This window comes from Theobroma cacao, chromosome 2, assembly GCF_053813885.1.
Source record: "Theobroma cacao isolate CCN51 chromosome 2, ASM5381388v1, whole genome shotgun sequence".
In the NCBI taxonomy this organism is placed as follows: domain Eukaryota; kingdom Viridiplantae; phylum Streptophyta; class Magnoliopsida; order Malvales; family Malvaceae; genus Theobroma; species Theobroma cacao.
In genome coordinates, this window is record NC_142640.1 from 12,945,388 (window position 1) to 13,017,476 (window position 72,089).

At 35.6% G+C, this 72,089-nt stretch overlaps 3 protein-coding genes, 1 long non-coding RNA gene, 1 other non-coding gene and 1 pseudogene across 15 annotated transcripts; 1 reads left to right on the top strand and 5 right to left on the bottom strand.

Moving 5' to 3' along the window:
- Window positions 1-11,782: 11,782 nt before the first annotated feature.
- Window positions 11,783-12,831, bottom strand: LOC148764051 (uncharacterized). Of its 2 annotated transcripts, XM_088804031.1 has the most exons (3): window positions 12,698-12,831; window positions 12,428-12,607; window positions 11,783-12,341 (listed from the first exon to the last, which is right to left on the bottom strand). In XM_088804031.1, the coding sequence occupies exons 2-3, from the start codon at window positions 12,536-12,538 to the stop codon at window positions 11,835-11,837; spliced, it is 618 nt and encodes a 205-aa protein (XP_088660157.1). In that variant the 5' UTR covers window positions 12,539-12,607; window positions 12,698-12,831; the 3' UTR covers window positions 11,783-11,834. The 2 variants fall into 2 exon arrangements, with proteins under 2 accessions (XP_088660157.1, XP_088660156.1); XM_088804030.1 differs by lacking the exon at window positions 12,698-12,831 and having other exon boundaries at window positions 12,428-12,628.
- A 17,437-nt stretch (window positions 12,832-30,268) lies between these two features.
- Window positions 30,269-30,360, bottom strand: LOC148764052 (small nucleolar RNA snoR8a). The gene has a single exon (XR_016024968.1). It is a non-coding gene; the product is annotated as a small nucleolar RNA snoR8a (small nucleolar RNA).
- Window positions 30,361-32,557: 2,197 nt separating this feature from the next.
- Window positions 32,558-36,576, bottom strand: LOC18608836 (uncharacterized; annotated as a pseudogene). Its single transcript, XR_016024616.1, has 5 exons — window positions 36,547-36,576; window positions 35,643-36,290; window positions 34,434-34,547; window positions 33,850-34,320; window positions 32,558-33,373 (listed from the first exon to the last, which is right to left on the bottom strand). The product of XR_016024616.1 is annotated as an uncharacterized LOC18608836 (transcript).
- A 1,102-nt stretch (window positions 36,577-37,678) lies between these two features.
- On the bottom strand, window positions 37,679-38,896 carry LOC148764053 (uncharacterized). The gene is made up of 2 exons (XR_016024816.1): window positions 38,774-38,896; window positions 37,679-38,401 (listed from the first exon to the last, which is right to left on the bottom strand). It is a non-coding gene; the product is annotated as an uncharacterized LOC148764053 (long non-coding RNA).
- Window positions 38,897-39,062: 166 nt separating this feature from the next.
- LOC18608837 (ubiquitin thioesterase otubain-like protein) lies at window positions 39,063-44,090 on the top strand. 4 transcript variants are annotated; one of them, XM_007043729.3, is made up of 10 exons: window positions 39,063-39,315; window positions 39,939-40,212; window positions 40,806-40,871; window positions 40,983-41,066; window positions 41,194-41,316; window positions 42,347-42,399; window positions 42,591-42,640; window positions 42,718-42,818; window positions 43,254-43,537; window positions 43,871-44,090. In XM_007043729.3, exons 2-9 carry the CDS (start codon window positions 40,045-40,047, stop codon window positions 43,518-43,520), a joined length of 912 nt encoding a protein of 303 aa, XP_007043791.2. In that variant the 5' UTR covers window positions 39,063-39,315; window positions 39,939-40,044; the 3' UTR covers window positions 43,521-43,537; window positions 43,871-44,090. The 4 variants fall into 4 exon arrangements, with proteins under 4 accessions (XP_007043791.2, XP_007043785.2, XP_088660253.1 ...); XM_007043723.3 differs by having other exon boundaries at window positions 39,942-40,212; XM_088804127.1 differs by having other exon boundaries at window positions 40,040-40,212.
- A 238-nt stretch (window positions 44,091-44,328) lies between these two features.
- On the bottom strand, window positions 44,329-52,923 carry LOC18608838 (protein MEI2-like 4). 6 transcript variants are annotated; one of them, XM_088804123.1, is made up of 15 exons: window positions 52,427-52,923; window positions 51,954-52,183; window positions 51,767-51,810; window positions 50,119-50,448; window positions 49,509-49,939; window positions 49,215-49,373; window positions 48,896-49,012; window positions 48,661-48,812; window positions 48,385-48,479; window positions 47,888-48,304; window positions 46,879-47,524; window positions 45,710-45,794; window positions 45,495-45,563; window positions 45,198-45,377; window positions 44,329-44,893 (listed from the first exon to the last, which is right to left on the bottom strand). In XM_088804123.1, the coding sequence occupies exons 2-15, from the start codon at window positions 51,974-51,976 to the stop codon at window positions 44,747-44,749; spliced, it is 2,895 nt and encodes a 964-aa protein (XP_088660249.1). In that variant the 5' UTR covers window positions 51,977-52,183; window positions 52,427-52,923; the 3' UTR covers window positions 44,329-44,746. The 6 variants fall into 6 exon arrangements, with proteins under 6 accessions (XP_088660249.1, XP_088660250.1, XP_088660248.1 ...); XM_088804124.1 differs by having other exon boundaries at window positions 48,896-48,925; window positions 51,767-51,815; XM_088804122.1 differs by having other exon boundaries at window positions 51,767-51,815.
- Between the last annotated feature and the right edge of the window lie 19,166 nt (window positions 52,924-72,089).

Below are 72,089 nucleotides of genomic sequence, written 5' to 3' on the forward strand. Positions count from 1 at the left end.
AAGTAAAACTCCAATCAGTTAAGCGGAGAGTTAACCAATTAGAGAAAGTTTATTGAAGCAAAATGGCTTGAAGAGTGAGATCTCCTAATCGGTTAAAGCCTCTTGTAATTGGTTAACGAAGAGCACATAGTAGCAAGACAATACACGGTAAAAAAACTATAATTGGTTAAAGCCTATTGTAATTAGTTAACGCAAAACACACAGTAGTAAGACAATGCAAGCCAGAAAAATTATACTCAGTTAAAGCTGCCTGTAGCCAGTTAGCCAAACTTTGTCTACCTTTTTGAATTTAAACACTAAAGGACAAAATAACGGCTAGAATGGCATCAAAGTTGTTCTTAACGGCTAGAATCTATCTTGAACAGTAAAATTTGTCTCCCCAAGTATAAATTGAAGCTCCAACAGTAAAAAAAGGTAGACTGAAGTACCAAGGAGCCATTTTTAGCAACAAAGCTAAAGTACCTTCACCAAAAACACTTGTTCTTCATTCCTATCATTGAAAAAATGTTTAAGCTTGATTGTAATCTTTTTAGATCTGTAAAAGTAATTAGTTGTACTTTTTTTTTCATCTCTTTTTTGGAAAATTAGAGTATGGGAAGCACTCTAAAGCTTGTTGTAAGGGATTAGAGCTTGGGTTAGAAGCTCACCTTGTAAAAGCTTGGTGGAAGCTGTTAATTCCATTGGTATAATGAAGTTGGGTTGAAAATCCTTCTTTGGGAGATCAAGGTAGTGGATCTAGATCAATGACACTAAACCAATATAAACACTCTTTCATTGTCCATTTCTCTTTACCCTTCCTTACTTGGTGTCTTGTAATTCTACTAAGTTCTAGTCTTTCCCTTCATCTAGCTGATTAAGAGCTCTATAAGCTTTAAAGGGTTGAGCAAAATTTTTAGTGCTATTCACCCCCCTCTATCACTCCAATGGGACCAACATTTGCATGAACTGTTGAAACTAGAATAACATCTACATCTGATTATACACCCACTTTTTTAGTCATCTTCTTAATGTCCATCTAGGAAATTTAATAATAAATAGACAAAATGCTACAAATTTTGTAACTCTCCTCCTAAATAAGAACAAACTTTTTCGGAGTTCATTATCCTCATCTGTGCATTAATTCCTGTACCTATATATATTACAAAGTTTACAAAAAAAATGAACTTCCCTTTCAATTACTTTTGTCTTTGATGAATTATAGAATTACGAATATTTTTTTTCATATTTTCAAGCTATTATGCATCGAATTAAAATTTAGGAAGGCTAAAGTCTAATCAATATAATTAGATAAAAAAAGGTCAATATAGTCAACATCTATATGTCTAAATGGTTTATTTGACATTGCATTCAAAATTTAAAAGTCGATATTAACCCAAAATGTATACTACATATCCAACTAACTTTCAATCCATGATCCTATCATATTGCTTTCTTTCTTTAGTTTTTAAATCTACTAACAAGTAATAAAAAGGTTTCAAATGTCAAATGGCTTTGAGATTTTGGCCACTAAATAAAGGACATTAGGATACCGGATAGTTGGAGAGCCAAACTATACATGATGTTTGTGGATGATGTTAGTGTAAAAGTTCCATGGTTTGACTTGAGAGACATTTTCAGCCTCTATGGTAGCGTGTTAGATTTTATATACAAAGGTTGAAAAGAAGAAAGCCTAGCAGAGAAACAACATTCACCTTTATAAGGTATCGAGATGAGTTGGAGATGAATAGGGCCATTACCTATGGCAATGACAAATGCATGGATGGGAGATACATCAAGGTGAAAATATTAGACTATGGATGGGTAGAAAGGCTTTCTAGCATGTCTAAGGAAGGGAAAGTAATAAGATAATGGAGTTCTCGAAGAGAAAGGTCCTACTAGATGTGAGTAAATACCATAAGTTCTATAAGGAAGCCTTGGTGGGTGATTACGAACCAATTTAAGGTAGGGTTAAGGTCAAGGTAGGGTTAAGGAGTGATATGCATAATGGTCATTCAACAAGCGTTTTCCATATGAAGAATTTAAGTGGATAAAGAGAAGCATTATGGGAAAGCTAAAAGGGAGAATACACTTCTAGGAGGTACAAAATGTACTAGCAAATGCGAATGTGTATGCTTATGTTTGATCAATTGAGGTCTCCATGTAGTCTTATGTTTTGTGTTGAAAAGGAAATGAACACCTTGCTTAGGGACCATTTGGAGATATTTGAGTGTTGATTTGAAGATCTATATCCTAGTGTAGAATTAACCAAAGACAGAGAATAGCTATATGTTGGTATATGCCCTTCAGCCAATTAGATTGGTCAAGAAATATATATTGTCATTTAATGCATACTTAATCGCATAACTATATGTGATAGAGGTTTTTTCTCATATTAGTGCAATAATAAGGAGTTATTAAGTACTAATTGGATGAAACCCATGGAACATCAAGGCCTTGTAAAAGAATTGTAAAATTGTTACAATTATGAGATCACTATGCATCAAAGCCATGTTCCTAAAATTGTTCTTGGTCATTGTATTGTCAAGATAAGGCATTAACAATGCTTAAAGATTAGTACATGTTAAGCCTTCTTACTTGCAAAATAAACAATCGATCTCATAGATTGAAGTATATGGGATACTTAAGGATAAGATATAGGTGCTTGTTAAAGAACAAATTCACTGAACATGACCCGTTATGAGAACTCCATTTGGTATTTCACTCAAGTGTCTATTGAATATGTTCTCATGTGATAGTCGTGTAACTAGTCCTTGGATTTAAGACATCAGGTCATCTTGTATGGGAAATGACATACTTTGATTTCACCCTTATGGGTTTGGAAGCGACCAGATGCCTAAACATGGTGTTTTTGAGTATGCCATGAAGCATGAGAAGGTGAATGAGTGGTCAAGAGAGGATTCATCACCCCAAGTGATATGAGGGGATGTATCTCACTTGTTCTCAATTCTTGATTAACTTGTATAAGTCTTTGGCCAAAGCATGATGAATTTGAGAAAAGTTAGCTTCCTAAATTTATAAGGTTAGTCATGAATTATGAGAACTAATATGAAATGTTATAAGTAGACACTGAGCCATGCTTTATGACATATCCGAGATATTTGATGAAAGAATCGTATTGCACTGAGAGACTTATCACTGAAGGGCTTTGTCAAATTTTTTGATTGACTCTCTAACATTTGGGTATTTATGATGTATTGCTAGATGTCGCTCATGATTTATAAATATAAATCAATTATCAAATTGATATTTGATTAGGATTTATGTTTATTACCAACATGTTGAAAGCCTAATGGGTCACACACATTAAGTGACATGATTGGGATTAAATAAGGATAATTAATTAAGTTAGACTTAATTGAAAGTGACCAAAATAAAGTGAAAAATTAATTAAGTTCACAGAGACTTAATTAAATTAAAATACAATTGTTGTATTTAGGGTTATAACTTAGTTTGGCTATATAAATATATTATGTTAGCAAACTAAACTTTAAGCCTCCAACCACTTCTCAACTGTTTCATAAAATAAGAAAAGAAAAATAGTTTTCTTTTTCTGACAAAAATAAGATTCGGCAAGAATTTTTTGGTCCTTTTTGTTTTAGAAACAAAACTTGCTAGCATAAGTAAAAAATCCAACCTTTGAGAAGGTTTTATTCGATCACTGTGTGGATTACTGTTAGAGGTCAAATACTTGGGTGGCTGAAGATTTGAGAAATCTTAAAGGTGAAGAAGCAAAGATTTTGATTTACTTGGCTCTTGATTACGATATCTAGAGTAAGATATGTAACTCTTAAACTTATGAGTGCTCATAATTAATTTGAAAGTTACATAAAAAACATAAATATTAATCCTGTAGGATTCGACAGTTTCTCTAATTAAATGCTAGTTTATTTTTTCGCTTCGTTATATTTTTAATTTATTGATTATTTTTCATATTTGAGCATGAGGTCGAATCCCAACGCCATATGGATCCTAGTGGAAAATAGACCATTAGAAGTATGGCATGATGAAATAGAGATAAATGTTGATACCATAAGCAGAACAAATCACTGTGATAGTGAATAATCGAAATCATAGTTTGTTTGTCGACAAACGTAACAAGGACTTTTAACTCTTTAATGTTTCTAACAGGGAGCTAAATCCCCTCTGCAAAAATGCCTAACTGAAGCTCCCCTTTAGCACTTCTTTTATCCCACTCCATCTTCATTAGGCAAATTCAAATATCACAAAACAATCTTAATTGTCTCCTCTTTAACACCTTCATCAACAATAACAATAACTTTTCCTTTATTCTCCATCTCACAATCCTCCTTAGAGCTTTTCGTGGCACCCATAACAACCACATCGTGCTAGAGCTTATTTGTTGTCATTGGAGATGCCACATTTTAATTCACCAAAGGCTTATTCTAAAACATACGACCCTTATTGGGTGTGTTCCTTTCAACAGACTCCTTAACCATAATGTTAAATCCATCAATCCTTCTCCCATTGTCGAGCAATGTCACCTGTTTCGCCGCCTCCTTCTCCTTGTACCTTACGAAGGCAAACTTGTTGTTCTTTTTCAACCCTTTAGAACCAGAGGACAGGAGAAACACATCCATGAAACCCCATAATCATAAAAATAGACATTGTGGCACTCCAAAGAACTCTCCAATCGATGTTATCCACAAAAATTGTATGAAGGCTTGATCTTCATAAATTAATACTATGACTGATTCTAGGATTCCATTGTTTTCCATCAAATCGCTTACCACAACCACTAGAACCAGTCCCTTTGAGCTCAATCCTATTCTCTCTTTTTCTCTCTCTCGTTTCCTTTCATTGCCTAATATAGGAAATGATTGGAAAGAAAAAATATTTGAAATTAAAAAGATAATTGGTAATTTTGAAAATAGATAAGAAAATATCATGAGAAGAATTAACAAATGAATGAAATAGCTATCCTAGTTAAAAGTTTGAAAGATTTTGATATTTAAGTAATACATTCATAGATTTAATTAGTAAATAAAATAAATTTAGACTACATTTCACATATTATGAAGATAAATGATTTACATAAACGTTCGTGTTATCGAATCTTAACTATCTGGTATTTTTATATTTTGTAATATATATATAAAATATGAATATAAATATAAAAATAAGGAGTTTAAAGTTATGAAATCTATTTAAAACTGAAAATCATAATTGGTAAATATAAGAATGAAGAAGGTAGGAAATGACTTTGACATCTCTAGTTGAGGGGAGGGGAAGCAGACAATGGTGTGTTTGATACATGTATCTTTAGGGAAAGCCCATTGCAAGATTTCCCGCTGACCAGAGAATGGGAAAGAATTTTACATATTTTTGGCATCCTTATATAATTCGATTGCACAAAAAAATCACCTCCACACGGTCCAAGTTTTCTACTCATCTCTTACTCAGACAGTCCAAATTCTATTAAGGTTGCCCATTTTATGTCTCTAGACAAAAATAAAAAGAAAAAGCCAATCATTTGGATTTTGTTTCTAATGTTAATACCAAGACAATAAATATATACCATATGTCGGATGGAAGCTCTTAGGATTTATCTACAATATTTGGTCTTTTCAAAAAAAAAATCCACATATTGAATAATATCTCTACTCATAAAATGTGTATGAGTTTTCTTAAACAGTGTTTAAAGAACACTTATTAAAGAGGAAATTGTGAGAAAAGGACCTTGTGATAAGGTGATTTCAGAAATAACTACCCATATAAAGTTATTTGTTTCTAGCCAAAAATAAGCATGACGAGACCAAAATGCCCTTAAAAACATCGTTTCAAATAAATGATCAGCTGTTTGAGCTATCTACCTCTCGCTAGAGAGAAAATAGAAAAAAATAAAAATAAATGTGTGCAAATGTTTGGGCTCGGTCATCTTTCTCTTTCAACTCTCTAAACTGTCTCAACTTTGGCAAGTCTCTATTGAGCACCATCGTTGTCAGCTCTCTCAGATCTCTGAACTGTATGAGCTCTGTCAACTCTCTGTTGAGCACCATCGTCATCGGGTTGTGGTCTATCTCTCGGCATCTGGCCACATTATCGTAGATTGACAGACCCTATAGCAGAGATGACATCAAGGTACCTATTATTGGGTTTATTTCTGCAACACACTTAAATTTTTGAAACATTTGGTGTAAATTAGAAGATGGATTAGAAACATTGCGTAGAGTTGTTACACACCATGCATCTATAACATGTGTTAGCGCTATTTTAGAGTGTCATGGCTGTTCCTGGCGTGTTGTGGGTTAACTAGTTTTTTGGGTTGTTAACGTGTCACGGCTGTTCTTGGTGTGTCGTGGGTTAATTGAATTTATGAGTTTTTGGCGTATCACGGCTGTTCTTGGCTTGTCGTGGGTTAACTGGTTTTTTGGATTTTTAGCGTGTCACGGCTGTTGGTGTAACGAAGTCAATAATTACAATGATTGGCGTGTCACAATAGTGATGCATGTCTTGTCACGACAGTGATGCATGGCGTGTCACGATACTAATGCATGGCGTGTCATGACATTTGACTTGATATGCATGGCGTGTTACAACATTTTACGTTATATGCATGGTGTGTAACAACATGACTGACAAATTTTTGATCACGACATGTATTGTGTAAAATGATTGACAATATTTTTTTTTCAAAATTTCAATGGGGTTCCAATTATGCGACTTGTGATAAGACACGGTGGTCAGTGGGTGGATGGCATTTACAAGGGTGGTAAGTCACGAATACGGGGGGTTATGAGTGATTTGTCGTTTGTGGGCTTGATGAAGCTGGTTGAAGATGTTGTTGGGGTAAACTCAGAAATTGACGAGATTGAGTTACATGCATTGATCAGTACTCCCAGAGAGCTATCACGGCCAATTATCAAGGACGATAAGGATGTTGCATTAATTCTAGTAAAACAGAGGAATGTTCCAGCTATGTATGTCAGCATTAAGGGACGCCAAACAAATGTTATGTCACATGAAGAAGTTGGACAACATGGTAATCAGCTCAATCAAAATGAGATTTACAATGCTTCACATATACCACAACATTCGGTCCATAACCCATAACAATGGCAATTGAGGTATGCACAAGAGTTTGTGCAGCCCGATAGACAGACGACATTCACATAACAGTTGGCTGCACAGGTTCGATCAGGATGTGCATCAAACTAATTTCTTGCTTCTCTTGAACAAATGCAACGATCGAGTGAAACTGTAGAGTGTGTAATGTCATTGTCAAATGAGAATACGACAGTTGAGGACAACAATGTGAGGTTGGAGGGTGACACTACGATGCTGGAAGATAATATTGCATTTGATGAGGGAAATGAGGATTCGTTCGTTGCTGGTGAAGATAGATTTGATGACATTTCGGATGATGGGCTTGAACAATGGCAAGATGACAGTTCAGACGATGACTGCCTTTATGACAGTGACATTCCAATTTGCAATAATATTGAAGGCGAAACGTAACCTGTTAGAGGTGTTGATGTAGGAGATGTTCTATGTGATGACCCCATATACAATAACCCCATTGGTAGTGAGAACGGGATTCGTTCCCTTGATACATTGCTCGATGACAGTGATTAGGAAGGGGAAAATGCAGGGATATCTCGTACGTGGGTAATTGCAGGTGCAGAAAGGTTCTCCTTCCAAACAATTACCACAGAGGAGTCGACATGTGTTGAAGATCACTTATACAAAGGAATAATGTTTTCGTCGAAGGTCAAGTTGAAACGAGCTTTGAACATGTTGGTTATAAACGAAAAGTTTTCGATAAGAGTAAAAAGGTCATGTAAAGCTCGTATGAGGTTGGTTGCAAGGACAAGGCATGCAAGTTCAATGTTCGTGCAACGAAATTATCTGATAGAGGAGAATATTGGCAAGTTCGGACATTCCACAAAGTACACTTGTACCGTTGATGGTTTGCAAGGGCGGTTTCCAACTACGAGTGCGAAAATGATTGGTGAACTTATGTCACACAAGTTTCGGGCTAATGTAGTAGCATTGAGACCTAAGGACATAATTTGTGAGATAAGGGTTCAATGGGGATTGGAATGCTTGTATGGTAAGGCTTGGCAAGCGAAGGAGTATGCAGAAAGGCTTGTTTTTGGTCCACCGAAGGAGTCATTTCAACTACTACCATCGTATTTTTATATGTTGGAACAAGAAAATCCTAGCACAGTGACTGCAGTGGCTACTGATGAGGAAGAAAGATTCAAATATTATTTTTGGTCATACGGGGCTTGTATTTGGGGGTTTAGGGATGTAATGCATGCTACAATTGCAATTGATGCGACACATATGAAAGGTAAGTTTATGGGTGTTCTGTTTGTCGCTGTATGCAAAGATGTGAACGAGTGCTTATATCCAATTGCTTTTGGCATCATCCATGTTGAGGACGAAGACTTGTGGACGTGGTTTCTTAGCAAGCTGCGTGGTGCGATTGGTTGTCGTGAAAACACTATGTTCATTTCTGATCAACATCTTGGCACTAAGAATGCAATCCAAAATGCATACCCAGAAGCGCACAATGGTTTTATACGGTTACCACTTGAAAAAAACTTTAAAAACAAGTTCAAGCGTGACGATATTTGTATGTTTTTCACCCTTGCTCGAGATTGCTATAAGATGGTCAATTTTAACAGATATATGAACCAAATACAGTAGATTCACCCGGGAGCCCACGCGAACCTTATGAGAATAGGGCATGAGAAATGGGCAAGTGCATGTTCACCGGTAAGGCGATACCAAATGATGACATCCAACATTGCGGAATGTGTTAACTCATGCTTGAAGCATGCAAGACAAATGTCGATCACTGTTTGGTTCGAGTTCATTAGAGACATGTTCCAGCGTTGGTTCCATGACCGGTAAGAGAAGGCCGTCAAGGTGACCACGCCTCTCAGCCCTTAGGTTGCCAAGCAGTTGAGCAAATGGTTCAATGATGCACATCGCTTTCTAGATAAGCCTATCAATCAAGTGGAGTTCGAAGTTAAAGACGGGAAAATGGACAGACTTGTAAACTTGTCCAAGAAGACGTGTTCATGTTGTGAGTTCCAAACAGATTTACTGCCATGCAGCTATGCCATTGCAGCAATAAGGTCAGAATATCTTTATTTCTTATTTGAACCGTAATTGACATAGCATTTACATTATGCTTGAAGATTGAGTTTATTGTGTTTTTCAGTAAATGCAATCGTGAAGCCATTGAATTCTGCGTTGACTACTACAAGACAACTGTTTTGGTGGAGGGTTATTTAGGATCCATTAGGCCGATAGGGCATCCTAGTGAGTGGGACATCCCCCCTCATGTGAAACAAATTATCGTCTTGCCCCCACCTTGGTGAGGCCAAGCGGGAAGACCTAGGTGGATAAGGATTCCATCAGCTGGTGAAGGCAGTTGAACATGGAGATGTTCGCAATGCAAGAGGTACTGGCATAACAGACAGAACTACCCATCCCCATTTGCAGTTTCATCCATAAATCCGGCACCATCTCCAAGACAATCGGCTCCTTCATGAGTGCGTCAACCGAAAGCATGTTCAAGTTACAGACAAACCGATCACACACGCAACAACTGTCCAATACGAAGGACAATGTCTGAAAATGTAGGTTGTGTTGTGGATGAAGACAGCTTGTCCGCCTCACGAACTTTGTCTGAAAATTGTAGTTGATTTCGTTTTGCTTTACAGATTTGTTTGCTCGGTCATTCTATGAGCCACTTTTAGTTACGAACTTTGTAGCCAAACATTTCAGGCAGATAAGCCTGTCAAGGCCTCTGTCTGATCAAGATCGTGTTAAAGTACATTTTTATATTTTTTGTAAGAATATTTCCAATTACAATCTCCATCAGACAGGACCCTTGACAGGTTTATCTGCCTGAAATGTTTGGCAACAAATTTCGTAACTAAAAGTGGCTCATAGAATGACCGAGCAAAAAAATCTTTAAAGAAAAACCAGTTTAACTTCAATGACAACATTAAGTACAAGTGGCTACACAAATCTTATGAAGGAACAACAAGCATGGAATGGCTACCAATATTAAGAGATAAAGTCCTTATACTGTTACCCCATTGGTCACATTTTATTACCACTTGGATCAAATAATTAATGATTTGATTTAATTCCTTTCTATTTCATTTGATTTAATCGTTTATGTTCTTATAATGAAATTCCTTTCTATTTCATGAGTAATTAAATTTCGCCAATATCGGTTAGTCGACTAAGAGCATTCTGCCTGCAAGTCTTGTGGTGACACGCTAAGTGCAAGATGACTTGGCATCTCATGCAAACTAACTTGATATTTTAATTTGGGGGTTTTCGGCTCTCATATGCTTATCCATACTCAATATTAAAACCCACTGGAAGTGGTGGCAGCTGCATTACATCACAAAGACTCTCGAAGAGATGGGGGAGTACAATGCAGTGAAGCCTACGTGCTTCAAGATGCTCCATGATGTCTATCGACAAGCTTTGTCCATCAAACCTTGACCTTGCTTGCACGGTTGAGTTGATTATAGCTCGGTATAGTTTTCCTAATACCCCAAAGGAAGCATACATGGGTTTGTCAACCCTCTGCATGAAATCTGGAAACTCCCTTGGTTTCAAGGATCGAGCCATCTTAGTTGGTGCTCCTGTCTTTGCAAAATCAACAGCCATATAGTGAAGAGTTGCCAATTCTAGGTCCATGATTCGAGGTCTCAATCCAGCCTAGAATTGGCAACTCTTCACTCCATAAGTGCAATAAAGTATACAGAAGAAATAAATAAGGAATAAATGTGAGACACGCCATGCAAAACAAGTAAAATGTTGTGACACGCCATGCATAGGAAGTTAAACGTTGTGACACGCCATGCATAACAAGTAAATTGTTCTGACACGCCATGCATAATAAGTTAAACGTTGTGACATGCCATGCATAACAATTAAATTGTTTTGACACACTATGCATAACAAGTAAATTGTTCTGACACGCCATGCATAACAAGTTAAATATTGTGACACGCCATGCATAACAATTAAATTGTTCTGACCTGCCATGCATAACAAGTAAAATGTTGTCACACGTTAACGCTGACACGCCAATAACTACCTATATATAAAAAGAAGCATAAAATTAGTAGTTCTGGTATGTAATTTTAGATGTACTATTTAATAATGGCAAGATAGAATTTTGGCCTGGAAACAACTGAAAAAATAAGGGAGGATGGATACAGAACAATTTCATGCTGGAAGCAATTAGATGGATGGAAAAATCTATATATTCAATATTAATCAATGTAATGTTGGGCTGGTGTAGCCGACGTGCCTCGAAGAGAAAGATGATGTTCCTGAAAATTAATTAATGCCAACCTGGGTTGAGTGGAAGCAGATTTATGGGCTAACACGCTGAGTGAAAGTAGATTTATGGGCTGACACGCTGAGTGTTAGTGGATTTACGGCATGACACGCTGACTTCTTGCAGATTTATGGGGTGACACGTTGAGTGCAAGCAGATGTATGTTGGGACACGCTGAGTGGTAGCATATTTATGGCGTCACACGCTGACTTCTTGCTATTGTGTATCAAATTAAATATATTGTGTATAGAAAAGAAAAAAAATTCTTGGTATCAAATTAATTATGTATAGGCAAAAAAATTAATTGTGTATAAAATAATTGTATAAAGTATATTGTGTATACAGAAAGAATTAATTTTGTATACAATGAATTGTATAAAATAAATTATGTATACAAAAATTTTGTGCATAAAATTAATTATATAAAAGACAAGGGCCGACATGTTCAGGGTTCGCTCTCACAACTGTTGGAAAATATTTTTAGAACGTATCATCGACGTATTTTTGCAATCATATTCTCCTTAACTCCAATCTTTTCTGATTGCAAAATATGGTCCATGTTCCCTATCATGAACATACCGCAGCTGACACTATCATTCTGCAGATGCACTTTAGCTTTTGGCAAATGAATATCCAATGGCATCGGCGTCAAATCCCGTCTCTTCCGACGTATGTTGTTGAAATAACCGGCTTGGTGGCAGATGAATGGCATCATTGTCGTCAAGGGTGTCATCTGACCCGCATGAACTCCGTTATCCTTAGCATCCGAAGTTCTTGCGGAGTCCAGCACCTTGATCGTCCACCTCACCAAGTCGATCTTTGCAACCACCCAATGCCCACCAACGTTGCAAGGCGCGAGGATGAAATCCACATCTTCCCATTTTTTGGAGTATGTTGGCCTTTCACCCTCCACATACCCCTGCAACTCATCTGGAATTTGCATTGTGGCCTGGGCATCTTCTGTTGGAAATTTGGTGTGTAGCATATGGATGATGTCCTGTGAAACATGTAAACATTAGCTTACACTTCATGTAATCAAAAACTTAGTATTTATAGAATTGAACAATTTTCAAATAAACTTACAAAGAATATCGTGTCAACCACGCATGCACGGGTAGTGTATAGCTTCGACTTTGGCCCTGTCATTCGCTTGCAGAGTAGGCTGAGGCATGCGTCGATATGTTCACTTGTCATTTCCTCATTGGGATCCTCTAAGGTTATGAAAAAGTCAGCCCCTTGATCCCTAAAGATGTCGACGTTACGCTTGCATATGTAACATAATGAATTTCATAAGTCTTGGTGGATTAATGTTTCAATAAAAAACAATATTTGCAATGTTATTTACGAGCTTACCTCGCGGACTTGTCTTTCTTGAAAGCTTCGTAGTCTTCTAGGATTTTATCCCTCATATCTCGACGAGTCACTAAGGGGTCGACGAACGGGCTTGCCATGTATTTGCTCACCATTTTCAACTGTGCCAGCTCAGTTAGGTCTGAAATTTTTGTTGCACCATGATGGACAACAGATGACTCTGGTGACAACGACCGTATCTCAACTGCATCAGGAGTGCTCCCACGATAAAGAACGATAGGTCCTGCTGCTGCGTCGACGAATGCATCGGTCGAAGGAAGATGCTCTCCTTCAACCACGATTGAGTCAAGCTCCCTGTCCCTTCCAGCAGATTCATCGATAATGGACTCGGGCAAAGGAACATGCTCTCTTTCAGCATCATCTTATTGAAGGGTGACATCCACTGCCATAGCTTCATCAATGACGTCATCGACATGAGTTACGTGCTCTCCGTCAGCACCAAGAACGTCATCGTCAATGTCAACATCAGGTTCATGATGTTGTCCATCATCAGCATCATCGTGCTCCAAACCAGCACCGTGAGATGGACCGCCTTACAAAATGGGAAAAACCATTAGTTAGCTCATAAAATACCACAAACCATAAACAGTAAAATGTTGTGACACGCCGTGCATATCAAGTAAAATGTTGTGACACGCCATGCAAAACAAGTAAAATGTTGTGACATGCCATGCATAACAAGTTAAACGTTGTGACACCCCATGCATAACAAGTTAAACGTTGTGACACCCCATGCATAACAAGTAAAATGTTGTGACACGCCATGCATAACAAGTTAAACGTTGTGACATGCCAAGGATAACAAGCAAATTGTTGTGACAAGCCAAGGATAACAAGCAAAATGTTCTGACACGCCATGCATATCAACTCAAACGTTGTGACACGCCATGAATAACAAGTAAAATGTTGTGACATGCCATGCATATCAAGTCAAATGTTGTCACACGGTAAGGTTGACATAGCAATAACTAACTATAATACAAATATCCTGACCCGCTAATGACCAAAAACCAGTTAAACCACTACCACTTAACCCCAAAAACCATCAAACCAACAAGAAAACACAGTCTAAACAGTTGCCAAACGTAAACCATCAAAATACAAGCGAAGATAGAATAAAGTACTTGTGATTTAAGGCCGTCAAGAATCCAACCAACGATATGGTCCTTAGGCGTCTGCATTGCTAGACTTAATGACTGAATTGAAGCCTTCAGCTCCGACATCTCTTTTTCATGCTTATGCATGATCCGTAGGAGTTTGCGGGTAGTGACTGCTTCGTCATTGATTGTTCTCGACTGGGTCAATTGCAATAACATATATAACTATGTTATTCAATAATCATATATGGAATTGTTGAACATTAACCGTTACAACTTTAATATCCTAACCGACGGCTCGTTAGCAGTCTACAGTGGAACCGAACCGATCGGTGCTTGAGGACATGTTGTCGCTTTAACAAACTGTAATTACATATATAACTGTGTTATTCAATAATCATGTATGGAATTGTTGAACATTAACCGTTACAACTTTAATATCCTTACCGCCGGCTCGTTAGCTGTCTGCGGTTGAGTCGGACTGATCAGTGCTTGAGGACCTGTCGTCGTTTTTGTAAACTGTAATTACAGAAATTACTGTGTTACTCGATAAACATATGTGAGAATGTAGAACACAAACCGTTAAAACCGATCTTATCGACGGGTTGTTTCTGTCACGATCGAAATTTCGGGTCATGACCGGCGCATGGACCCAATGGACGTAGTCCACTAAGCCCAAGCAAGCCTATTAATCTGACATATTCATCATTCCATCATAAACTGCTAAGTCATATATCATAACTTAGAATCGAAATAATATTTAACATTGCCCCTCATACTGGCATACCAAACAAGTGTATATATACACTGTCTACAACATGTATCTTAATAATTCACATTAGGTTCGTCTATACATAACAAAAGAAGACTCGATGTCTAGCGAAAAAACTTGACGAATGTACAACTACTAAATATCGAGACACCTACCAATAGTCGAGTCTACAAAGGTACCTCGATCTAGTTACCAGCTGCCTCGTAATCTGAAAACATGAAGTTGAAAACGGTGAGCATAAACTCAGTGAGTGAACAAGAAAGGAACAAGCATACCATAAGGAATGTTTATCGAAATCATGATGCACTCATTTTCTCAAAACAATACAATTTGTTCTAGTTCTTAGTAGAACCCCTCATGTAAACCCCTCATGAGTAAATCACTTAAAAGATCCATACTCAACTATGGTACCAAAGAATCATAAAATATAGCAAAACCCACAAGTTAGCCAAAATGGACAGAAAGTTTCTCGCTGCAGCGAACTTCATTCTCGCTGCAGCGAGAACCAGGTTGAGTGAAGGCCCTCAAACCTGAGAGTTTCTCGCTGTAGCGAGAATGAATCTCGCTGCAGTGAGGATCAAAACATCAAGGAAAAAGTCTTTTTTTCCCTTAAAACAAGCCATCCTGTTAAAATAACAATAGCAACATGTAACACATGTAAACTCCCAAATTTCAACAAATCAAATGCTCACATATTTGCATTTACAACCATATACCCATCATCATCATACACACCATCCCATCATCATCATTCCCAGATCATGCGCACTCCCTACTCGCACATGGTTAGGTCATCACTGGGTTATGCACACTCCCTACTCGCACATGGTTATGTCATCATTGGGTTATGCACACTCCCTACTCGCACATAACCAGGTCATCACCGGGTTATGCGCACTCCCTACTCGCACATAACTGAGTCATCATCGGCTTATGCGCACTCCCTACTCGCACATAGCCGAGTCAATATCATTACACAACAATGTATTCATATATATATATATATATATATATATATATATATATATATATATATTTACAACCATATACCCATCATCATCATGCACACTATCCCATCATCATCATTCCCAGCTCATGCGCACTCCCTACTTGCACATGGCTAGGTCATCACCAGGTTATGCGCACTCCCCACTCGCACATAATGGGGTCATCATCGGGTTATGCGCACTCCCTACTCGCATATAACCGGGTCATCATCGGCTTATGCGCACTCCCTACTCGCACATAGCAGAGTCAATATCATTACACAATAATGTATTCATATATATATATCAACACAATGTGGTAGTGCATGAATCAATAATAGTCACATGTCACAACATGAAGACAATCTATCAAAAGCTTATTCCCAAGGCACTTGTTTTTATGAAAAGTTGGATAATCCATTCAAATGTTTGACAAATACAATATATCCCCAAAACAAGTTTTGAAATGTAAGTCCACTCACTGGTATTAGGAGTAGAAATACTCCTATTTTCAATCCGCGGGTATAATCCTTTACCCATATCCAATGGCTCACCACCTAGTCATAATCCATGACACATATTCCAATTAAATTATGTCTAACAGTCATAAGCTATTTCAGGCTCGATATATATATGATATGAAATGAAAAATGCACGGGTAGCCATCTAGACTCGGTATTGGCCTAAGTCAATTTTTCATCCGATAAATTGGCCAATGCGTCCAATTTCACTCCAACTTGCTCCATTTATTTTCCAATCCCTCAATTCACCAAGCACAAACTAATTAACACACAATTAGGCAAAATTTATCTTCATTTTTCTTCTTGGAACTTTTGGCCAACAATGGTACACTAACTCCATGATTTTTCCTACTTAATTTTCTCACCATTATTCATTAATTCCTACACCAAAAACTATTATTTCGTAATCAAATCACCTAGAATAACATCCCATTCTTCCTCATTATTCACTTAGAGAATTCAGCTATTGATGGGCACCAAACCTTTGGTGGTTTTCTTCACTTGTTTTCATGCTACACATCATTAATCACCTAAAAACACTAACATACCTAAAAATCAAACCAATCTAAGATCATTCTCTCTCCATACCCATTTTGCCTACCACTTATTCACTATGAAATCATGTTTCTCAACCATAGAAATAAGAAAATAAAGCATGGGTATTGTAAATCTCAAGTAAAAATAAAGAATTTTCACTTTACCTTGCTTAATTCTTTGGAATCCCACACTTTTTCTTCAATTTTCCCACCTAGGGTTTGTGTTCTTTCCTTTCCTCTTCACTTCATGCTTTGGCCAGCCATATGGGTGAGACTAAGAGAGTTTTAAATAGATTTTACAAGGAAATTCTAGAATGATCCAAGCTTGATACATTGCATGTTTCCATTGGTCCATGTGTAATACTTATCCATTAAGCAATCTCTCTCCACCACATAAAATGTTTCAATTATCCACAATGTAAAATGTTAATGGCTAAAATCCATGGGCATGACAAGTGTCAGGTGGTGAAAAATTCTAAAAATTCCCATTTTGTCCTCAGAGTGACAAAATTACCATTTTGCCCCTAGAACATAAAAATCATCAAATTTTTTATTTCCTTTTCATTTCACCCATATTTTCATCATTCATTTATGCTTTAGGCCTACTTAAGCCATAATATTGTTTAAAACTTACTTTTATGGGCTTATTGAGAAAATGACGAAATTACCCCTAATTAGGGATATCGCGTATATTTCTATCTACGAGTCTATAAAGGTCAAGGTCTCATAGTTTCTACTCTGCGTCTAAGGAGGAACAGTGGGCGGTTCTGGAGCTACCGTTGCATGGTCCAACTGCAAACACAGAAATGTTATTCGATAATCGCATATGGAATTGGAGAACACAAAACTGTTACAATTGTTCTTACCGACTGGTCACTGCCTTGACCATGGTCGTCCCCTTCGTCCATCAACTCAGGGCCCAACAGCTCATCAACTAAAGTAGCGACGGTGCACATCTGCTTCATGCCACCAAAGGGTCTTTTCTCCTTCAAGCTTCTCTTTTTTTACCTCGCACCTAAGCCCAATCCGACCTATCCTCCATGTGCCCTATTGGCGCGTACTCGTGGTCCTCCGATAACGGGACATCAAGGTCCACAAAATACTCCCGAAGGGCCTCATCTGCGATGGGTTCCAAAGTCTCCAGTGCCCACAACTGCAAATAAACAAATAAAATGTTATCATTATCGAATAGGAAAAATTATTATACAAATATAAAGCAAAAATTAGCAGCTATTCACTCACATGGTCAGATGACTCTAACTTCTGAATTGCCTTGTAGAAGTCTTTTGGCTTCTGATTGCAATCCCATCTACACATTCGTGGGTAGACATTGTCCTTCAGACCAGAGGGGGCAACTATTTTTGGGAGGGTCGAAATTACCTCCATTGCCCAGAATTGCATGTCAAATGTAATCATTATCAGACCGTAAATCATAAATGAGTGCACCCATAAATTTTTTTTTTCAAAAGGAAACTAAAACATGTTACGTGATAGTACCTGTATCACCCATTCGAATCCGTAAATGTTGTAGCGTAACCGAGTTTGCTTTGTCACGCTTGAGTCAGGCACTTCGAACCCCTTCAAAAGGTAGTCCAAGGGCAGCTTCCAAACATAGTGCCCCCATGGGAAGACATTCCAAGCGTCGATGTCCTCCACCAATGACAGCAACCAAGGCATCACCCGTCTACAGTAGTCTTGACCAAATAAAATGTTATTCGCGATCAAGATGAGTGCCATCTTGGTCGCGTCTCCTGGTCGCTGGAAGTTGCCTTCACGGAACGTATCAAGCAAAGCCTGTAGCTTAACGCTCTCCTGTTCGTTCCAGTATCTTTCGTGAATTCCCTTCGCAGCAACCTCGTACTGACGTTTGAACACATCAGGCATTGGACCAAACTTCAGCCCGGTGATGAGGCAGAACTCCTGCTTTGATAGCTGCGCCTTGCTCTTGCCTATGACAAACCATAGCTCGTGGTCCATTGACTGGCTCTCAGTGATCTGGTGAATCATAATGCTGTGTAGGAGACTGACGCAAAAGTACCCCTGTGGATAAACGTCAAGGAGCATTCCAAAGCAGGTACGCTTAACTGCATCATACTCCCCCTTCTGTTGGAGAGTCTTTGTGATGTAATGTAGTTGCGACCACTTACAGTGGGTGTTAATTACGACGTTGAACGCCCACTTATCCCTTGGCACGATCAACAAACCATCAAGATCCTCATACTGTCTGCGCTGGATCTGTAAAACATGGCACACATGCACCAGAGAGTTAAGTCGTCATGTGCAACAAGGTACACTGAAGACATAAATAAGGAATAAATGTTGTGACACGCCATGCATAGCAAGCAAAATGTTGTGACACGCCATGCATAACAAGTTAAACGTTGTGACATGCCATGCATAACAAGTTAAACGTTGTGACATGCCATGCATAACAAGTTAAACGTTGTGACACGCCATGCATAACAAGTAAAATGCTGTCACACGCTAATAACTAACTATAATAACAATGGTGTCACACGGTAAACATCCAAAACCCCTAAAACCATTGTGACTTAACCCCAACAACCATCAAACCAGCAAGAAAACACAGTCTAAACATTTACAAAACAAAACAAAAAACCTGAACATATTAAACAAACCCAGGAAAAAACCAAAAAATTAACAAACACAAGAATGTTTTAATTTGAGACTCACTGACCTCTTCATTCATGGCCGACATTGTTACTGGTACTGTGGTGTCGTTACGCTTGCAAAGAGCCTTCTCGAACACTCCGGTACTTGCAGGAATGAGAAATAAATCACATAAATGTTACGAATTCTGAATAATAACTGTTTAAAATGAAAAATAGCCTTCTAATATTCTTATTTATTATGAAAAAGGGGAATTACTTCAGTGGAAGTCCAAATGATTACCATGTTAACTGCCCGTTTTTTTTCCCTCTCTCTATTTCAAACCATGACGTGTCAGCTGCTCAAGCACTGTCGTGTCACACACTCTAAACCATGACCATGGCGTGTCAGCTTTTCAAGTAATGCCATGTCACACACTCTAAACCATGACCATGGCATGTCACCAACTCTAAACTCTGATGTGTCACAGATTCCCTCCATGGCGTCTCACGAACTCTGAACGCTGACGTGTCACAGATTCCCTTAATGCCGTGTCACCAACTCTTAACTCTGACGTGTCACAAATTCCCTCCATGGCGTCTCACCAACTCTGAACGTTAGTGTGTCACAGATTCCCTCCATGCCGAGTCAACAACTCTTAACTCTAGCGTGTCACAAATTTCCTCAATGGCGTCTCACCAACTCTGAACGTTGGCGTGTCACCAACTCTTAACTTTGGCATCTCACAGATTCCCTCTATGACGTCTCACCAACTCTGAGCGGTGCCGTGTCACAGCCATGTCACACATTCCCAACATGACGTTTCACAAACTCTAAACCCTGCCCTGCAACAACTGTCTAACATATGGCCTACTATAGCAGGACCATTTCCTGTTTTGGATTCACATCTTTCTCCTTTCAATTCACCATCGTATCAAGGATTTCTAGTTTCACATCATTAGCCTAACTTTCCATTCATGACGATCGGTTCCTCATTCGATTTTTTTTTATGCTGAAAGTTCTCGCAGAGCTCAGCTACCCTGTAATTATTTTATTAATAATCGAAAAGTTAAGTACAAAGGGGAGGGGGACTGAAACTTTACCTCCAGAATTACATGAGCATATGACAGAATCGAAAAAACACTAAAAGTATGGAAATCTAATTTACTTGCATAACTAGTGATGCTACAGTAAATATAAAGATCGCCCACTATTACAAAGAAATAAGGAATAAAAATAACAAGAAAAATAAATAAGGAGTATTACTCCTTTACAACTATCTAAATCGAACATAAGGTAAATTCAGTCTATCTAACTTAAGCATACCATGCAATTCACCTTGTGCTTTAGTAATTACACAAAGATTCTGATGTTTGTATCCTTGGTTTGATAGGAAATCTACAACTTGGTTACCTTCTCGAAAAATGTGCTAGATTCTACAAGAAATACTACTCAAGCACTTTTTAATGGACGCCAACAAATATCATATATCGTGGGACCCTTTCTGATATTGTTAGATCATCTGAGTTACCACCAACGCATCCATTTCTATCCACAGCCTCTCAATATGCCGTTCTTTACATAGGAGTAATCCTCAAAGCAATGCACGTAGTTCTGCCTGCAAAGAATTACAACAACTTATATTCTCTGAGAAACCAAAGACAAGCTTACCTGTTTGATCTCGGAGCAATCCCCACTTGCTGCACTCTGATGATTCCGGGAACTACCATCTACATTCAATTTATATTCACTTGTAAATGGTTTTACCCAATGAATAATTTGAGGAGTTGTACCATGTTTAGGGGGAAACAGGAAACCCCACACAGTTGCTATATCTTTGTCTCCTTTCCACTGCCACTGTTTCAAAAGGGAACCGTCATGTAATTGCCTTAGCAATTTCATAGTCTTCCACACCACTTTGTCTGGATACATGCCCACATGCTTGTGCTTAGCATCATTTCTTTCCAACCATAAAAACCAACATATGAATAAGGGAATTAAGATACGGATATGACCATTTTTTACATAATCACCAGAATAATACCATGCCCGTATAATCTGAGAAATATGTTGAGGAGTCGAAACATAGATTTGAAAAAATTTTACAAAAAAATTCCAAACCTATTTCGCTACCGGATTATCCCAAAGAACATGAATTAGTGATTCCTCAGAATTATGGCATACGCATTTAGAAGCCAAATGAAAACCTTTTTCCTTCATCCAAAGTTCAACCGGGATCCAATTGTTTAATGCTCTCCATAGGAAAAAGGAAATAGATAGTGGAATGCTTCTGTGCCAAATTAAGGATCCCACCACATTAAGGGATTTGCGCTGCCTTACTGCCTCCCAAGCACTCCAGGTAAAGAATTCTCCATTCGAAGTAAGAGTCCAGTAAGCAACATCCTTTTGTGATCTATCGAATGGAATCTGCAAAATCTCATCAACTAAATTCATAGGCAGGTATAATTTCAATTTATCCATGTCCCAAGTATCACCCATAGGCATATCATTCTTGAATGAAGGGAAAGATGTTACCAAGGGATGGTCTCCCATCCAATAATCGTGCCAGAAAAAAAGCTCCCCTTTTCCTAACCTCCACCGAATATTCTACAATGTCACAATTCGACCCCCGACCATCCGTTTCCACACTTGAGAGTCACATAATTTCGGTTGTACATAGTGAGGTATTCTGCCCTTACAATATTTTGTTCTTAGAAACTATGTCCATAGGCTATTACCTGTTTGGAATCTCCACCATAATTTTAATGTAAAAGCCTCACATACATCATTTAGATTTCGAATTTCAAGTCCCCCTTCAGAACATGGAAAAGTAGTTTTAGACCAAGCCGCCCAATGCATTTTCTTGCTCTCAGTAGAATCACCCCATAGGAAGCTATTGAAAAGTTGCTTTATTTTCGCAATCACTGTCGCTGGTGGTTTGAGGACTTGTAGTAAATACATTAGAAGCGAAGAGAGAACACTTCTAAGCAATGTGATACGACCTCCTGATGATAGAACCTTATTCTCCCAACCTGAAATACGATCTCGAATCTTAGTAATTAAAGAATAAAAAAGAATTACCTTTTTCGATCCTTTGTACAGAGGAGCTCCGAGATAAGTAACATGGAGTGTTTTATGCTGAAAACCAGTTGTATGAGATATGATTTGCCTCATGGAGAGTGGACAACTATTAGCTTTGACAAAGCAGTTTTTCTGATGATTAATCTGTTGCCTGGATACCTGTCCATATTCCTGTAAGAAACTCAAAACTTTCTGCAAGGTTGAACGACATCCATTAGTGAAAATCACAATATCATCAGCAAACACAAGGTGAGTAATGGGCATCAAGCATCCCGATAAATAATGCAATGAATTATATCGATTGAATCAATGATTAAGTCCCTTGGATAGATAATCTGCAGTCAAAATAAATAGAAAAAGGGAAATAGAATCACCTTACCTTAGCCCCATCTCGGATTTGAAATAACCCACCAGATTACCATTAATAAGTAAGGAGAACCAACAGTTAGAAATGCATGCCTTAATCATACTTATCCAATGTGCATTAAAACCAAAATGCTCCATCATTAAGTAAAGAAAGTCCCAATTCATACGATTATATGCCTTGGCCATATCCAATTTTAAGACCACATTACCTCATCTTGATTTTGCATCAATCCTACCGATTAGTGCTTGTGCAAGCAAGATATTGTCACTTATAAGCCGACCATTGATAAAACCACTCTGATTTTCTGAAATGATGGATGGGAGAATTTTGACTAGTCGATTCCCCAATAGTTTAGTTACTATCTTCTTTAAGACAGTATATAAACTAATGGGACGAAAATCACTCCATTGACAAGCATTTGGCTTTTTTGACAGTAGAACTAAGGTTGTTGAAGTAACACCACGTGGAAAGGAAATACTGTTGAAAAAATCCAGTACTGCATCAAGAAGATCTTGCTTGCTTACATCCCAACAATGCTGATAAAATAATGACGAAAAATCATATGGACCAGCAACACTGTCCTTATTAATACTAAAGACTGCATTCTTGACTTCCTGGAGAGATGGAACTGCACACAAGAACTCATTATCAGTGGTGGAGATCATTCGAGGAATGAGAGATGAGTCGAACCTGGAAATATCATAAGGTTCTGCCTTCAACAGATTTTGAAAAAAATCATTGGCAGAATGTTGGATTAAGTGTGGGTCTTCAAATACATTTCCATCCAAGTCTTGGATCCGAAATATAGCACTTCTCACTTTCTTTTTCCGCATCCTCATATGAAAGAATTTAGTATTACGCTCCCCTTCAACCAACCATTTCACTCCAGATTTTTGTTGCCAAAAAAGCTCCTCAATACTTAACTGACGGTTGAGTTTAGCATAAGCTTTGTGCATGAGATTTCTATTCAGTGATGATGGATCCTGTTGAAAAATTATTTCTCTCATTTCTGCCTCTACTTCCGACAGCTTTAGCTTTTCAAAAATGTCTCCAAAAATCTGCTTATTCCACCATTTTAAATCTCGTTTCAACCGCTGTTGTTTGAACCAAAAAGCCATTAAACCTAAACCTTGTAAAGGGGTTTGCCAACTTCTTTCAACAAAAGGCAGAAAATCATGGTGTTTTGTCAAGCATGTAGGAAGCGAAATGTAGATGGACCCTTTGGACGTGTAATAGAACAAGAAATTAAAAGGGGGTAGTGATCGGACCCATCGTGATTCAAATGTTACACTCGAGTACGTGAAAAACATTTTGCCCATTTCGGGTTGTAAACCACCCTGTCTAGCCTTTGGAACATATGATTGTTGGTCCAAGTAAAATTGTTCCCTTCAAAACCCGCATCAAGTAACCCACAATCAAGTAACATAGTAGCAAAGTCCTCCATTGACCCACCATGAGGAGGGGCACCATTCAACCTTTCAGCAACGCTCACAATGGCATTAAAATCACCACCCACCATCCATGGTCCTTGCATATCCAAAGACAATAACCGCAGACTATTCCACAACTCCATTCTCTCTTGTCTAGTACACTTAGCATAAATAAAAGAGGTAAATAAAGGGTGAGGCAGCCAAGGCAAAGATAGTTTCACATGCAGGCATTGAATATGATCCAACAACACTTCACAGCAAACTTCTACAGAAGAAAAAACCCATATTTTATGTGAACAATTACTAACTACCTTGTCAAAACCGAGTCTCCTTCTAACATATTCAACTTTACTTGTATTTACCATAGGCTCCAAGATTACCAGCAGTTTAATATTGTGCATCATTTTTAACATTTTCAAACGTCGTTGAACGGCAGCACCTGCCACTCTTCTCGTATTCCAAATTAAACAGCTAATCATGGGTAAGTTTGAAATGAAGGGTTCATGGAGATGGAACCTTCTCCTTCGGTTCCATCTATTACCTCCAGGTGATCTGTTGCATTCTCAGAATTCCAATTATCAAAGGAGCAAAGAGAGCTATTCGATTTCCTCCTTCTATGGACGCACGGATGGGTGGCCAAATCGTGACTCTCGGGTTCATGTGGATGGACAGCCTTTTGACCTGCTCAAAGTCATTGCTTACATTTACACATAAGGGAATAAAGCCATTTTCCATATTAAAAGCACAAATACCTGACTCGGATCGTGGGATATTCACATAGCCATCATTGTTGTCCGCGGTAGCCATTATTTTCCTATCCGGCCACTAGTGTCCTTCTATATGGTTATTTGTCTTGTCCAAAAATTGCACCGAAGATTTCTCATCCTTGTCAACATTCAGCACAGAAACCAAGTTAGCTAACACAGGCTTTGCTTTCTTCCTCAGTTTGTTTTTTCGAACCGTTATAAGCTGGTCATTTTTAGCAGCCCTTTGAATGCTTTCATGGTCTCTTCCTTCAGTTGGAGTACTATCTTTCAATGCCCTAGAATCTTTTCTTACCGCCTGTAATTGATTCTCGAGGACCCCATGATCGACTGCGACTTTTACGGGAGCTGCTGTAGATTTTGGGCGAACATGGCACTATTCACGTGCTCTGTTTGGCCCTATTTTCCATGAACTTGCTATTCTTCCATCTCCGCCTCACGGATCGCCTCAAAACTATTTGAAATCCTCATCTGCACCTTTTCTGACTCTTGCGAGCCAATATCCACTCCCTTTAAATCTTTTGCTCTAATTGTTCTGACCGCTTGCCATTGTTTACTCTGTTTTTGAGCAGTAACTCGAGCCTCATAGTTCTGGTCAGCACCCTTGAGGGGTAGATCCCTTCCTTCGCTCCTCGCATCAGGCTTTGGTCCCTGAGGTCTCGGATTCTGGTTTGCAGGATGTTCCTTTGACAACTTCTCGGACCGTGGTGGCTGCTATTTTTTTTTTACTTCATTGGATCCGATTTATTACCCAGCACCATACATTCTGCAACTGCATGACTAACGTGGCAACAATGAAAGCAGTAGTCTAGCAGTTTGGAAAATTCCACTCGTTGCGAAAATCCTCCAATCATGGCTTTAGTTTCCCGGTCACGACTCACTATCCACACATGGTCCAAAGGAGGTTTCTGACAGTCATGTTCCACACACACTTGGGCCATACTAAGGCGACTCCTGTTGGCTGTTGCTTCATCAACAAAAAGGGGCTTACCGACCATCCTTGCTATCATCATCAAAGCAGATTTTTCATGCAAATGAGTCTGCATATTTGAAAACGAGATCTAGATGGGAACCATGGACAACTCCTTCTTCGGCTGGAATTCTAGGGACCACTTGAATACGCGCATCTTCTGATTTGCTATAAACCACACCTGGCAGATCCAGATCCGATTAAAGTCGTGTTCGTTTGTGAGAAAAATAAGAACATGCTTGTAATCAAGCCAACGGACTTCATATGCACCAACCAACCCGATCCCTTTAAAAGGCGTCTGGATCTCTTGCATGCGCAGCATCTTTGTGAACTTTCCGAATGATGGAATGTTTAAAAGGCATGGCTATCATTTCCAACTCATCATAAAAAAAAGACACAGCTGGCCGATCCTTATACCAGAAAATCTCACGGTTTGGAGAAACAATAGAAGGCTTTTCCTCAGCCGCAACAAACAAAAAGACTTTTGTCCTATTATCTGAATGCCATGTCCCAAATCTCTGAAAACCCATCTCATGCAACATTATTTTGTTTTGCACAACCTTCGTAAAGAAAACATGGGTATTTTTGCACCTCCAATCTTTGCATATTTTTTTTTCTCCCATTTTTCGCCTGTTTGAGAGTGCACGCTAACGAAGACGGCCCATTAAGGGTATTTTTGTCCCAAAATCTATTATGATAGCTAAAAACAGTTAAAATTATCTCGAGAGTTATTTACAAAAACACGTTATTTTTAAGGGTTAAAAAAAAATCTCCCTTATTAAAATAGATCAGGTTCCTTTCGTTACTTTTAAATAAGCTATCATCCTTATTTAAGTGCAGTGGTGTTTAGTACAAGGTGATTTTTAAATTTATGATGATTTAATTCTCATTTCAAAATCTATGATGGTTTGTACTCGATGATTAAATCATTACGCTTGATAGAAATTTAATGATCTTACGTGACAATGATTTTAGATTATGGAAAGTGATTATTTTGATGGATGACCAAATTCTCATCCAAATGGGAAACTTTTTTTTCTACCGAAATGTAATAAAATGTAAAATCAGCTATGGACAATTTACCCTTTTAACATGTCAAGAGGAAAACACTTGCTTTCTCTTAAAAATAAACTAAAAAATTTGTAAGTTTTTACTCTTTTAAAAATTCTTTGTAGTCAACTCAACTGAAAGGGTTGTGTCTTTGTGTTGCTTACATTGCTGCTGTTGGGACATTAAGAATTTTGAGAGTGCTGCTGTGTGGAGTGAGTAGTTATGCTCATGTGGGCTGTTTACTGATGCCAGGCGGGCTGAGGCTGTGTTAGGAAATATTAAGCTGCTGAGTTGTCATTTGTGTAGATGTGAATTTTGTTATTTAGTTACTAATTTTGTATAGTTCTCTTGCGTTGATCCCTGCCTTTCGTTTCCAAGGTATCAGCTTGCCTTGGTTTTTTGATAGTGGGTTGCCCTTTTGTTGGTCTGCTATGCTGGTAACGCCCTTGTGATAGCAACCCAAAAGTTGGGCTCCTGTCTTATACAGACTAAACATAGTGATATTTAATCCTTAATCACTAAACACTACATAATTAAATCATGGTGATGATCTTAAAAAATGATAAAAACAAAAACAAAAATCAATTACAAATTGTGAAAGTTTTAACTATGAATGTGAATGACAGTTAAAGAAATAATAGATAAAAGGATTATAAAAAAAGAATCCGAGCGTGTCAATAAAATACTATTTATAAAATATTTTGTATTAAGTAAAGTTATTAGTTTAAATAGTTAAAAAGCAAACCTAGAACCAGCCTTAGCACACTGATATCATGTGCAGTTGCTTTAACTTTGTGTAATAGATCAAAGTTTTTGATAAGACAGTAGCAATGAGAAATGCAAGAAATGGGTATTCAACAGTCGACATCAGCATTAGATCTTTGAGATCCTACATTAATGGATTAAAAAAAGAGAGTAAAGTCATAGAGAGACAGAATTTCGTCGAGATGAACATAGACACATGGATGGTCGCCCTTGAGTGCATGTGCTATCACATCTCGCATTAAGAAACCGCAAAAATCACGCGTCTTGCCTGAACATAAATGATGGATGATGGATGCGTGTATTTTTTTGTTGGCATGTATGCATGAATAATGCCTTGTTACAAAAACTAAGAAACCCTTCATGTGCCTCACATGGTTTCAGTCCTAAAACGATACAGTACAGAAAGAAAGCGATGGAATGTGGCTTATTAATATATATAAATATATAAAGCTATTCCAACTCACAAGTTTGAAAATTTTAAGGTTTTACTTGAGGTTGGCAGGCTGTTTCGTTTTGTGTTTGCTAATTAGAGCAGACAGCTCTGGCAAGCTTTTCCAGATTCCTTTCCTTTCCTTTTATTTAAAATGTCTTGCACCAATGTCTATCGTTTTGATTTCGCCATCAAAACTATATAAAACCAAAGTTTGATAAAAAGAGTCCATGCTAAAAGTTAAACACCCTAGTCTCTTATTGCTTATGGAGAAAAACTTGAATGGAATATGAAATAATTAACTTTAACATATATGTGTAGCACGAAATTACAAGGTTAAAACACAATATTGTCTTGAGTCTTGAAAGAAACTATGCTAAATTGAAAATCAAGCACACAACCATAATCACTACGTTTGACTTTGTGATTCCAATGAATCCAAAGCAACGCTCTCAAATTTCATATTATCTTATTACTAAGTTGACTAAATCCATCTCTTCTCTCTTTCTCTAATGTTGCAGGTATATATTCGACTATGGCGTCTGACAATATTCCATTAATTAAGCTAAACAACGAGTATAACTCTATTCTACCTACACAAAACCTTGCTTCACCAACCAAAAGTTTGACCCCAACCAATGAGTCGAGTGTTCAAACATCCGCTACTATTTTTCTTTGCGACTGCCTCACAAGAAGAAATGGGTTGAAAACAAAGCGTTGCAGCGAGAAACAAACACTCAGTCTTTAACGTGCTAATTATGCATGTGAGTTAATTAGCAATCCACCACTGACTAATGGTAGGCGAACAAATACACAATATAACCAAAAATAGGGTTTGACTTCGGTTACATATGAATATGATAATTTAACAAAAAAAAAAAAAAGGTACATAGGTGTAAATTTTATTATGGGGACTATACGTGAAAATTAATTTACTAGACGTAAATTACATAAAATAAGATAATTTTCTTTAATCTCGTAAATTTTATTTGTTCTCAATTCATAAATCTTGAAATTATGTTTTCGAGAGATCAATTGTTAGGGATTGAGATTTGGTCAAAATATCTCTTCAATCCCTGTACTCTTCAATTTTGTTCAATTTAATTCATGTACTCCAAATCAAAGCAATTTAATTCTTTAATTTTGAAAATTACGTCAATTTAGTCGCTCTTCTTAACAGCATCTAATTGTATCGTTAAAGGATAATGCCAGCGATGCTCTGACGTGTTACATTTTGATGCGTGGCATGCCATGTGGCACTATACGATGACGTGATAGTGCTGATGTGGCATTAACATGTTGAAATGTTAGCACCATGTGGTAGATCAAAACAATTTTTTTTAAAAAAAAGTTCTGCCACGTCATAAGGATTAAATTGAACAAAAATATATAGTTCAATGACTAAATTGAAAAAAATTGAGATGTTAAGAGATTAAATTGAAAAAAATTTAAAAAGTACAAATCTTTAAGTAGATTATTGATATGCTTATCAATAAGCTAAATATTTAAGTGTAAAAGATTTATGGTATTAAAAAATATATATAAATATTTTTTTACTTGATTATTTGATTTTAGAATATGCAAATTAATTTTTTTTTTTACAAAAATTAAGTTTGAATTCTCCTTCTATAAAAAAACTTTTGAAAAAATTTCATATCTAAAGTTAAATTTAGATAAATAACTTACATTGCGTTAAAATAAAATAATATTAAATAACTAAATATGTTGATTTAGTTTCAACTTTCACAACTTATAAATACACATTCTTTTGAAATTATTTAACTCTTGCCCAATTTACCTTCTATTTAAATTTACTCAAATTAGCAAAATATATTGATTTGGTTACAACATTCACAATTTACAAATGCACATTCTTTTACAATTGTTTAACTTTTACCCAATTTACTTTTTTATTTAAATTTACACAAAATTTCTTATAAAATAATTTTATTTAAATTCAAATATCACAATCAAATTCTGCTAAATTAAAATTAAAATTATTAATTTGGATCTAAAAAAATTAATAAAATAAAATGGTACAAATATTTAGAGTTATATTTAACTTTATCAATCATAAATGCAATATTTAATCTAAAAAATTTCAACTTAAAATATATAGCTTGAAATATTAAATAAAATAAAAACATAAAAAATAAATAAGAAATTAAAATAGTGGAGCTCAGATTCTATAGTTGTAATAAAAAGTTTGTCAGATTCAAATTAAGCAAATCAAAGTGAAGAATTTTTATATAATCATCGCTAACTCCATATCTCCGTTTTTCATTTTTTTAAAAGAAAAAACTAAATCAACATATTTTGTTAATTTAACTTTAGCTCAAGTTAAAAACTAAGTTATATTATTTAATCTACTTAAATATTTATATTTTTAAAATTTTTTTCAATTTAGTCCCTCAACATCTTAATTTTGTTCAATTTAATTTCTATACTATATATTTTTATTCAATTTAATTCTTATGACGTGACAAAAAAATTTTTTAAAAGATTTTTTTGATATGCCACGTGGCACTAACATGTCAACATTGTTAGTGCCACGTCAGCACTGTCACATCGTCGTATAGTGTCATGTGGTATTGCCACATCATTACTCACGTGCCATGTGACATGTTACGTCATCATCTCAACGTTATGTCATCAAAATGTGATACATCATCGCTGATGTCATTACTGATATCATTTTTTAACGATAAAATTGAATGTGTTAGAAAAAAAAGATTAAATTGATGTAATTCTCAAAATTAAAAGATTAAATTACTTCGATTTTAAATATATAAATTAAATTGAATAAAATTAAAAAGTATAAAGATTGGAGAGATCTTTTGACTATTGAGATTTTATTTTGAAAATTTAGAATTTATATTTCAAGATGAATGGGTTAAATTTAAAATTTTTTAAATATAATTTAAAATCTAAAATTAAATAAATAAGTAAATAAAATCAAAATTTAATCATTGCGTGCTCATCCACTTTAATTTAACGCTCTACTATTACATAATTGACCAGTCGAAGCTAATTATACGAGGAAGAAGGTGATGCAAGTATGCACCTGAGTAGGAAAACTTGTCAGGCTTGTAGCCTGACAAATCTATTTGACTAGTAAGAAAAATGCAACTAATAAATTTAAAGGCTTTGACTCAAAGGATTAAAATAATAAACTTAAAAGATATTTTGACTATTAAAATTTAAAAATTCCAAACTGAAGTCTAAAAAAAATTGAGAAAATATATCAAATGAAAATAAAAAAATCTCATGTAGCTTAAAGCCTAAAGCTTTAATAATTACATCCAAAGAAAAACAGGGCAGATGTCCAAAGTGTGGGGGCAAGTGGCTAGAGAAAGGAAGGAGGCATCTCTGCAAAACAGCGTGAAGATGAGATAGAGACAGTCAGTGACGTAGGTGCTTACATCGAAGCTCGGTCAAACAGCCATTTTAAATAGCGAAGAAATTTGCTTTGAATTTAGAAATCAAATACAGTGTGGTGTTAAACACCACGGGAAAGGACTGTTCTCGTCGAAGCAACATGCTTGTGGCAACATATGGGGAGCGTCGACGAAAGTCGTTGCAACAGGAATAGGTCGGTTGCAGTTGCAGACCTGCAGTTAAGACTTGAGAGATTGTGTCGTCATTCTCACGTATCTCTACTTCCGGGACCATTCTAAGATAGGCATTGGTAAGTTGGTAGCATCTTGATAAGTAAATTGCGGAGCTTGAGAGCCAGACAGATTTTCTGGGTTTGTCGCTGACTCCACTCACTGACCCACACAACATACAATTTGCCTCTACTGACAGACAGGACAAACAAGACAAATTTTACCGATTCTACGAGCTCCCAATACTTTAATTTTTTATCACATTAGGAATTGTAAATAGTGTTAGTAAGAACTAGAACTAGAACTAGCCGGATGGCTGTTCCCTTACCAAAGTATCGTTGCCCATGCCGGCCCTTCTATTAGATCATGGCATGAACCCCTAGGCCACATGACATGAGCCTGGACCATACTGGATCCCTTCCTATCGCCCCACTCCTACTCCTCTTGTAAAGATAGATCCAGGGCCCAACTTCTGTAAACACCGATCCAGAAAGCTGTTCAAGCTTCGGCCTTCAGGTTTCTCCTGGCTTAACCCAATTCCAACGCTTCGATAAAGCTTTACCCTGAAATCATGTGACATTTCTTGCACCACCTACCACATCCTGAGCCAAATTCTGATCTTTGTTTAAAGTCATTGCAAAGGTTACGAATCATCCCCAAAGAAGAGTATTCTCTAACCATTTTTGAGTTGGTTATTACTATGATCCATATCCATCTCAACATGTTCTATGTAAGGATCTCCCACGTACATGAATTTTAATGTGTAATGTATGTGTTGAAATTGACTTCTGATAAAAGCTCTCGCTAAATAGATGACAAGATGAAACACTCCATATGCTAATCTAAACTTAAAGCTTGAGAACGAGGAAATTTTTTTTCTTGAATTTATTTACAGCTACCTCAGTTTTTATGACTAAAAATGCCAGTGGCAAACAATCCTAAAGACCACATAGAATGGTGAAAAAAAGAGAAAAAATTTCCAGGGTAAAGCCCAAATTCTTACACTTAGTTGCCACAAATCAAGCCTCCAATTTTTAAGATGAAGCTGGAAAGGCTAAGGAAGGTTCCACTTCCACAAATCTAGGACATAGGTAAACACTATAAATTACTGTTTCCAAAAATTGTTGTTTCGCATTCCAGCTCATTCCTGAAGTAGCTCTTGAATCTGAGACTAGAAATGAAAAAGTCGTTTGCTGACTGATGGTAAAAGATAATGGTATGATAAGTTCAATGTTAGTTATTGCTAATGCTACTGTAAGCAGAAGTGTTACATACCAGCTGCATTAAAATATCCCCTTTTAAGACCAACTCAGTGATAGGTTGGAGCAACTCCGGTAAAGGAATAACAAGAAGAGACTGAAATGTTAGCCTGAATCAAGCTAGAGCTTCCAGGTAAAAGCCTTTGAAGAGGATCAGCATATGCTAGGTTCATACCTTCAGTGGTTGGAGAAGCATAATAAGCTGCACCAGAAGACAGTGCTACTGCATAGGGAGGCATTATAGCATGTGTTTGTGAAGAATGGTATGGTGCTGCAGGAGGGTCATTTTGACTATAGTAGTGGCTGGTTATTTTTTCTGGTTGTGAAGCAATTTCTTTTGGGATTGGCAGTTGTGATGTATGGTACTCACTTCCATGACCAGCAACTCGAGTTGCCTCATGCGCCCCCATACCTGTAATATTTTTATGCATCAAGGATGGATTTGGTTTTCCAAACACTACATAATTGACTAAAATTAGGGATCATTGTAAATAGGTTCAAGCCAGATGACCTGAACCCATGCAATACCAACAGAACTCAATGTTTTTTAATTATGAAACAAATTGTAATTTATTCCAATAAAGAACAAAAAAATTTTTCTTCAGAAATCACCCCTCCAACATGCTTTAAGAAATGACCAGGTAATAACTATAAAGATCAAGATAAACAAGTTGATTGAAGAAAAGCACCGAAAATATCAACCCAAATGGTGGAGAAATGAGCTTTAAAGAAGAGAAGTGCAAAGCAATTCCCAAACGTTAAGAAACACAAGATTAAACTATAAAAGACTCACGTTGACGACTAGAGAAAGCAAAAGAGTAAGACAAAACTACTAAACCATGAATACATCAACAGTTAACACAAACATTCAATTTCAATATCATATTAAAGAAACTCCTTCAATTAATCTGAACCAGGAGAAGGAAACATCGTGCACCAGACACCAGGGGTCAAAGAAAAGGAAACATAATAGGAAAAAAGAAGTATACCTTTGATAAAGGTCATGAGCAGATGAGGAGGCTTTCTCAGGCAAGTAAGCCTTATGTGCTTCTGTCAAATAATGTGGATCAGCAGTATGATGATGAGCAGCCTGCTGATTGCTACCAAGACTTTCTATGGAAGACTGTATATGTGCCATGGGTGTTTCTGGTTCATATGGTTTATGCAGCAAGTGTGGATTTACATGTCCAGATCTAGCAACAAGGGCTTCCGAATGATGAAAACCTGATAAATATCTGTTTCCTGACCGCTGAGAATGACCTGGGAATGAGCGTGGTGGTGCCACATTTGGGACAGTAGGTGCAGCAGCAGCATATGTTTGCACATTGAACAGGCTAAACAAAGAATTAGAGTTTTCACCTACATCAAAAGGAAACTTCCCTTAGAAATAAGATTGTCTCAGTAAAATGAAAGCATCAATTATTTTTGGAATAGTGAGTCAGCAGGTGGAAACACTTTTAATGGTGTCTTACCTGTTTCTTACTCAGCTCTTGATTAAACTTGAAACCCTGGTAGTTGTCCTTAATAGCATTTCTGAAAGCACTCTCATTAAGAGGTAAACAATCTTTAATAATCTTGAACCTCACCTAAACCACCAACAGAAAACACACATCCATATAATCAGAAACCATATGCAAATTCTTAACATATTCACTGTAGATTTTTAGGAAGCAGCATTTCCATTAGAAAGGAAAGAATATTGAAAAAACCCCACACACTCAAAATACAGACTTATTACAACCACCACCCAAGCTATCATTCTAACATCCAACACCCAGTAATGCTACAGACACTGTTAGTTGTAGCCACCACTACACTCTACAACCAACATCATGTGATGTTTTGTGGTATTACCCACCAACGCATCTATTTGATCCCTCAACTTCCAATTATGACAATTTTAACTCTTATGCTTCAGTGCCATTGGCTAATGTGAATGTTTTTTAAGTGTTATCAACATTTGTGAACAAAATCAAGTAACAAGCAAACGACTTCTTCAGGCATGTTGGTGCTCAAAAAGACCATTTTGTAGGCATGAATGCTCATGATTGGCCTAAACTCAAATAATTTGACTTTAAAGATAGATTACTGAACAAACATAAAATCAACTTGGCTTAAGTTCTGATATGAGCCAAGCTTGCACCTCCAATGTGATTGGAGGTAGAAAGGACAGTAGGGAATAAATAGGATGTAGGGGAGGGTAGAGGAGACAAATATCCTCTACCATGCATGGGAAAGAGCAAGAGTAAGAATGGCATATTATTACCATCATACCCCAAATTCGAACCATTATTAGAGTCTAGTTTAAGTGACTAAAAAGAGATTACAAGCAAATAGCAAAGTTAGAATCTTCTAAAATTCCTTCCAATTTAAAAAGATTAGAGCAAACGGGGGGGGGGGGGGGGGGGGGGGGGCGGGGCGCATCTAAATCACTTTTAAGGGAATTGGCTCACTTAAAACCCTCTCCCTTTCTTTTATTGAGACTACCAAACAAAAAGAGAGGAGCCCCCTACCGCTGTTTACGTTGACTCTTCCTTAATCCAAACACATTATTAAAGCTTCAACGAAAGCTAGTCTACAGTTTCACAAAAACAATGCTACTAGATTCTGCATTCCATCAATTTGAGATATATAGGAACTTAAAATATTTGAATTTTTTATTTAAAACAAATCCTTGGTACTTGTGCAGGAAATTTCCCATTGAATGCAGTTGGTTCCAAGTCCAACTCTCCTTCAGATATTGCCTTGTATATTCCATAGAGGAGCTTCAAGTTGAAGTCAAATAAGAAAATCTTGGTTCCGGGTTTTATTTTCTTCACGACTTCCAATTTTCCAGCAGGTAGCCCAAAAACACAGTTCCGATAGCATTCAGGCTTTGTTTTTCCATTACACATAAATATACACTCAAAAATTTTTTCACCATTTTCTTTTACTTTCCTCTTTTCTTGTACACCACAATTGCTAGCAGTGGGAAGAACAAAAGTGGTGGAAGTTGTGAATGTAGCACTTGGAGCAACCACAAGGTCTGGTACAGACCTAGGTGAAGAACCACTATTAGAAGTAGAAGCTGCTTTTTTGTCACGTTTCTTCTTTTTGTTCTTCATATATCTCTTCTTCATCTTCTTACTCACATTAGGGTGATTTTTTGGTGGCCCTTGACTTTTAAACTTCTTGCCTTTTTTCTTTGTCATGAACCAACTGTTAAGACCCAAACTATCCATCACGAAGAGAAATGTGACAATCAGACCCAAGCCAGATCGAATGCGTCACAAATAGCCAAACTTAACATTGATGCCATTAACACCTCCTGACAATTGGTCAGGAAAGCCCTAGCATGCGTTTTCCTTCTCAAACATTTATATGGGTTGATAGAAGATGAAAGTCTTAAACGTAAGACCAAATGTTGGACTAAAATGCATATCTTGATCCAACATGATGGTCGTCTACGGTTGCAATTTTTTTTTTTTCATTTTTCTAACTTTTTTTCTTTTACTACTTTCTCAAATAATCACTTTCTCATTTTTTTTTCTATTTCTTCTTCTCTCTAAATCTTTGACCAGCAATAGCAAGCCAAACCTGAAGTACCTTGCTATTGAAGTTTAACAAACACTCCATGCCCTCATACTTTCAGGGGAACAAAGCGAAAAAAAAGGGAAGGGAAAGAGTGTGACGTCTTCCTCCTGTTTGAACATTTTAATAGAGGGAAAGGGGTAAAGGGGGGCTGCGTACTCCTTGAAAAATAACCTTTCAAACCTTCCTTTTTTTTTCAATCCTCAAACTTGAAGTGAAGGAATTCCTCACTGGAAATTTTGAACTTGCAAATGAAATTACCCTTCAATTAATAATTCTAGCAGGTGATTATCAATAAAGGCTACTGATGCTAATGTGTTCTTCTAAAAACCAAAAAATTCATTACGACAAACACCAAATTACACCAATCAATTCATAAACCTGACATTCATCCATCTTTCAGTTATATGATATCTCTCCTATTGTATAGTTAATAAATTTGTACCTGGCATGATCGAAGAGCTAGCCATCAGCCAATGACAGATCTAGACATTGAGTCTTGGGGAGGCCATACTAAACCTAGACTTTGTTTCATAAATAAACCTATTATATTTACTAATATAAAAGAAAATAGAAATATAGATGTAAGCAAAATCGGCTACTGATGCTTATGTGTTCTTCTAAAAACCATAAAATTCATTACAACAAACACAAAATTACACCAATCAATTCATAAATCGGACATTCATCCATCTTTCAGTTATATGATATCTCTTCCTTCAATTGCATGGTTAATAAATTTGTGCCTGGCATGATCGAAGAGCTAGCCATCAGCCAATGACAGATCTAGACATTGAGTCTCGGGGAAGCCATACTAAACCTAGACTTTGTTTCATAAATAAACCCAATTATATTTACCAATATAAAAGAAAATAGAAATATAGATGTGAGCAAAATCCTAGAAAATAATGTCAAACTCAGATAATTTTAAGCTTAAAACAACTAACGAAAATAAACAAAAAATACACATGACATAAATTCATATTACGTAACAACAGAACGTACAAATTATAAAATTAAAAATATTAGTAACTATACAACATTCAAAGTTTTAAAGAATATAAAACAAATCAATAAATTTAAAAATGACTTGTAAATTAGTAGCACTTCCACATTCTTTCAATGACTTATGGGAGAACTTTATTAATTCTTTTTGCATACATTTACCATCTCACATTCAATAATTAAAAGAAGTATAACTAATAACATACTTAAACAATGTAATTTCTATTAAAACAGACAAATAAAAAAATACCTAAAAAAAGAAGTGGAAGCTTTTAGATCACAAGTCTTGGAGCTAATCTAAATTAAAATAACTATCAATTATTTTAGATCTTTGACTTTTATTTGTAAGTAGGAAAGATGAGTTCACCTAAGAATAAAAGAAGTATAGGAACATTGGACTTGATATCTTTGGGAGCTAGTTAGAAGTTAGTTTGGCTTTTGTTAAATATACCAGCTTGTGATTGATGATTGGTGGGGGAAGTCCAACAAACAAACAGTCATGTGATTTTAATCACTGTTAAGTTGCACATGTGAAAAAGTAGACTTATGAAGCCAAAAAATTGAATAAAACCAATATATTTGAGTTTGAGGGCACCAACTTCAATTTATTTAATATAAAATATTATATATACATGTTTGTGGCGGCCATGGCCCCCCTGCCCTTGAAGTGGTCCGCCCCTGCCATCAGCCAAAACCAACAATATTTGGCTGATCCTACTACTCTCCCGATGAAATCTCTCGAAAATTGGCAAACCTTCCGTTTAACTTGCTTTGCTGCTGACAAAGCAGGTTCCAAAGCGCCAAATATCCGAACCATCCTATCATCTCATCTCTCCATCTCAGCCCACACAGAATGCAAATATATCTGGCGTTTTCCACGGATGTCATGTTCCTCACATGAACCAAACAGAATTTAACTTGGAGAGAAAGCATTGCATGCCTAATATAACCTAAATTCTAGATACATAACGGAAATCAATCTATTTGAGCTTATTTTACTAGTATTCAGAAGGCAATAAATACTTTTCTGTCACTAAAAAGAAATGCATAATTAAAAATCATACCAATAGCGTTAATCATCCAAAAACAAAACAAATCAAAGGCATTGTGACTAGAATCGATCCCATCTTCAGAAAAGGCATACAAATAAGCATCAAATGAATGCAGTAATAAGGAATATAATAATCCAAAGGAGACAGGAAAATGCAGGAAAAGCAGGTGATTGGAATTGAAGTACCTGATGAGAGTTCTGAAGAGGAAAACTTTTAAAAGAGTAACTGGGTAGGGAAGAAATAGGCAGCAGGCTGCAGTTATCTACTATTAGTAGTATCTGTTTTCGTATCTTACGAGAAAAACAAAGTAACGGCTCAGATGAAGTCGAGCGGTAGAGTTAGACAAGATCCACGTTTCACGATGGGCTTGAGCCGTATGTTAGCCCACTGGGTTGCTCAATGGCTTGGGCTGGCACTAATGGGCTTCTACTAATATCTTTCAGTAATTCTGGTTAGCTTGCATCGTCATACGATTACAGGGTAAAAACCTCAGAAAAGCGGAGTGAGAACATCGAAACTGCTCTTTAACTCTCTGTTGTCTCTGCTTTGCACCGAAGTACAAGTCGAAAACGGGTGAAAATTGAACTGAAGAAAGGCGTGTTGTTTACTGTTGTTACCGCGTGTTCGAAAAAAAAGAAAGTGGGCAGCAGATCCCTTTCGAAACGCTTTCTATTCGATCTGAGAATTGCGAAAACAACTCCAAATTCCTCAAATTCCTCAAATTCTGGTAAGCTCACTTTTCTTTTCACTCACTCCGGTCTTCTAAATCTAACCCCTTTTTTCTTTCTTTCTATTTATTTTCTGTTTGAAGAATAAAAGGGTTCCTTTTGATTACGATCTTTTGTTCGGAATAGTGTTGCTTATTGATTTAGTTTAGTCCAAATCTTATTCTTTGTGTCAAGAGAAGGTGTTAATCAGTCTGGCTAATGGGAAAAAAAATCACATTAAAAGGGGCTGCGGATAGTTAGCTGATATAGATATGGTAAAATTTCATGGTAATTTAAAATGTTTGATGCATCATGCATGGAGGTTTAAATTGCATGGTTTATTATGGCAAATTTTACCATTTTCACTTTCTGGGTTTGATCGTACTATATGTTATGGACTGTTATAATCTGTTGTCGAGTGGTGGTGGAATTTGAGAACTCTACGAACAGGCTTAACCATAAACAAGATCATGCGGCAAGTATATAACTGTAAACAAGAACATGTGACAAGTATATAAAACCACTGGCAGGATTTGTAGACTCTATTGCTGCTGTCTAGATATGAAGATGAGTATGCAGTGAAGTTTTCACTAATTGAAGGCTATTAACCCTTGCTTCGGTTGGGGCAATTTTGTTTTTGAAGCAGAATGGTTATTCATATTTCTACAAGGAATTGTGCATAATAAATCACGCCAGGAGGCAAAGGGTATTGATAAACCTGCAAGTACTTGTATTTGTCTCTAGGAAAGATGCAGAATCAGGAGGGGGTGGTAGCTGATGGAGAAAAGGAGTCCGCTGTATCCATTCCTGTATCTGAATTTGATGATTGGGCAAAATTTGCAGATGATGATATCATGCAGCAACAATCTGCCTTTCATGCTGAGGAAGCCAAGAAAGTTCCATTTGTAGGTGACAAGGTGAGAGCAACATGATTCTTTGAGATTAATAGACATGGTTGCATTTGCCTTAAATATTGGGTGATTTTTTGTTTTGAACGCTCAGTGTGCTATTCTGCATTATAGCAAAAGTAGCGCATCTGCTTTTTATTTTTCGTGAATTTCATCAGTTCACATGTGTACTATCTCATGTTGCTTTAAATTGTTGTTGCATCCTAGTTGCTTTACGCTGTCACTCTATTTCTGATGCAAGTCCTTGATTGTTGTTTGCTTATCATATAATTATTAGCATGCGAATATAGAATGGACACTGTTTTCTACATGCATTCATGTTGAGATATTTTTTATGTGGCTCAGATACATTAGCTGTTTTGGAAGCTTAGAGAACGAGGATACAAGTCTCGTATTATGTGGTTGTTCAATTATTTTATTGTACAGGCCTAAAAAATATTTCTTTTTTCACTTAGTATGGTATTTGGTTGTCAACTGGGTCTTTCTCTGCTTCATAATTTGCCTTTGCACAAACATTGTGGTGCAAGGACAACTTTCATTCTTTTTGCTAAACTTACTGGTAACATGTGAGGCCAAGAAACTTTCTTATGATGGAACTGCAGGAACCTCTCACTATGTTGGCAGCTGAATATGAATCAGGAAGCCCTATCTTGCTAGAGAAAATAAAGGTATCTTGCTTCGGGGTGTGTGTGTCTGTTTGTTCTTTTTTCTTCTTGTTGCCCACATTTTTTGCTTGTTTATCTTTTTTAAACAAGAGCTGTTGGTGGTTACCCTTGCAGTTGCTTGGTCAACAATATGCTGCCATTAGAAGAACGCGAGGAGATGGGAACTGCTTTTTTCGGAGTTTTATGTTTTCATACCTTGTATGTCATGATATATTTTATAGATGTTTTTTATTTCTGTTCTTCTAATTTATCCCCAAGCTTTGTGTTGAAGGGACACTGTCTTCTTGAGCAGTGCTAAGTTATAAAATTTTAAATTGCTGAATAGGAGTATGTTTTGGAATCACAAGATCATGCTGAGGTTGACCGTATCAAAGGCAATGTTGAAGAATGTAGAAAGACACTTCAGAGCTTAGGTTATGCAGATTTTACATTTGAGGACTTTTTTGCGGTAAACCTCTGATTTCATTCCTTCCTTTTTCTTTCCTAAGCTCAAATAGTTCTTTTATGCCGTTTTTCATATTTTGGAGTTAGGTGTTTTGATTGTTGTGCATATTGCTTCTTTAAAATAAATTTTAAGGTGTATGTTTGAAGTAAACATCTTTAATATTTTTTGCTCATGCAAGGTTAAATTTTTTTTGGGGATAACAACCTTTGAAAGTCACTGTTACTTTTCAAGTTGTAATTCAGCACCTCACAATTTTGTTATACTACTTCTCCCCTTAGAAGCCTCCTCCAGAAAGAGGTGGGGATGGGTGAAAAAGGGAAATATAAGTGCTTCTTCAAGACATTTCTCATAACATCCAGCTGCCAAAAAGTTGTGAGATGTTACTTTTATGCAGTAGGGATTCATATTCCTATTATGTGCATCTTGTTGGCCATATGGATGCAGAAAAACTGGTTTGCTTGCCTTAAATGTGTTCTTCAGTTCTTCTGTCTTAAAAAATGTTTGGGACAGATTAAATTAGGGAAGATTTAGCCATCATGATGTTTCGATCCTTTTTACTATTTTCATACAAAGGGGTCTTCTTTACTATTCCAATAATGAATTATTAACTCAAGACCTTTTGGGGTTATTAACATATTTCTCATTAGATGTTTTAGTGCTTTTGTTTAATCCCTGCATTTTCATATTTTCTTCAGGACAAGAACTCTTACTAGGTTTCTTGTTTAATAAACTCTAGCTCTACTGTCCATTGAGAGAAGGGAAACAATAAATATTTTTGACTTTCTATGTTGCTATATCTTTTCTCCTGTACCTGGAGTGAAGGCTTAGTTTTCCTGTGTTGATTGGTGCAAAGTTTTCTTATAATTTGATGAGTACTTTTTAAGAAAAAATGATGCCTTGTATGTTATGTACCTTTGAAATTACTTATTTTTGATATATAGTTAAACAGTTTTCTTTATGAAGCACCTTGCTCATGTTTACCAATCTCTGACACCTGTATTTTGTGTTTGTAATTCCATGTGAAAAAATTCAGTTATTCCTTGAGCAGCTGGACAGCGTACTTCAAGGAAATGAAGATTCCATAAGGTGCTTACATGTTGTTACTTAGCCTTGATGTTATCCTTAATTTGAGTTGCTATCTTTCTTCTTTGGTTGAGCATGTATTGATTACCATGATCAATTGCTCGCTGTGTGGCTTGATTATTTTAGTTGCCTACATTGGTTGAAAAATTAAATGAGTCTGAGCTGCTTAACTATGTGTTTTTTTCATTTGTCAGTCAGGATGAGTTAATAATAAGGAGTCGAGATCAGTCAATATCCGACTATGGTGAGTGGGTTCAAACTTTTTGAGGTATTAATGTGTCTTTCTCCTTAGTACATCTCATAACAAGTTTGGTTGGTTAGTTGTAATGTTTTTCAGGTTTGTTACCTCTGGTGAAATACGAAAGCGTTCAGAGTTTTTCGAACCTTTTATATTGGGATTGACGAATGCAACAGTGGAGCAGGTTTGTTTTAATATAATAAAACTTTTTTGTTTGCTTAAAAGCATTTGCCATCCCTCCATGCATTACTAACCAATGAGGTTTAGAATGACCAACATTTTATTGTAGGTATGTTTTTAAAGAAGCCAATTTTCTGTTGTCTTTGAGGGGTTCAACATGTTATGCTAATGTAATTTAGCAACTGTTTCCTTATGCAATGGTGACGGTTCTTCATGTTGTGTATTGTGCTAATATTTACAATGTTGTACAGTTCAGATCATCTATATTTTTCAATAACACAAAAATTACTTTACATGATCACATATAATACTTTATTGATTCCCAATATCCCATATATGCATTGTGGTAAGTTGGCTGGAAATGTTAACCCTAACTTTATATGGCTCGGGGCCTTGTGATTATAAAATTCTATCTCTCATCATAGAATCGGTTTTGTAGTTTTGCAAATCATCAGTGGAGCCAATGGGTGAAGAGAGTGATCATGTGCACATTACTGCCCTTTCAGATGCATTGGGTGTGCCAATCCGTGTTGTGTACCTTGATCGAAGCTCTTGTGACAATGGTGGTGTCAGTGTAAACCATCATGATTTTGTTCCTACTTTGGGTGGTCATTCAAATGCTACAAGTGGTAGCACTGAGCCCGTCAGTCCTTTTATTACCTTACTGTATCGTCCGGGTCACTATGACATTCTTTATCCAAAATGATGCATTTGCATTTTCTGGTAAGTGGTTCCACACATCCAGTTGATGATCACTAGGAAGCTAGGTCTACTTAAAAGTTAAACCCTAGTCCTTGTGAGACATAAGATTGGTTGGCTCGAGGACATGGTGATTTATGCTTGTATTACTGGGTGGTTCTGCCTTACACTAATAATGGGGGAGCCACTTATACCTTTGACTGCAGCAACTAATACTTGAGGAGCCGCTTAAACCTTTGACTGCAGCTTGATGCAGCCAACTGTTGACAGTTTTGTAGCAGTGGCAATGTTTTATAGGCTACCCCGACATTAGCTTTCATTCGCATTCTAAAGAGGTTTTGTTTGTTTGTATCGCAGGTTGTTGACAGTGTCCTAATCAGTGGTCCTTGTGGGAAATGGATCTTGCAGGATGGCATGTGGGGAAATGCATACTCGTTATTGGGCTGTAACTCATGGTTCTAAACTGTTTATGCGCTTCTTAACTGTGTAGTGGGATATAAACACAAGGTTACCTATGTGAAATTGCATCAGTGCAAAAAGAACAGTTCATTCTGCAATGCTTAACATTGATTTTTTTTGTTTTTTGGTCTTGTTTAAATTCATGGTGACTGCGCTTGGCTTTAAGGGTTTGCTTAGTTAGAAATGTGATTATCAACCTAACCTGTGCTGTAGCTTATCGTGGCAAATAGCAAAGGCCATTGGGTGATGAATGATAAGATGTCCTCTCTACTACTTACTCAAAATAATGGCAGCGGAGAATGATAAGATCAATGGACATTAATAAAACAAGATTCCCACGATACAAAGGTACAAAATACGGAAACAGTTGGGTAACAATTTCATATTGTAAGAACAGATATCCTCTCTCGTGAAACAGAGATACAAACAATCATTAGTCATCTCACAATTCATGGATTCTTGTATAATTACTCCTTAATATCAGCCAAAATTTTGAAGCTCCACTACTAATGCTTCTTTTTCTAACCTGCTCTAGAATTTAAGTAAACCCGAAGAAAATTTTAGAATCACTTGAAGTTTCATCTAAGCAAATTTTCTCTAGTTCTTTCGAGAGCCTCCTCATAAAAGATTCATTTAACGTTCTTTTTTTTTTTTTTTTACTTTCCCCTCTTTACATATATCCCTGATATCTGTACCAAGATTTTGGGTGGCAGCAGTTTTGCAATACTCTATGCTAGAAGGTAGTGCCCACAATAATAATCGACTTCCTTAGCCTCATTCCTTTGAAGAACAAGTTTCTCCATTGGAAGAATTCTCTTCATTTTCCAATTTTGAAGGGCTTTCATGATCGTTCTCCTCATGGCTTGGGGAAGGTGCTTTTCCAGGTCTTGTTCGAACGTTAACCCCCATTGGGAATGGCACCTGCAAAAGGGACTTGTGTCAGAGTTTTATTTTCTACAATATTACTACGAATCTAAAAGTATTTGTTTTTCCAAACCAAGGTGCCTAGAGCCGTCATATAAGCTGGTTTCCCAGCTTAAGAAGATCTCGAGATGCAGGAATCCTATTGAGCATGGGGAATATATTTTGGGGAGTGGGAAGGGAAAAAGGGGTTACTTCGGTTCAAACCCAAGCAAAGGTGCCTACAATGGTACTGGTTACAGCCGGGCTAATTAGTGGAAGGCTGCAATAACTAGTTCTATGTCATCTCAGGCAACTTTGGTACCTGATCACCTGCATTGGGGCCGTCAGTGTTAAAGAGTATAGGTCGGCATCTCTTATCCTCATTCATCAAGCTCGAATTCTGAAAATGTGCAATAAGGGCTGCTTTTCCTTGAATACGAGCATAAGCAAGTGATGCCACCTTCTCACTGTTGAACTTCTCCCACTTCTTTCCATTGAATGCCTGCCACAATTCAATTTTTTTAGCTTTAGCCTTTCATGTCGCAATTTGTGTTAGCGGGGTTTTTGTTTTTTGAGTGATAGAAGGCCCCATCAATCCAAAATTTTACACAAAACAAACCTCATAAAAGGGAATAATTTGGCTAGGATCAATCATGTTGATAAAGGCATATCCGACATTGCATTTATTCTGCATCAAAGTGAAGGTGAAATAAATGATACGTTTTGAGCATTATCAAGTATTCTCCTAAGCTTGGAAAAAAAAAAAATTTCCTTCCGCACCAGCACCGTTCATTCACAAGATTAAATGAATATTCCAGACAAAAAGAAACTCGCCTTGAAATCAATTGGCAAATAAATGAAATCATAAGTTCCTCGATGGCGTTCGTCAATTGCAGCCAAAAGCATCTTTGAGGTATACCTGCAGTTATAATTGACAAGAGTCAGAACCATTTAACACCAAGAAGGAAATCACCAGAATGACAGATTAATAGGAGGATTCTTCTACTAGCAACAAAGAGATCTACAATCTCTTTAGTAAGAGAAACTATGCTTAAGAAGTCGAGAATAGAGATGATAATCGTAATTTAAGTGCCTTTTGCAAGCAGATGCAGCAACAGCCATACTTGTGTTGGGGCATGTTTGAGTTCCCCTCTTTCTACAGGGTGTATGGCGTTTTTTCTTCATCTTTTTAGTCTATTAAAGTATGAGCAATTGTCAAATATTGCTCAGGTCTTAAAGCTAGGGTTGGGAATTCGTGTTAGGGGGTCCTAATCGTGTCATGCAAAGATAAAAGTATACGACACAAACATGACACAACTAATCGTGTCAAAATCTAAGACACAAACACGACATGTTTATTATACGGATTACATAACCTAACATGAAAAGTTTAAATACAATTAGCCTTTTTAGACACGAAATAAACCCAAACCCATTTAGACACGATTAACTTGTTTAAATACAAATAATAAATTATTTTATGTATTTTAAATATTAACAATCCAATAAATAAGTATAAATGTGTATATTTAAACCGTTTATACTTTTTTTTTTATTTTCGATCCACGCAAGAAAATAAAAAAGAAGTATAAACGATTTACATATATTGATTTATGTGAGTTAACTTATTAATATGATTAATTAAACGTGTATAAATGGATCATATGCGAGTTAGATGGGTTAGCCCACATAAGACAAATATTTGTGTCATAAATACGTTGAGACAATTATGACGTGAATATGATTATACCAAAACTCAAATCCGGTTAACTCTGTCTTGTGTTAGCAGATTGTATGCAAAATTGCTAGGTCTACAGTTTTACTACTATCTTCTAGCACATCTCTCTCGTGACAATTATCAAGTGAACTTAGAGTTGACGGTCCAAATTTTACTTATTTGCCCTTCAGATGGACCAAGTTAGTTCCTGATTGATTAATAAAAGAAATGGTTAGCTCTAGATAATGAGCATATTATCTCATAGTCAAAGTCAGGAGCTACGTACTTGTTAGGAATGTTCTTTATCATAACTGTTGTTCTCTTGTCTTTCCCCCGTATTATGCGGTCAATATCAAGTTCGTACTGCTTCCTGTCAGCCTGATTAATACTGCCCTCATTCCTCCGGCTTCTAGCACGTTCATGAGGAGAATCAACTGAATTCATAATCGGAATCATTTGGCCTCTCGCATTATACACTGTGGACTTTGGGTGAAGTAACTGGAGTCCTACATCTTTTTGAGACATTGATAGGTCCATAAAGTTTCCACCAACATGAGGAAAGATATTATGAGAAATTAACTCCATAGAATGTGGCGAGTTATTAGAACCTCTCATACAGCCAAGAGAACCCGGAAGAAAAGTAGAAGTCTCAGGAGATTCCCCTGCATAGGCATGTCGCCTTTCCCAAAAAGAAGGATTAACAGTTGGTGCTGATCCCACATGGTGGTTATTTATGGGTAGACCAGTGTTCATCATATGAGATGGTACCCTAGGAAGTCCATCAAGCTGTGCCGTAGGGTGAGCAGCACAAATTCCATTAACTAATGAAGGTGAGTTAGGCCACATCATGCCTGGAGGCTGGCGGTGATAAGAGTTACTCCATGCATAATGATGTCCAGGAAGATGGCTCCCGTTTCCAGGAGATGGAAGACCTGAGAAAATCAGCAAGAACCAACTAACTCAAATGAAAAGATAACAAAATGATTCTGTATTTCATACTGTTTTAACTATAGGAAAATTTTATTTATAACTGCAAGCTTGTAAAAAGGCATGTTAACTCCACGAAATTAATATCGATAAAACTATAGGTGAAGGGAGGTTGACTGTTTATAAGAGGTCCTTGATTAAAATTAAATAACATACCAAACAAAGCATGCTCAAGGCAGTTTGGAAAACTCAGTTTATCATTAGCCAACCAAACTTCATTTTCTACCAGCTCAAGGATTACGTGTTATCTATGCAAAAAATAAATAAAAAAATGAAGGCAATAGCACCTACTAATTCACCACCCTTACCAGCTTTCCTAAATTCAAATGAGTGCCCACTTGAGCTAATTCTGGACAATGGCCTATTATCAATTATTTCCAGTGGTTTGGAATTAATGCTTGCAGCCATGGGGCCTGAAGAATTGGAGTGAACACCTCGGCTTAAACCATTCTGATACTCTGGTAGTGAATGAGGATGAAAGGTCGGTGCCCCTTGGACATCAGATTTGAGTTGACCTTGCAGGTGACCTGACTCAGCAATGACTGATTGATTGCCAGTTGATCCCACTCTAACCATGGAGGTTACACTGTTCGACATGCTGGAAGAGATTCCATGATGAATTGTCGATTCCAAAAAAGGGGCTTGAATAGCAGAGTTCACCCCCAAACTAGCTCCATTATCCTTATTATTTGATGAGTTTGGCCCAACTGCACTCATTGAAATTCCTTGGATGAGAACAGAGATACAAAGTTTGCTCTTGAATACACATATAACAATTGGGAAATCTGGGTGACAACAAGCATACCAGAAAATGCCGCAGTTGTGTTATTAGAGGGACTACGTGGTTGCTCATAAGGGCAACATTCATCTCGCTGCTCTGAAGGAAGCTGTTGCACCGAACTGCAAGCGAAAAATCAGAGGAAGTTTGAAAATACATATATAAGGAACCATTTATCTGCCACCAAAATTGGTAAAACTAAAAATTCTGTGGTCTTGACTTTCTACTTTGATAGCAGTGACTTAACAAAGTGAGAATGCACTTGCAAAATGTAAAAGAAGAGTCAAGGAGCTTGGACCCTACCATTTTCTTGAACCCCCAGGATAACTAGGCTCAACCTTAATCTGCTTCCCAGCAATATCACTCCTGTTCAATGCATGAAGAGCAGCCTCAGCAGATCTAACATCATAAAACTCAATGAATTTGTGTTGACCTCTGTGTGGTGTTTCACGTATCTGTGGTCCACGAACAAGAATGAATCATTCGCCTATTCAACTTATATAAAGTAGAAAGGGAACAAAATTAATCCCAAATTCACCTCCTTGATTTCTCCATAGGCACCAAAAACCTGATGAAGTTCATCATTTGAAACAGATGAATCAAGGTTAAATACAACTAAAGTGCCTTGATTTTCATCCTTCTCTGAAGGATTATCCTGATATAACACAACCAGCAATGAAAAGAGTCGGGCAACAGCATTTAAGCATCAATATTTCAGCAACAAGAAACTTATAGCTGAAATTTGGGTAAAATATACACAAATACAATATAAACCTGAGTATGATAGCAATATTCTGATTCCAACTACAAAGTAAGGAAAATAGGGAATTAGGAAATATGGCAACCAATAAGCTAACCTTTGGAATTGAGTAATGAATGTCAAGTTTCCTACACCTCAACGGTCTATTCTGGAGAGCTTTCATTGCATTTCCTGCCGCTCTAATATCATAATAAGAGATCATAACAAAACCACGTTGCTTGCAACTAGTGTAAAGAGTACGAATGTCACCGTATTGCTGCACATTCAACATGTGGGAAATTGCAACAAGTTAAGCATTCAAATAAGACAAACAAACTCAAGCACAAGCACAGTCACACCAAAAACTAACCCCAAAAAAAGAAATGATCATATTTGTCCAACAATAGCTAACCTCAAAAAGGGCCTTTAATTCAGAATCTTCAACATTACTGTTTATGTTTCTCACAAACAGTGTTCTAGAAGGGTGTTCACCACACGGGTATTCTCCTACTACTGAACCATTACATAACGCCAGGTGACTTTCCCCAGGAAATTCAGAATTTTTTCGCACAAAAGTGGAACCATCATCTCCTAAATCCATCCCTCCGACACTGCTGAAAACATCTAGCTCTTCTGCCTCCTCTGCACTATTTGGTAGGACAATGAAATCAAGTCCTTCAGTCACTCCAGAAAACAAGTCATCATCATTAGGCAGAAGATTTCCAATGGTTTGGGCCTCAAGTTCTTCAACGGATTCAAACGGTTCCAGTTCCTCTTCCTCATAGTGTGAAGCAACAGTATCAATTGAATGCCCATATAGAGAATTGTGTGAAGCTAATCTCACTGCAACAAGAATAAATGTAAGGAACAAGCCAGTTATCTAAACAACAGATCAGCCAGCAGCATCCTGAAACCTAAAGATGCTATGAGAAAGCTTGCAGTGACAAACATAATCAAAAGCTTAATAAACGATTCAATGTGTAAAAAAGTCAAATGTTAAAACAGTAAGGAGAGAAACTTACACTTCCTAGTAAATAACTCTGTAAACGAGCTTGAAAAGAGACTGTTCTCATACTGGGAAGTCATGGTGTTAACTTTGTTCCCTTCTGCAAAATGAAATTCATGATCTCCATTAAAACTCAATTTTGTTCCTGGACCTTGGTTCATAGGTCTCAACAACTTTAATGACTGATTGGACACTCTCTCTGCTCCCACTGCATGGCTATCTATGCATAGATTCACATTCTGGTCTTGCTTGGTGAATGGCTCAGTATGCTCCAGATATCTTGTTCTCTGACTTTCCACTGGAATAATTTTCTCCATGGTTGATGAAGCGACGGGCTTCTTACAAGCTGCGAGTGGGATACCATGTAAGCATTCACTTCTTAATAAAGACATGGCAAATTTACCATAACAAAGGAGCTAGAGTTAGATTGCCAGCATTTTAATTCATAAACCTGATTGTAATTATCTACATAATGCTCTTAAACTCATCCTAGTCATCATTTCTGCATATGATAAAGGTCTTCCCAGAAGATCAGCAGCTCCATATTGAGGAGCCATGGAAAAAAAATTTTAAATTGATTCTAGCATCTCTAGGGCTAGGATGCTATAACTTACACATGCACGGTAATAACAGCGATACTGTTTCACAAAAAAGGAAACAAAATAAAAATCATAGAAATAGAATAAATTCAAAGAGTCAAAGACAGGGTCCACAATTTTTCTATCGAAAAGGCTGCTTATTTTGCTTCTACGAGAGCCTTGTAAGAAGATGAACTACCCTTCCATTCCAAAGTAAGTTAACAGTCGATCATAGTATAAACACCCCACATCCAGCTCTAACATCCATTGAAGTAGGTGAATGATACTTATGAGCAGCATTAATAACTTTTGAAACAAATCTACCTTATGATTCATACATCCAGCCAGCCCGTTGTATCTACTCTCCCTAAATTTTCAAATCTATCAGTTTTAATTTTTTTTTTTTTGATGAATATCAGTTTTAAATTTAGTTGCCAAACTTTCCTTCTTGATGGTAAATAAACCAAAAAATGGGTAAAATGTCTAAGTTCACCTAAATTAAGTTATCACAAGAACATTAAGAAACATTCCAATTGGTAATAATTAAGTTCCCATGCTTCAGACAAACACAGAGCAGCCAACTTCACAATTCTCAAGAAAATTTTACAGTTCATTCTAAAGCATGGATTTCTCATTTAATTTGCATGAAGCGCCATAATTCCATGCTTTCTTATCTCTCTCATTTTATATCTTTTCCAATTCACTCGCAGCTACAAAATTGGCATGGGCTAAGATTTTGTCAAGTTAGTCATATTTAAAACTTCGAATATCCAATAAAAAAATTTCATAAAGCCTGTTTTTCCTCGAATGAATAGTACTTTGATATTTCCAGGTTTAAATGCATTTGGCGCACTTAATATGCATAGGAATGGTAATTTGACTGATTTCAGGTCCATGTGAGATTAAATTTTGGAAAAAGAACCACTTCCACTTTAAACAGAAAGGATATGAACATAGTTCGAATAACCAATTACAACTACTTCCGCAGAAGACATAAAAATAAAAATATAGATAATAAAATCGAACGGAGATGGCAACGAGCTAGAAACTATATAAACCAGCGTGAAATATACTTGAAATACTAACCACGCTGATCAAGCACGGTGTCCGATTTCCAAAACCCAACCTGCCTTTGCTAGAATCCATCAACTTCAAATTAGAATGAGAACAAAAACAACTAGGTAGAAGCGAATTAAAAAAAAAAAAAACTAAATTATAATTAGATGCTAATTTAAAGGCAAAAGTAATGCGAGGACGCCTAGAAAATTAGTACCTCACTGGAAAAACGTATATCATCAGAGAAGAAGGATGGTGAAGACAAACTCTGAAGGTCCATTATCTCAGATGGCATGATGATAAAGCAAGAATTTGATAATACAAACTCAAAAGTTCTCAAAATATTTCCCTCTCTCGCGGCCCGCAACCGTATATGTACAACTCTATTAGCTAACCACCCCAAAAAAGAAAATCACGCGAAATATTTCCCTCCAAGAAAACAAAGCCCTGCACGGCAAAAGTAACTTTACTCAACAAGGCAAACAATTGAAAGTATTTAAAAGAAGGCAGCAAGAGATAAAGTGATAAAGATAAAGATAAAATGTCATGGCCTGCAATTATTATGAACATCAACAACGTATATCGACTTAAGAGTTAAGATCTTGCCAATTATTAGAAACAAAAGGGGAAAATTAAATACGCATTTAATAGTAAGATTACAACAGACGCAGAAAAATGTTCTTCACCTACCAAAAAATTAAAACGAAGAACCCGGAATGCTTCGCTTGTATATGTTTTATTCGTTAGAGAAACCACGGCCACAGAAGATTACGAAAGATCCAACGCGAACGCGAACAATGAAAACGAAAATTCTCAACACGGTCGAGCTCGGCGCCGATCAGAGGATCAAAATTCCAAAACACGAGAAGAGGAAATGGAAGGAGAAACTTTTAATAAATTAGAAGGGAGCGCGGTGAAGAGAACAACGGACTTTTTGTCTCTGTGTGTGTGTGCGTCCGTGCTCTTTCCAAATCGGACAAGGGAAAGAGCGTGATGGAAGAGATGGGAAAGAGAAGAGGAATTTAAAAACGGAGGTGGGGGAGAAAAGACTCTCTGAGAGAACATCGAATAAATTACGGCATAAGGCAAGGGAGATTGAATGAAGAAGGGATCATCTTGGCATCTGTGCCTTGCAAGCACTGCTTTCATGCTTTCCTTTTCCCTGCATTGCACGTTAACCACCCCGCCCCCCCCCCCCCCCCCCCCCACCTCCTCTCTCTCTCTGTTTTCTTTCTTTTATAACTCCATTTATTTAATCTTTTCTAAATCTCAGAATCGCACGTTTTCTCCCTCTCAATCTTTTGCGCTCTCTTTTTGTCTAACCCTTTTAGATTTTAGTTCTTTCTCTTCATCTTCCGTTGGAATTAATGGAGGATCTCCGGCGAGATTCCGAGCTCTCGCCAGAGAGAGGGAAAGCAAGAAAGAAAGAGAGAGAAAGAGAGAGAGAGAGAGAGAGAGGTTGGCGGTGGCTTTTTAAATAAACGGAGAGAATGTGAGAAACCAGACTAGGCTTCCTACAAACACGAGAGAGCAAAGTTGGGTACGGTTAGGAGTGTTTAACGGCTGTTAGAGTCCTGATCCGTTGTGTGGTCTCAGTAAAGGCAAAACGAAGTCTCAAGACTCAAGCCTTTGCCGCCTTCTCTCTCTCTCTCCTAAAACTTAAAAGGCTACGCTGGCAACAATATTGAGCCGGTTAGTTATTTAATGTTATTTCCTTATATATTAAAAATGACCAGGACGCGCTTGGAGAGGTGGTTTAGGTAAATAAGACGAGAAAGATTGGACTGTTTTGGTACACTGGTTGAATTCGCTTATTTAGTTCGTGGGCCTTGAGATACGTGTGGGGTCTTTAAATATGCTTATATAAAAATATAGTATAGCTTCTATAAACAAGCAGTGAGAAATAATTCCCTGTAGCTACGGCAGACCGCGCTGTCAGCGTTTGCGGGGTGGCTGAGGGAGGTGGAGCTCTAATTTTTTCCAGGTGTCATGATTTCACTGGGTAAATCCGTTTTCCGTACGGGTGAAATCAGGAGTTTCTCTACCTGATTACGTTGATGTTACGTGGCTAATATTGCGAAGAGAAAATTTGATAACCATACATAGTGATAGTGGTGCCAAATAAAAAAACTGGACTCTATGCGCTGATTGACGCGTGTCACAAATTTTCGGTCCTGGAAGCCTTATATTTGCAGCGAGAATCTCTGTTCCCCGGTTATTCTCTCCCATCAAGTTTTAGAAATCAAGATTGTTTTTTTTTTCTTATTTTTGAAATGAATTATACGTTATCAATAATTAGTTAATTGTTGATTTTTAATATTAAAATAATTTTTAATTAAAGCATTGATAATTCTTTACAAAATCAATATTATTTTAAGAAAATTTTAATTTTCATAACATGTTTCATTTTTTGTTAATTTAATTAAACTAAATACTATGTATTTAAAAACTTAATTCAATGATAAGTCATGGTTCTCTTTATTTAAAAAGTAGAATTCAGATTTTCATTTTCTACAAAAAATTGCACTAAATTTTATGTGATTGTTTCACGTTTTACATATAATTAGTGATTGAAGTAGGTGCATGCTAATGTCATAATCCACATTTCCAAATAAAAAAAAACATGTCTATTAAATGAAAAAAAATATTTATTTATAAGTTTAAAATCATCACATCCTTTACTAATGTGGATCCGTAATATTTTATTTCTCTTACGATAGATTCACAGTTCTAATCTAAAAGATATATTTATTTAATAAAAAAAAATTTTACATATAAATTTAAAACTCATAAGATTCATACATTTACATAAAAAAACCAAAATAAAAAATAATGTAAAACTAAAAATAGAAACGTTATTATTGAACTCCCAAGAAAGTTGGATTAAGACTTTAATTGCTTACAATAGGAAAGATGTGAGGAAACGAAGGAAAGTTAAATGTAAGCTGATGTTTCGTGCGCATCACAAAATATATTATTATCTCATGAAACCGTAGGTAGATAATTACTTTCATTTTATTTCATAATTAATTTATAATTAAAGTATTTGAGAAATCATAGTGGAGGAGGAACGTAGCTAGCTCTGAACAATTTAGGGACTCGAGGTGTAAGAAATATTATAGCAAAATTCGATAAGTTGTTAGTTTAAAGGAGCTAGAATAATTTTAGCTTAATTCTCATTCAAAGCAAACGTGACTCACTGTCTATATTTCTGCCGTTTAGTTTTTATGCATTTAAAATTTTTTTTTTTATACCATCAATTTCCTATTTGGTTATTTTCTTTCACTTTAAACAAAAGCAAAACTAAATGCAATCGCCTTACTTCTTTTAATACTAGTTCTTTTTTTAACCTATTTTCTGATTTTAATAATTCAAGTACTTTGGTAATAATATATGATTGATTTTTCAATATTTGATGTTAGAAAATTAGAATAAGAAAAGAAGATAAAGGTTTGAGGCGTGTTGTAACACATTTTCTTTAAAAAGTTATTATCTAATATAAGGATTTGCAAGTAAGAACTTTTCAGAACATAACAAACTTATTGTAAAATATTTTTTTCAAATAAATTCTAGTTTGGAAGTACGTTTTTTTATAAACAGTGAGAGGTTGTGTTTTTTGCCTGTCTTGTTAACTTTCAATAGATGTGTTTTTACAAATGTGTCTATTATATTTCAATAGATATATCTACAATTTTCAATAATTATGTTTGCTATAAATACTTATCTTATTTTAAAAATTATATTTATTTTTAAACAATCACTTTTAAATAATTATCTTTCAATAAATATTATAAATTATCTGACACGGGCATATATTACTATTTTAGTTGTGGTCGTTACATAGGCTGTAATATTATAAGCTTTTAACGTGAAAGGAATCAGTTGGGATCGGTAGAGTGTTGGGATATGGTTAGGCAGAAGCAGCCAGTTCAGCGGCACATGGTTATGCTTTTCATCACCATATGGCAGAGAAAGCAGCCAATTATCCTCAACTAACACCTCCGAAAGCAAGGTTTTGTGACTACCCAAATTGCGTGATCTTAGTTTTGCTGTCAATCGCATGAAACGACAATCCAACTGCATGCAAACAGTTCTCTTGAGGGGGATACATGCATATACATATATTCAAGCAAGCCGTGTTATTTTGGATTTTGCACCCAAATAGGAGCCATGCCTGCCCAGTTAAGCTGCACGCCAAAGACGCTTTTCCACTCTGCCTCGCTACTTAACATGGGAAAGTCATTTAGTCCTTAACAGAAACTAGTTAATTACCTGTCAGAAGCCTATGTACAGCAATGGCTTCAATGAAATTTCCAGTGCTGTTGAACATTTTTTGTCTTTTATAAAATGGAGCATTGCCACCCAAATCTTCAATAGGTTATTTGTATACATATATGGAAACTTTGTTGTAAAAAACGGAAAATGTCATCAAAATATTTATCCAGTTGAAACACGATTTAGGTTGTTGTGAATGTAAAAGAATTTTCGCATTTCACACTCTTTATTCAAAGAAAACCAAACAAATAAATATGATTAGATTTGATAAAGTTTACTTGAATGGTATAATTCAACCTATCAATCTGATGTGATTGAAAAAATGTTAAATTATGTAATTAATTTTTATATTTTGTCAAAGTGATGGATTTAGTCTTATATAATAACTTGATTGTATACACATGACATTTAAGAATGATGTAATGAAGTTTTTTGACTAACCTATTGAGATGAATAAAAAATCCAAATAAGTTTTTGGACCCTTTGTTTGATTATTTTCAATTTTTTCTATTCGATTCTTTCTCTTTTCTTGATTCTTTATCAATTATCCATAAACCGATATTGTAATTGGATTGCAAAAATTGATTAAATTGAAATCAAACTAAAAAATTGAAATGGAATCGGAAAATATATGATGTCGTGATTTGGAATAAATCATCTATATTATGTCAGTATAGTCAAATATTATGTTAACATAGATAATAAAATAATTTTAACATTGTTAATTTTAAAAAGTATAAAAATTCAATCTTTATAAATTATTATATAAAGATCAAATCTACTACTTTGATAAGTATAGAGATTAATTACATAATTAACCTAAAAAATCAATAATTCAAACATAAAACAATTCAAATTTAAATTAATTTTATCATAAAAATCAATAATTTAAAAGCTCAAATTATCCGTTTCCAAAACCATTTGAAATGACCCACCCGACCTCCAATTGCCACATCAAAACAAAGTTATTATAATGATGAGAAAATTGGATCGCAGCAATTGCTATGGACTGTGTTGCTGAGAGTGAATTTACGAAACAAGCCCCTGTAGCTGCTGCAAGATAAGGAGAGGCGTTGTCTACACTACAAGTGTCAGCCCGGAAAGAAAGGAAGTTAAACAAGTGAATAAAATAAAAAGAATGATTGGAAAAGAACAAGTGAATAAAATAGAAAGAATGATTGGAAAAGAACATGTGCGGTGCAATGATCCATTGTTCAGGTTCTTCTTTGATGAGCCACCCTATGAGATTCTTCCTTATTATTACTAGTATCTAACTTATACCCTATCCTCATCATAATCTAACACATACCCCTAGACAAGAGTACTTGTTATCGTTGTTTGTGTTTATTAACTATTCTAATTTGCGTTAGCCACTGCTTTGTATTTATTGCGAACCTCTAAGTTACATTAAGTCAACAATGAATGTGAATCCGGTGACATAATTGACTGTACTTGCGTCTCATGAATGTAGCCTGGTTTCTCTCCCTGTTCTATTAACTGCGCGTTTGTTTGCCGAGTAATATAAGCACCCCTCCCTTAGTACACATTTATCTCCTCTTGTTGCAAAATGCATTGTTAGTGTTATGAAATAAATCTTAAAAGAATAATTATAAGTAAAATATAAAAAAAAAGTATTTAGAGAGAGTAAGAAAATTTTGTTTAAATACATGTTTACAAATAAAGTGAGAGACCTATTTATAGGTCAATAATCTCTTGAATCATAATCTTAATCTAATTCAATCTAAGAATTCAAATCATATTGCATTTCTTGTATATGATCTATTAGGATGTTGGACTTAGTCTGCACTTCTTGGGTCATAACATAATGGACATTCACATAGTTGTTCATAACACTCTTCCTTAAATGTCCATTGTATTAAGAATGTGCCTTGTTAAAACCTTATAAGAAAAAAACCTCATGAGAAAAAAAATCTGAGTGAAAGAAAAAAAATACATAATTGTTTTTAAGAATACGCTATTGAAATACTACCTCATTAAAAATCTTATCAAAAAAACCCCAGTAGGAAAAACCTTGATGAAGGAAAAAAGTACGGTACGTATTTTATTCCCTTTAATGACTACATTATAGAGATCTTTAAAATAATACATTATAATATTTTATACTAACTTTTCAAATGTTGTAGTAGGAATGACTTTGGTAAACAAATCTACTAGATTGTCACTTGACTGAATTTGTTAAATACTAAATCACCCCTTTTTGGAGATCATGAGTAAAGAAGAATTTTGACGAAATATGTTTTGCTCTATTGCCTTTAATATATCCTTCCTTTATCTGTATTATGTAAGTAGTATTATCCTCGTATAATATTGTTCGAATTGCTTTCTTGGTCGACAATCCACATGTTTCTCAAATATGTTTCTCACCAGACACATTCACGACTTGCTTCATGAATTGCTAGAATTTCTGCATGGTTAAAAGAAGTAGCAACTATAGTTTGTTTTATAGAATGCCATGAAATAGTCGTACCTCTATATGTGAATACATAACTTGTCTGAGATTGAGCTTTGCGTGGATCTGATAAATATCCTACATCTGCATAACAAATTAAATCTGATTTTAATGCATTTAAATAATATAAGCCCATATCCATTGTTTCTTGGAGATATCGAAATATGTGTTTAATTCCATTTCAATGTCTTAGAGTGGGAGAAGAATTACATCTTGCTAATAAATTTACAACAAATGATTTATCAAGTCGTGTATTACTAGCAAGATACATTAATACTCCCATTGCACTAAGATATGATACTTCAAGACTAAGAAGCTGTTCATTATCCTTACGAGGTCGGAAAGGGTCTTTTTTCACATCTAGTGATCTTACAACTATTGGTGTACTCAATAGATGTCATGACCCGGAACTCCCCTCGAGCTCGTGACAACCGCCGCGTTGCCCTGATGGGCATTCATCTCTCGGAATGCCAATCGGAACCCCGCAAGGCTTAATATCAGTTTCTTGTTTTTCCCGGTGAGTAACTATTGCCAAATATTATGTTCTAAAGGATTTTGAGCTATTTCCAACTTAAAACTGATAAAATAAAAATTTTGTCTCACAAGGGCATTTTGGTCATTTTCCATTAAAAATTTCCAAACCAGTTAAAAATGTAGTAAACAAGTACCAATTGCATAATTCATATTCAAAAATAAGTTTAAGCATCTAAAACCTTTATTTAAAATGAAATTTTAATTATTTGAATATAATAAGAAGATAAAACAAAATATTCAATAAAATATTTTATTTTCTTATAAACAGTAATTTTAGAGTTATACGTAAATATTTTTTGTAACGTAAAAACAAAATAAATTCATTCTTACTGTAACACAATAAACTAGAGTATTTAAATTAATTTAAATTTACAACATCAAGTGTGCCCACAAATAACCAAAATTAAGGAAAACTGTAAACCTACTGTGTGGAGGACGCTAATCCAATAGAAGCCCTCGATGGAATCAGCTATCTACAGCTTACTTTGAGCCTGAAATGGGTGGAAAAGAGGGTGGTGAGATTATAAAATCTCAGTGAGTAAACAAACACCATTTTAAATCAGCTAAAGCCGAGTAAAAGGAGACAATTAAAATATCCCATCATTTTAAGTATTTTACAATTTGAAAATTCATCCCAACCCATGCAATCGGTTGTATTTCATTTAATTTCTCATTAGGGCTTATGACTTTCATAAACAGTTGGCTCATGCCATCAAATATACTCGATGACACCTTGATCAGAGGCGTACACTCGAACCCGCCAAAGCTGTTAAAAATTTCGTATACACGTAAAACATATTTTTAGTTTGAGAAAACACAGCCGTTCCTTAGCGTTGGCTGAGTTCCCCTTCACGTGGTGGTTTGGCGTGAAGTGAACCCTAAGCTTTACCCTAGGAGATACCCTACGTGCCTCTCCGTTCGAGGTAAGAATATAATGGGGTTTACCGTGCCCCTCTAAAAGGCTGGTCCACAGAAACCCCCTACTACAGTGATTAATTAATATATAATCCACCAATCAATAAAATTCATTCTTGCATGACATGGCAATTATTATAATTCATAGCCTTTTAAGGCTAAATACACATTTCATATATTTCAACACCAATACCAATTCAGCCATTCATGCAAATACTGTCATAAGCCATTAGATTCATAAATTTTATTCATAACAAGTGGTCTCCAATTACTCTATTTTTCAAAATCATCATTCAATTTTAAAACAATTTATAACATCTTTTCATGTAGACACATTTTGTTTGTAAAACTCAAGATTTACCATTTAATTTCATTTTCATAAAATTTCATCAAAATCGATTAAAAACATACTTTAAATAATAAAAATGATGGTAAGGTTACTCACCTCACAATAGCGGGATTTCTACGTTGCTATTACTTCGTATATGCGTATAATTATACCTAATTGCCCGTCACCTACTTCGTTCAACACGCTTTCCTAGCAACCATTTAAATTCAATACATTTAGTGAATCAATTCTACTTTTCTCTCTCTCATTCTATCATAAATCCACTCACCTAATTCACATCTTAATATATTTTTACTATAATTAATTGCATCATTTGTTCACGTAATTCTTTGGAGTATTAACACCGGTAACTTATTTACGATATTAAGTGCCTATTTCAACCTTCTAAGCAACTTAAATTTACTTCATATCACCAATTAACCAATGCATAATTAAATAAAATAATTTAGCCTCCATATAATCCAATTTCAAAATAAATCATGGTGAAGAGTAAAGAAATTTTTACCCAATTAAGCTAGGTTGGCCCAAATCTCCACCTTTCTTTTCTTTTAGATTTTTCTTCCTTTATTGTTTTTGGACTCTTATTCATGGACTTCTCCCATTTCTTTTTAATTGGATCATGCCCATTCTTTCTTTATTGGACCATGTCCAATTTTCCTTACTTGTTGGGCCATGCCCATTTTCCTTGTTATTTTCTTTTCTTTTCTTTTCTTTTCTTTTCTTTCTTTCTTTCTCTCTCACCGTCCAGCAGCCTTGTTGTCTTCCTTTTTCTTCTCTTCACATGCACAAACCGTCCAATATCTTCTTTTCTCTCCCTCTCACCACCAGTCACACTTCCTAGCTTTTTATCTCTAAATTTTTCAGCAGCTACAGCTGCTTATTTTGGCTCCAAAATCAGCAGCTATGCTGCTTTGTTTTTTCTTAAAATTTCAGCAGCTAAGCTGCACCTTTCCTTCAAAAATATTTACAGCCAAAACAACCACAATTAACCATCAAAACAGCACCTTAATCCTTAAATTTTCTGCTGCAAAATTTTACACTTTTTGGCTTCCAAAATCAGCAAAAAAATGGCACTTTCCAACCTCCAAAACCAGTAGAAAAACAGTTCTTTCCAGCCCTTAAATGGCTTTCTTTCCCTTCTTGAATGATAGCAAAAACAACCCCTCAACTCAGCTCTCTTTTCCTTTCTCATGCACGGTTTTCTTTTTGTTTTTCTTTCTCTGGGTTCTTTCTTTTTCCTTTGCTCTTTTATTTCTCCTTTACTCTCCCTCAACCGACCTCTCTTTTCTTCTTGGTCTTCTTCACTTAGTTTGGTCAATTACACATATATATTTTATTTCTCTCTTGAATGTTCCACAAACTTCCTTCATGGCCGGCCACATCAGAATTTTGTTTTTTTCTTCATTCACTTGTTGCTCCACATGGCTAGCCCCCCCTCCAATTCACTAAGTAAAGAGTCTTTGACTCTTTTATTGACCACATGGGTTGCTGCCCATGTTGGTCTTCTAATATTTTTTTTTTTTACTCTAGGATCATTTTATTTTTCTCACTAATTTCACTATATATCCTTTAATCTTTATATTCCAATTTCGATCCTTTTAATACGTCTAAAAATTTCAATTTTCATCTAACATTCTTTCTCGATGTGTGTACCACCGAAATATAAAAATTACACCTCAACGCGATATTACCACAATATTTAAATATTTACTTATCCGCGTTGGTTCGACTTAACAAAATACGCATATTTCACTTTTGTCGCTCATTTCTCCAAAAATTCACTTGTATTTCTTCTCCCCCACTTGGATCAATCATATGATCCTTCTTCATGACTAATTTCGACATCCGGTTAAATATTAATATTTTAATATTATTTTATTAATAAAATATTATTTTATTTTAAAAATTTTATCTTGTCTCCTTGGTACCCAAAATACCTTATTATGCCTCACTTGAGTTCCGAATTACCTTTTATCTCACAAATTCTCCTCCGATAACATTATTATTATTTTATTATTATTTTCTCGCGTGCAGAATATTTTATCCTAAACTACTCCTTTCATCTTTTATCACTTTTAAACATTTTAATTGACCTCAATTTGCATCTGATCAACTTTATTTATCACCATATCAAAGTATGGGGTATTTCAATAGATGTGTTTTGTCCATATAAAATCATTTTAGCACTTTTGTCATATAATTAGATTGATGGATAAAAATTTCATTTATCAAGTGTTTAATCTGAAGACCCAAATAAAACTTTATTTTTTCAAGGTCTTTTATCTCGAATTCCTTCTTTAAGTAATCCACAGCTTTTGATAACTCTTCAGAAGTTCTAATAATGTTTAGTTCATCAACATAAACAGCAATTATCACAAATTCAGATTTGAATCGTTTTATAAAAACACATGGGCATATAAGATTATTTTTATAGCATTCTTTCAACAAATATTGACTAAGGCGATTATACCACATGAGTCTGGATTACTTTAATCCATAAAAAGATTTATTTAATTTAATCGAATAAATCTCTCTAAGAATTCAAATTTTGTGCTTCAGGTAACTTAAATCCTTTAAGATTTTTCATATAGATATCGATATCAAATTAGCCATATAAATAGGATGTAGCTACATTCATTAGATGCATTTCAATCTTCTTATTTATTGCTAGACTAATTAATATAGAATTATAATTGCATCCACCACAAAAAATATATCTTTTCATGCTCAATATCAGTTCTTTGGGTAAAGTCTTGTGCAACAAGTCGTGCTTTACATCTCATATTCTCATTTTTCTTATTTCGTATTCACTCAAATACCCATTTATATTTTATTGGTCTTACACTATTTGATGTACGGACTACAAGTCCAAAAACTTCACGTTTTGCAATTGAATTTAATTCCACTTTGATTGCGTCTTTCCACATTGGCCAATCATTTCTTTGTCTACATTTTTCAATAAATATAAGTTCAAAATCCTCATTTTTTTTTTGTAATATTGAGCACAATATTATATACAAAAATATCATCAACATTTATTTCATTATGGTTCCATCTTTTTCCGTAATAACATAATTTATTGAGATCTCTTTATTTTCAATAATTTCAGGCACCTGCATTTTTTTTAGAATTTTATCAATTATGTTAGGGGTATCTTCTAGAATTTTCATTTCATCTTTCTAACCATCTTGAATATTTGCTCATTTTCTTTTTCGAGGATTTTATCTTTGGAACCAATTTATCTCCACGCTTCTGGTGTCTCATAGATTCATTCGTAATAGTAGATTGTCCTACATCAATTCTAATTAAAGAAGCATTTGTAACTAGTATATGTGATTTAGTTACTATTTTTAAATCAGTAAATGTTTCTGGCAACTTATTTACTATATTTTGCAAATGAATTATCTTTTGAACTTATTGTTTACATTGATTTGTGCGAGGATCAAAGCTAGATAATGATAATGTATACCAAGATATTTCTTTTTCCAACTATTTATTTTCTCCCCCTAATGTTGAAAAAATTTATTTATCAAAATGACAATCAGCAAACCTTGCAGTGAATAAATCTTCTATTGAGGGTTCTAAATATTTAATTATAGATGGAGATTCATATCCAATATATATTCTTAATCTCCTTTGAGGACCCATCTTTGTGCGTTATTGTCAAACCCTGCTTTGTAAAATAATTATAATGTCATTCACATGCTCAATAGAATGTTTGTATATTTAGGAAGTTCGAGAAATCGTTAAAAGACGATATTGCCCATAATGGTACCATTGAGTCGATTAAGCCTCGAACTAGTTCAAATAAGAATTTTAAGGTGAAATTAAGAGTTTCACAGTTCAGGGATGACTCAAAATGGTAATTAGGAGTTCGAGGATCAATTCGGAGTCAAACCGGAATTTTCACTATCTAGAGGTAAAATTGTAATTTTCCCACCCGCAGACCAAATTGAGATTTTGAGAGAATTTAGATCACATTTGACAAAGTGGAGAATGGTATGAGTATAAGGGATGAACAATATGTCTATGGGCAATTTTTCAGTTTTTGGGGCAAAAATGTAATTTTTTACTTTACAGGGGCAAAAGTGTAATTTTTTAAAAAATTGCTCCACCAAAACTTTGAAAAAGTCTAGAAATTTCATGAAAGACATGGATAAGTGAAGAGGATTGAGTGGTAGAAAAAGAAAGTCAAAAAGATGGCTAGAAAAAATAAAATAATAAAATATTTAAAAGGTAAATAAAATAATAATATTTTATTAAGCCTATTAAAAGGCTTGAAAATTTCAGAATTCTTCATTTGGAGGGTCAGCCAAAACCAGCAGGAGAGAGAGAGAAATAAGAACAAACCCTAGAGTGAGAAAATTCAAAGCAAAAGTGTGATTTTTCAAGGAATCAAGTGTTTAAAGGTATGATTTTTCAAGCTTAGCTTAAGATTTATCATTTCCATGCATTTCTCCTCATTTTCCATGGTTAAATTATGTGTTTTGATGATGGATTCAAAAATGATCATATGGGTTTAGAGAGAGAAAGTTGTTAGATTAATTTGATTTTGAACTATGTTAGTGTTTAGTGTTAGTTTAGCATGTTTATGAGTAAAACAACAAGAAAAATATTCATTTTCTCCATGAATTTCTCTAGGCCGAATCTAGCCAATGGTGTGTGAGGGTGAGGTTGACTTTATTTTAAGAGAATTAGATGGAAAAATGATGAATTATGAGGTTGGAAATTAAATGGGAATTTTTGGTGCAAAAAAATTAAAATTTTTACCCACTAGGGGTAAAAGCGTAATTTATGGTTCGAACTGATAAATTGGACCACATTCACAGTCATTGAAGTATTGTGGATATAATTGGATAATTGAAATTGAAATGGATGAACTTGGAGTTGAATTGGAGATTTTAGAAATTTACACCGTGTATAGGCGAGTTAGGTCGGACACTGTGATTAAGCGATTGTCCAAATATTTCACACCCTATCTAGTGCATACGCATGGATAAGAGCCTGAAATAATATATATTGATTTGACACAAATTATTGAATTTTTTGTGTCATGTATTGTGGATAGGTGGTGAGCTATCTGATACGGGTAAAAGACTACACCCGAGGATCGAGAATAGGAGTATATCTACTCCTAATACAATGAGTAAACTTACTATCGTCTTAATTATTTAGAGTAGATCTATTTAATTGTGTGATTTTATGAAAAAATAGTTTAATTGAAAAATTATTGTGTTTTATGGGAAAATGAGATTTTATAAAATAATTTTATAAAATTTTTGAAAATTTAATAATGATTTCAAAAATAGAGTAATTGGAGACCTATACTATGATTGTGTTGTTTATCCATGATTTTACATTAAATGGCTTATGATAAATATGGGTATGACTGGTTATTTTTATGATTTTAAGAATATGTGAACTGCTTTGATTTGCCTTGAATGTGTTAAGTGAGCCATGTCATACTATTGTGATTTTATTGGTTGGTGGATTATAAAGTGGGCACCGTAGTGACGGGGGTTCTGTGGGCCAGCCTAATTAGAGGGACACGGTTCCCAATTATTGAGCTTACCTCGATTGGAGAGGCGCGTAGGATAACTCCCGAGGTAGGATTTGAGTACAGTTCATGCTGGCCACCACGTGAAGCTAGGACTCAGCCAACGCCGAGGAACGACTGTGTTGTTAGAGGTGAAATGTGTTTGTGTGTGTGACAATAAACAGCCTTGGCGGTCTCGGTAAGATGCCTTCGCGGGGTATCCCCGAGAATGGATTTTTGGCAAGGGCTAAGTTTTTGAAAAATACATAAGCCATGTTGAGTAATTGGATGAAATTCAATTATTTATATGGGTTGAGATGAATTATTTTAATTGTCTCCTATTACTCGCTTTAGATTATTTTGATGATGTTTGTCTACTCACTGGGATTTTATAATCTCACCCCTTCTTCTTATACATTTTTCAGGCTCAGAATAGGCAATAGACTGTCAATTGCATCGAGAAGTAAATTTCGGAGTTGCATCCTAGAAAGCAAGGTTATAGACTTAAACCTTCTCAGTTATTTGGGGGCCCACGTGTCATTGTAATTTAAATTGCATACTCCAGTTTTCTATATTATAGTATGTATAAATTTATTTTTTTTTATGTGCAGAAAATGAATTTTTGATGTTTCAAAAATATATATATATATTGTTTTACATTAAAATAGATTATTTTAATTAATATTTTTATTTTATTTTATTATTCAAAAAAAAAGAAGAAAGAGAGAGGAATGGAAATACTGGTACAAAAGCCTTGAGAGGTCTCGAAAGGCATTCGGGGAAAGAATGTCTGTCGCGGCTTCGCGGCGGTTGTCACGGGCTCGATGGGAGTTCCGGGTCGTGACAGTTATGGTGGAGCAATTGGAACATATACCACACATTCAAAAATTCTTAAATGAGAAATATTTGGTTTCTGACCATAAACCAATTGTATAGGAGAGAATTTATGATAATTCGTTGGCCTGATGCGTACAAGTGCTGCTGCATGCAAAATAGGAGTTTGGATTTCATAAGTAATGACCTTACAATCAGTTTAAAGCGTTTGATAAACAATTTTGCTAGACTGTTTTGTGTATAAACATGACTAACAAATTGTTCAACATTTATTCCAATTGACTTACAATATTTTTTTAAAACTTGAGACATAAATTCACTAGCGTTGTAAAGACGAATTGTCTTGATTGTATAATAAAAAAAATGTGCTAAAAAATGAATTATTTGTGCAAGTAATCTTGCAAATGATAAATTGCGAGTTGATAATAAACACACATGTGACAATCTTGTCAATACATCAATTAAAACCATAAAATATCTAAATGGTTCACATGGTGGATGTATGGGTCCACATATATCATCCTGAATATGTTTAAAAAATGTAAAAAAATTCAGTCCCAACTTTAATTGGTGATAGCTTTATAATTTATTTGCCTTAAGAGCAAGCAACATATGAGTATTTTATTAGATTAAAAAATCTTTTGATTTTTCAATAAATGATCATATTAATTTTCAATAATTTTTTAGATTAATATTGATCTAGGATGGTCTAACCAGTCATGCCAAATATTAAAATCATTAGTATACTTTTGGTTTACTATGAGTTTCAATTATTCTAATATTTATGTAGTTTAATCCAGAAAACAAAGTGAGTAATTTTTTTTTCAACACACACTTCCTACTGGAGATAATAGATATAATATAAAGGTATTAAATGTCTCTTTCATTCGTTGTCTTAATATGATATCTATTCGGACGAATATCTTTAAAACTTAATAAACTTTTTTGAGACTTAATAGAATATAATACATTATCTATTATAAACTTTATTCCTCAAGGTAGTAAAATATGAGCTCTTTTAGAGCTTTCAATTAATCTTGTACTACTAGATATTACATTAACATTGGTTTTCTCTGTTGTCAAGTGGGAAAAATATTTCTTGTCTTTAAATATAGTGTGCGTTGTAGCAATATCTGCTATATATATATATATATTTACTTCAAAGATTTTCGATTTAACAAGATGAATTTCCATATTTTTCTTCAATAAAATAAGATATATACAATAAGAAATTTACAATTTAACATGAAAGAACATTAAATACATAATTAAAACACATAGTAAGAACATATTATTTAAATATAATAAGAACATATTAAAGCATCTTCATAATATAGTTATACTAAAATATGCCAATTACTATTAAGTTTATTTTCGGATATTTTCATTACTAATCAAATGATCATTTCCTTTTTCAAGAGAAGAAAATCAACAATGGATATTTCCATTACCAATCATATAATCTGTCAAGCCCGATCTTATAAAATACTTTCCATGTCATTCATATGATTGACAATATGCTTGCATACTTGGAAAGCCCTGAAAGAAAAATCGTTAAAAGACGACAATGTACCAAATGGTACAATTAAGTTAATTTAAGTCTCGAACTAGATCAAATAGAGAATTTAAAATGAAATTAAGAATATTAAAGTCCCAGAATGGTTTAATATGGTGATTTGGAGTTCGAGGATCAATTTGAAGTCAAACTAGAATTTTTACTGTCCAGGGGCAAAATGGTCATTTGCCACCCAAGGACACAATGAGAATTTTTAGAAAAGATTTTTTTTAGCCCCATTTGACTTATTGGAGTATGATTTGAGTATTGGAGTATAATTTGAGGGTTTGGCAGTGAAAAAGTTTAATTCCATTGATTCTAGAGTGTAGGGGTAAAATCGTAATTTTGCCACTCGCGGACAAAATTTGAGATTTTGAGAGAATTTAGATCAAATTTGACAAATTGGAGAATGGTATGAGTATAAGGGATGAAAAATATGTCTATGGGCAATTTTTCAATTTTTGGGGCAAAAATGTAATTTTTGACTTTTACGGGGGTAAAAGTGTAAATTTCAAAAATTACTCCACCAAGACTTTGGATAAGTCTGAGAATTTTACCTAAGCTATGGATATTTGGGACAAGTGTATGGTGAAAATTTGGAAACAAATGGATGGCTAGAATTTAAGGAATTAATAAAACATTAAAAAAATGAATAAAATAATATTATATTATTTTAGCCTTTAAAAAGGTAAAAATTCCGGAATTCTCATCTTCTTCAGCTGTCCAAACCAGGGGAGAAAAGGGGAAAAAAAAAAACAAGAATCCTACCTGAAAAATTTGGAGAAAATCAAGAGAAATCAAGAAATCAAGCATTAAAAAGGTAAATTTCATTGATTTTCCTTGTGATTTTCACTACCCATGCATTTTTTTCTCATTTCCATGCAAAATTAGAAAGTGGGTATGGACACCCATGCTGGCCAAACCTCCATGGATGAGTTTTGAGCTTGATTTTTGGTTGATTTTAATTGAATTAAGTGATTTTAGTTAAGTTATATTGAAATATAGCAAAAATAAGCTAGAAATATAATTTTCTCCCATTGAAACCCATTATGCTGAATTTTCTAGGGGAATATTGGCTGCTGATCTTGATGGTTATTTGAGGAATTATGATGAATAATGATGAATTATGAGCCTAGAAAAATAATGGATATTTTCGGAGCAAAAATACAAATTTTTACCCACTAGGGGTATTTTCGTAATTTGTTATCGGGACTGATAATTTGCACCACACTGAGGGACATTAAGTCAATTTGGGTGCAATTGAGGTGTAGAAACTGAAAAAAATTAATTTGGAGTTTAAACGGACGCGTATATCAATTTATCGGGTAAAAGATCGAAATAGGCTAACACCGCATTTAGGCAAAAATTTAGACATTTTTGCATTCCATATCAAGCATTAGTAGTCTAAATTAGTTTAATTTCAATTTACTACCAATGTGGTGAATTTATCGATTTTTTACTGTGTCAAGGTGGTGAGTCCTCCGATAAAGGCAAAGGAATTGCACCCGAGGACTAGTAGTCTGAGTATTTCAAAAATCCCCACTCTAGACACGGTGAGTAACCTTACCATCATTTTAATTATCTAAAGTATGTTTTTATTCGGTTTTGGTGAATTTTATGAAAATGAGTTCAAATGGTAAATTTTTATGTTTTGTAAACAAAATGAGTTTAAATGAAAATATTTTATAAATTGTCTTGAAACGAAATAACGATTTTGCAAATAGAGTAATTGGAGACCACTGATATGTTGTAAATTTAAAATTGAATTAATGGCTTATGTTATTGTATTGGTATGACTGGCTGGGCTATGTTTTTTATGAATTGTATGAATTGCTTTATTTTACCCTTGCAAGCTGGGTAGTAATATATTAGCCCTGTCATGCTGTCAAAATTTTATTGTATGGTGGGTTTGACCTGCTGCAGTGGGCTGGATTCTGTGGACTAGCCTATTAGAGGGGCACGGAATCCTGTTATATTTTTACCTCGGTTGGAGAGGCGAGTAGGGTAACTCCTGAGGTATAACTTTTAGAGTTCACTTCACGCCAAACCACCTCGTGAAGGGGAACTCGGCCAACGTTAAGGAATGGCTATGTTTTCAAAATAAAAACATGACTTTCTAATAGCCTTGGCGGACTCAGTTGGGATAGCCCTCGGCCAAGGTATCCCAAATAACTGAGTATGATAATAATTTTTGGCATGAGCCAAGCTTTTTAAGAAATTCATAAGCCATACTGATTACTTGCTTTAAATAAATTGATTTCATTTAGTTGAAATAAGTTGAAAGATGATAAATTACAGTTTGATGAAATGTTTTAATAGTCTCATTTTACTCGACTTTAGATATTTTGAGTGATGTTTGTTTACTCACTGGGATTTTATAATCTCACCACCCTCATTTCCACCCATTTCAGGTTCAGAATAGATTGTAGATAACTGATATCGGCAAGGATTACAGTTGAACTTGCCACATCCAAAGACTGTAGGTTCATTTCTTTTGATACTTTTGATCATTCGTGGGCCCACGTGTCACTGTAAATTAAATTCTATACTTTGGTTATCTGTATTACGGTATGTAAGAATTTATTTTGCTTTTACGCTATAAAAATTATTTATGCAGTGTTCTTAAAATATCGTTTTATGTGAAAATTGAATATTTTATTGAATATTTTTATTTTATTATAACAGTCATAATTCCATTTTAAACGAATGTTTTAGACATCCAAAATTATTTTTGATTAAGAAATATGTGTTTTCCACTTACATACTATATTTTTAGATGATTTTTGAGATTTTTGGGATAAATGACAAAAATACCCCTGTGAGACGGAAATTATTATTTCATTTGTTTAAGTTGGAAACAGTTTAAAATCTTTTAAAATGTGGTATTTGGAAACAGCTACCCACAGGGGAAATGAGAAGCTGATATTAAAGCCTTGCGGGGTCTCGGTTGACATTCTGGGTAATGAATGTAAATTGAGACGTCGCGGCGGTTGTCACGGGCTCGATGGGAGTTCCGGGTCGTGACAATTAAGTTGGTATCAGAGCTGTTGGTTTGAAAGATTAGAGTTTTGGGTTTAAAGTTATTTTAAAGCTGTTTTAAAAATTTACAGTGTCAGTGTGGCCCCGAGTTAAGTTAGGTTAGGTTGAATAAAATACATGCATAAGCATATAGAGCCTGAGGTTGCCTAAACTCACTTTGTTCCCTATTATAGATTATTATGTCTCCTCGACGCGAACAACCACGTTTCACTAGATCAGCTGGAAGGGGAAGAGGTCGTTTCCAACGTCGTCAGTTAGGTGCAATAGAGGAGGAATTGACTGCATCCACCATTCGGGCAGCACCTACTGCTGAACAAACCAAGACTCCTCCACATCCTCCACCTCCTCTACCACTTACTAGTATTCCTGCTATGCCTCTTGAGGCAGTTCAGGCATTAGCAGCCTTCTTTACTGCTATTGCTGGCCAGGCTCAAGCTGGTCAAGCTCTTCCTACAGTTCCTCTGGCTGCTCCTTCAGTACCACCATCCCCACCTCCTGTCCCACCACCAGTGCTGGATGTTTCTGATTCTAAGAAGCTTAAAGAGGCTAGGCAACATAGTTGTGTTTCTTTTATGGGTGAGTCGGACGCAACCGTGGCTAAAGAGGTGGTGCGAATGGCTTTAAGAGCCGAGAAGCTTGCGAATGAAAATAAGAGTCTGCGAGCTGAGTTAGCAAAAAGGAGAAATCTAAGTGTATCTTCTAGTCAGCCACCAAACAGGGGCAAAAACTCTTCTGTTTCAGGAAGTTCACGTAGATGCAGAAATTGTGGGAATTATCATGTTGGGCCGTGCAGAGGGCCTGCACGATGTTTTCATTGTGATCAACTGGGTCACATTAGGAGAGATT

Bases quoted from the DNA above. Each gene is read 5' to 3' on its own strand.
- LOC148764051 (XM_088804031.1), bottom strand. From the start codon at position 12,538: ATGACAAGTGAACATATCGACGCATGCCTCAGCCTACTCTGCAAGCGA. The intron at 12,342-12,427 runs GTAAGTTTATTT...CATGTTTCACAG, and splicing joins TGGTTGACACGATATTCTTT to GACATCATCCATATGCTACA.
- LOC18608837 (XM_007043729.3), top strand. From the start codon at position 40,045: ATGCAGAATCAGGAGGGGGTGGTAGCTGATGGAGAAAAGGAGTCCGCT. The intron at 40,213-40,805 runs GTGAGAGCAACA...ATGGAACTGCAG, and splicing joins TTCCATTTGTAGGTGACAAG to GAACCTCTCACTATGTTGGC. The intron at 42,641-42,717 runs GTGAGTGGGTTC...TTGGTTGGTTAG, and splicing joins TCAGTCAATATCCGACTATG to TTGTAATGTTTTTCAGGTTT.
- LOC18608838 (XM_088804122.1), bottom strand. From the start codon at position 52,031: ATGCCATCTGAGATAATGGACCTTCAGAGTTTGTCTTCACCATCCTTC. The intron at 45,795-46,878 runs GTACGTAGCTCC...TTATAACTGCAG, and splicing joins ATAAAGAACATTCCTAACAA to GTATACCTCAAAGATGCTTT. The intron at 44,894-45,197 runs GTACCAAAGTTG...TCCCTTTTGCAG, and splicing joins GCCCCAATGCAGGTGATCAG to GTGCCATTCCCAATGGGGGT.